General features: G+C 45.7%; 1 protein-coding gene across 2 annotated transcripts; it reads right to left on the bottom strand.

Moving 5' to 3' along the window:
* Nucleotides 1–969: 969 nt before the first annotated feature.
* On the bottom strand, nucleotides 970–40,517 carry Npl (N-acetylneuraminate pyruvate lyase). Of its 2 annotated transcripts, none has more exons than XM_052737204.1 (12): nucleotides 40,361–40,517; nucleotides 36,623–36,697; nucleotides 26,939–27,012; nucleotides 25,897–25,984; nucleotides 20,301–20,358; nucleotides 17,515–17,590; nucleotides 14,356–14,448; nucleotides 11,615–11,763; nucleotides 11,207–11,253; nucleotides 9,143–9,227; nucleotides 5,525–5,564; nucleotides 970–1,746 (listed from the first exon to the last, which is right to left on the bottom strand). In XM_052737204.1, the coding sequence occupies exons 2-12, from the start codon at nucleotides 36,688–36,690 to the stop codon at nucleotides 1,577–1,579; spliced, it is 948 nt and encodes a 315-aa protein (XP_052593164.1). In that variant the 5' UTR covers nucleotides 36,691–36,697; nucleotides 40,361–40,517; the 3' UTR covers nucleotides 970–1,576. The 2 variants fall into 2 exon arrangements, with proteins under 2 accessions (XP_052593164.1, XP_052593163.1); XM_052737203.1 differs by having other exon boundaries at nucleotides 36,623–36,702; nucleotides 40,361–40,515.
* Nucleotides 40,518–71,827: the final 31,310 nt, after the last annotated feature.

Consider the following 71,827-nt stretch of genomic DNA (forward strand, 5'->3'; position numbering starts at 1 on the left):
GGCAGTCAGATGACAAAGGGAGGGGTTGGTTCTCTCCCACTATATGAGTTTTTGGCTTTGAACTTAGTGGCAAGTACGTTTATCTACGAAGTCATTCTATTAGCTTATGTCTGGCTTTTTTTTTAATTAAAAAATGTTCTATATGTATGGATGCTTTGCCTGGATGTATGTCTGTGTATACCACATGTGTGCCTGGTACCTGTGGAGGCCAGAGAGGGCGTCAGATCTTCTGGAACTGGAGTTACCAATAGTTGTGAACATTCAGTCATGTAGGTGCTGTGAATGGAATCGGGGCCCTCTGGAACAGCAAGTGCTCTTAACTACAGAGCCATCTCTCCAGTCCCAGCTTTAAATTAAAAACAAAACAAAACTATTTGATGACTGGGGGAAAAAAGCCAGGCAGTGGTGGTGGCGGCGGAGGCGGCACACACCTTTAAGCCCAGCACTTGGGAGGCAGAGGCAGATGGAGCTCTGAGTTAGAGGCCAGCCTGGTCTACAGAGGGAGTTCCAGGACAGCTAGCCAGGGAAACCCTGTCTCAGGGGGAAAAAAGCATTACAAGGATTGGAGAGATGGTTTAGCAGTTAAGAGTCCTTGCCGTTTTTCCAGAGAACCTGAGTTAGGTTCCTAACACCTATATCAGGTAGCTGACAGCTACATGTTTTTGGGGATCCAGTCTCTTCTTTGGCCCCTGGGGATAGTACATGTTAGAAGGCACTAGATCTCCTGGAACTGGAACTGGAACTGTTACATAGATTATGAAGCTATGTGGGTGCTGGGAATTGAACCTGGGTCCTCTAGAAGAGCAGCCAATGCTCTTAACCACAGAGCAATTTCTCCAGTCCCAGTTAAATTATTTGAATACCCAGTTGTTCTACACGGTGAGACCCTGTCTCAAAAGAAACAAACAAAAATTCAATGAGACAGAATACTCAAATTACAAAACTTTAAAATAAGATTAAGACAATGAGTGCTCTCAAAAGATAGATGAACTTTATTAATCAATCATCAATTACAAAACTTTAAAATAAGACTAAGACAATGAGTGCTCTCAAAAGACAGAAGAAATTTATTAATCATATAATTAATACAGTATTCAATATAATATTAATTATATTAATATAACTAATTAATAATTGTAATTATTATAATTTTCACCTGGTCCAATTTCATCTATATAAACAGAGATTTCCCTATAATCATTTTGTGAAATGAATGACTTAGGGTTTATGATTCATTTATAAAACAGAATTTCTAGGTTCATAATTGATATTTAGGCTGGGCATTGGTGTTGGTGCATGACTTTAATCCCAGCACTCCAGGGGCAGAGATCTCTGAGTTCAAGGTCAGCCTGGTCTACCTACACAGTGAGTTCCAGGACAGCCAGGGCTACAGAGAAATCCTGTCTCGAAAAACAAAGAACAAGACTGATATTTAAATATTTCTTTATTGGTGTGGGATTCCGCTTGTTAAAAGAAAGCTTAGCTCAAAAAGTCCCTGAGAAAAGGATGGTACGATTGAAGATGGGCGAGAGTCTCAGTAGACACACTCCGACTTAACAGGCACTAGCTAAGGCTCCTAAGTTCCCCCCTTTAAACCAGGGAAAGAAAGGAAGTCTAGGCTCTTCAGCTTGGCCTCAGCGTTAGCAGTAAACTCCTGGGTGGCTTTCTGCAGAGGAAGCCGGGGTGGGCCCATTGGAATCCCAGAGACCAGCGTCATGATGGCTTTGGTCTGTGACACTCCAAAACCTAGATGGGAAAAAATAAAGCGTGAAACGTATCTGGCACTGTCCGCTTTCCCGCGAACATCTCCAAAGAGGAGGTTGTATGCCAAAGTAACCACTACAGTAAGACATGGTAAACAGAAAAGAACACCTGTAGTCAGACTGACTGAGCTGGGCATGGCAGCACACACCCGTAATCCCAGCACTAGGGAGGTGGAGGCAGGAGAATCAAGAGTTCAAGGTCCGTCTGGGCTCCATGAGACCCTGTCTTTCACATACAGAGCAGAATGGGAAGGCCTCCTCTCAGGGCTGGCGAGACGGCTCAGCAATTAGGAGTGTTCCCCGTTCTTTCAGAAGACCCCAGCTTGGTTCCCAGCACCAATGTAGGGTGGCTCGGAACCCCCATAACTGCAGCTTTCAGGGATCCGATACCCTCTTCTGGCCTCTGTGGGCACTGCACTCATATGCAAATACCCATACTCATCCCCCTCCCCAAACACACAACTAAAAATGAAATACAATCTTTTTGAAAAAGAAATCATCCTTTTTGGGCCTATGAGATGGCTCAGTTGGCCAAGGCACTTGCAGCCAAACCTGAGAGCCTAAGTTCAAATCCTGGGACTTCTACAAGTTTCCTTCTGACTTCCATACTCACGCTGTGACAGGAGCACACACGTGTACAAATAAATGAATGAGGGCTGGAGAGATGGCTGAGAGGTTAAGAGCACTGGCTGCTTTTCCAGAGGTCCTGAGTTCAATTCCCAGCAACCACATGGTGGCTCACAACCATCTATAATGAGATCTGGTGCCCTCTTCTGGCCTGCAGGCATATATGCAGGCAGAATACTGTATACAAAATAAATAAATAAATCTTAATAAACAAATAAATGACTGAGTGGTAAAATAAATCCCTGTTGCTTGTGTTAATAAATATACAAACTATAAAACAGAAAGAGGCCGGGAGCGGAAATCTATGGCCAAGTATTTGCTTAGTGTATGAGAGTCCTTGGGTTCAAATTCCTGAATTACAGCAAGTAAATAAACAAACTAAATAAAACAATACAAAGAGTCAAAGTTGGAGCCTGCAATATTGGCTCAGCATGTAAAGGCAGATGCTGCCAAGCCACCCGAGTTCACTCCCCAGGACCCACATAGCAAAAGGAGAGGACTGAATCCCTCAAGCTGGCCTCCGGTCTTCACATGTGGGCTATGGTACACCTATAAGTTCACACACACACTCAAAATAAATAAATAAAACGAAAAACAAACAACCCCCAAACAAACACAAAACCCACAGAGTCAAAATCAACCTTACAAGCAAGAAGGAGTCAGGCATGATGGAACAAACACATCGATAATCCCAGCACTTAAGAGGCAGAGTGTGAGGGTCAAGAGTTCAAGGTGGGTGTGCAGGTAAAGAGTTGGCTCAGTGGTTAAGAGCGCTTGTTGCTCTTCTAGAAGACCCGAGTTCAATTTCCAGCACCCACATGGCAGCTCACAACTATCTGTCACTCCAGGGGATCCAATACCAACTTCCAGCCTCCGTGGGTACCAGACACATGTGGTGCACAGACATACATGCAGCAAAACACTCTTACACATAACACTTAAAAGCGGAGACCTGTCAGTCCTAAAAGGGACATCTCCATCATACTCCTCCACTCAGGGCTCAGGGAACTATGGGGCAGAGGCAGAGGGGACGGGCCATGTCAAGGAAGCAGTGTTATCCAGACACAATGGGACTGATGCACATATGACCTTCCGGAGACGGTGGCAGCATGCAGAGACCTGCAGAGCTTCAAGTCAGGTGTGCTGAGAGGGGAAGTGGACATCCACTTGCAAAGAAAAAAACTGGTTCTGTCCACTGGAGTCTCACTGGGTATACAAACTACACTTAAGGGTAGTCACAAGCCCGGCAGGAGACGGCCAACACAAAACAAAGAAAAACGGTCATTTTGTAGAACTTCTTTTTTGTCTTACATTGCTTTGTTTGGGCCTTTTTTGTCTTCTCGGTCTTCTGCTTGTATACTGTGGTTCACAGTGTGGTGTTTTTGTAGGTTTTGTATGTATGTGTGGTCCTTGTGCTCTCTTTGTTTTATTCATTCACTCACTGATTTATTTTCTTGTTTGCTTTTCTCTTTGTCTGAAGGTTGGCTTTCTAAAGAAATAGAAATTGGGTGGAGGTCGTGCATGCTTTAATCCCAGCACTGGGAGGCAGAGACAGGTGGATCTCTGTGAGTTCGAGGCCAGCCTGGGCTACCAAGTGAGTTCCAGGAGAGGCGCAAAGCTACACAGAGAAACCCTGTCTCGAAAAACCAAAAAAAAAAAAAAAAAAAAAAAAAAAAGAATGACCTTGAACTTGGTCCTCCTGCCTCCACTACCCCAGTGCTGGGATTACAGACATGCACTGCCATGCCCCTTTTCCAGTTACTTTTCTATCTTAATGTACTCTAGAAACACATAATTATTATATCGAAATCACAAGCTTTGTGAAAAGTATTGGTTAGGACAAAGGAATAATAACGACAATGAACAGAACCGGTGGCACCTCACTATGACAACGCTCCTAATGTGTGAAAGCAAATGGAAATTCTGTCTTGGAGGGATAGGGCAAGCTAGCGGAAACCGTGGGAATGAGACCAAGCAGACAATAGGTACTTGGGCAGAGGAGAGTGTGGCTACCACAAGGCAGAAAGGCTCTGAAAGGGAGGTGGGAGACCTGCCAAGAACACACTGAGAACTTCTGGACTTGACCCACGGCCAGCTGTCCCAGAGGGCCATCTCGTGCAGGACTGGGATGAATGGCAGCATCTGTCACTGCCTGTGCGCCAAGTTGAGACACTCTGCAGAGGTTCCTCTGCTCAGACTCACCGTGTTTCCCCCTAATTTTTCCTTTGTCATCCAAACCTCCATCCGTTTCAATTTACCTGTGTTAATAAACTCATCTCAAATTTCAAATACTCTTGGGAACTGCCAGTCATTCATAATTTAGTAAGGTGTGTATTTCAGATTGCCTTCCTGCAAGTACTTAGGAGGAAGTCAGCCATAGTTCAGCAGTAGAATTTTAATGAGCAGAGGCAAATAATCGGGGGGGGGGGGGGGGGGGGGGGGGGGCGGGGGGGGAGGAAGTGCTGATGCTATGAGGAGGAAGGGACAGAAAATGGTGAGTGTGCTGGAGAGCAACATGCTGAGGCGGAGGAGAGAGATTCCTGGGAGACTGCCAACGTGGCTTTCACCATGTTGACTGTCAGGCGCCTAACTGAGCACTATAGGTGCGCTGGTTGAATCCTCAGAGGGAGTGATGGAAATCCATCTTTTGCACCTGGTCAGCTTCGGGGACTCCTGGAGTTGGCCCTGTCTAGATGCCTTAAGAGGCATGTATCACAGGTTTTCCACGTTAGAGCCTGTGGCTCCTGGGGCACTGTGTGCCGCTCAGCTCCTTAGAAACCGGGGCACTCAGGCAGTGGAGCATTCAGGCTGCCTGTGTATCTCTGTGTTCTCTAGGAGTCAGTGAAGCATACAGAAGCTTGACAGAACAATCAGTCTCAGACATTAATCTTGTGGACCCTGGATAGCTCCTAAACGACATTGTATCCCAACGACTACAATTGTATTCTTCCTGGCAACCACGGTTATATTCTGTTTCTGATGAGGGTATGCAAGTCTGATTGCTTACAATAAACTTGTCACAGTCTCAGTCTTGCTGTGACCCCTCGGACCCATGCCTGATAGACGACATTCCCTCTGACCCATAATCACCTAACCCTGGCTTGGTAAGCGCAGAGAACAGCAAGGGTACTCACCTAGCTTGATGACATAGTTGATAAATCTCTGGATACAAAACTAGGGTAGAACAAAGAAGTCCGCGGTCAGCATCGCCACATTGTGAAAACCATTTATATAGTTCAGAAGTCAAACGGTGGAAACTCGGCAAAGTCTAGCCACCTTAGTTTTCTACAAGTCCATCAGAACGGAAGAAAGAAGTGAGATCAGCCAAATCTGCTCAGGCTAGGACAGCAGAAAAACCAACTTCCCCAAGCTGTCCTCTGATCTCCACATGTACGTGTGCATATGCATACAAGTAAATACATAAATGTAAAAACCAGAAAACTATTGAGTTTTGTTTACAGTGTGGCTATCCTAACTTCCTACACCTAGCGCTTTACCTTTAAACAATGCCTCTCAGGAACCACCCCATTGTCTCATTTAAATTTCTTTCTTTTTTTTTTTTTTTTTTTTTGGTTTTTCGAGACAGGGTTTCTCTGTGTAGCTTTGCGCCTGTCCTGGAACTCACTTGGTAGCCCAGGCTGGCCTCGAACTCACAGAGATCCGCCTGGCTCTGCCTCCCGAGTGCTGGGATTAAAGGCGTGCGCCACCACCGCCCGGCCTCATTTAAATTTCTTTGCAACCCTTTGAAGATAGTAACTTCAATACACATCAAAATCCCGTCTACAGCTACAGTCTTTACAATACAGTGCAAGCCTCTCTGGAGAAGGTCACACACTTACTCTTAGGCAGATGTACTCTATCCTATTTCTATTAATCTCCATGCTTAAATCTACATTAAATATTTTTCCTAGCAAGGTCTAACACTACTTCACTCATACTGGCTCCTCATGAAATTCTTTTCTGTGGCAAAGTCAAGAATGTCTTTAGGGCTGGGCACGTAGCTTAGTTAGTAGGTACACCATCCCGGCATGCAAGAAGTCCTGGGTTCAACTCAGAGCACTGCATAAGACCAGGTGTGAATCTGGCAGTGGCAGAGTCGGTCTGCAATCTCAGAGGTAGGAGGAGTCATAAGTTCAAGGCCTGCCTGGGTTACATAGCAAGACCCTCAAAAAGTGAAAAATCAAAACAAAAACAAACAAACAAACCAAAAAGCTCCTAAACCCACAAACGGAAAAACCCCTCTAAACTTGCTGTGGCGGCATACGTTCCTGTAATTCTACTTTCTGGATTGCCTTTCCCCAAACTGCACATACTCTGTAGCTATGGAGGCTGGCTCTACTCTTCCTCGACATCTTTCTTTGAAGAGCTAGGCTGTCCTCTGGGTAGCATACACACCCACAGTGGCCAGTATCGCCACCTCGGCATCTTCTTTGTGATCTATCAGGACAGGCTCTTTTCCTACTGAAAGAGTCTTAGCTGGGTGTGGTGATACAAGCATGGGGGTGGGGGATGGGGGCGGGCAACCAGGGAAAGAAAACTGCTTCAGTTCAAGGATAGCCAGGGTTGGGTAGCAAGATCCCAGCTCAAAACAAAACCAGGGCTGGAGAGGTGGCTCATCCGGTAGAGAAAATGGCTGTGCACATCTGACTGTCCAACTTAGATCCTTGGAACCCACACACAAGATGGGGACTGACTCCATAAACCTGTCCTCTAACACGTGTGTACACAGACACACACACAATCCTTAAAGCCAGTGCCTTCCTGTGCATCATCAGTTTGCTGTCCGCCTGGTGGGTGTTCCCCATTCTCAGCACATTTCAGGGTGCACACCCATGACCTCTACTGACTTGGGATTACCCTTCCCCATTTTAGGTTCCTGTTGAGTCCCGCTTGACCTGTTGAATGGTTCTGAAGCGGGGAGTGCGGAATTGGGAAATGGTAGCTATGAAATATAAACTCAGATGAAGAAAAAGACAGAGACACAGGATAGCTTCGGGAGGGCTCTGGGTCAATACCACAGATCCTGAGTTTATTACTCACAGCCTTTATAGACCCCAAAGCAAGGGGGGCTCAAAGATCTCCCCCTTTCAAGGACACCACCAGGGTTCAAGGTACAGAGTACAATCAAGTATAATAAACACCTCCATAGCACTCAAGACATCTTGTGATCATGCCTTGCGGCAAAGTATTCTGTAATTAGGCCTTGAGGTATAAGATACCTGGTAACCACGCCTTTGGCCAAAACATCCTATTATGCAGCCTGGCAGGAGAAAACAAGCTTGGACCCTCTGACCTCCAGGCAAGATGGAAACAAGCCATGAGCTGGGGTTTCTGTGGCTCCCACAGGTTCTCAGCTTCCACCTTCCTCCTATTCTTTGGTGACTCATGTGGGACCTCCTCCAGGGGACCGGTGGGCACATACATCTGTCTTTGCAGCTGTTAGGGCTCTAGCCCTCTCTATGCTAGAAATGAGCTCAAGCTGGACTACAGAGTTTCTGATGGCGACATAAAAGCCAGCACTTGGGGAATGGGTTTTCTAGCCCCCAAAGCGGTGCTTCCCCGGCAGCTACCCGTCCACCCCATGCCCCCCGGCTACTCTCCGGTCTCTCTCTCTCTCTCTCTCATCTCTCCTGCTACGCCATATCTCTTGCTATCTCCACTGTTCTCCTGCTTCCCTAGCCCTGGCCACGTCCAGTCTGCTTTCTTTTCTCCCGGCTCTGGACCCTTGGATATTTTCTCTCTCTTCCCCACAGTAAAAACCTTCCTGATGGAGCCAGCTGTGACGTCATCAGCTTCCTTACTGTTCACAAACATCAACACTGGAGAGGCTCAGGCAGGAGAACTGCCATGAGTTCCTGGCTCACTTGGGCCAGAGTGTGAGACCCTGTCGTCCCCCCCCCCCCCAACAAAACAACAGTAACAAAAATTAAGGATAGATGGGGCTGGAAAGATGGCTCAGCAGTTAAGAGTACTGTCTGCTCTTCCAGAGGATTGGGGTTCAATTCCCAGCACCCACATGGTGGTTCACAACTGTCTGTAACTCCAGTTCCAGGGGATTTGACTTCCCCACACAGACATATATGCAGGCAAAACACCAATGCACATGAAACAAAAATAAATTAATTTAAAAAATTAAGGATGGCATATAGTCAGTTTCTCAGAAATCTATGACTATTATTTTATAACAAAAATACTTTCAAGCCGGGCGGTGGTGGTGGTGTACGCCTTTAATCCTAGCACTCAGGAGGCAGAGCCAGGCAGATCTCTGTGAGTTCGAGGCCAGCCTGGTCTACCGAGCAAGATCCAGGACAGGCACCGAAGCTACACAGAGAAACCCTGTCTCAAAAGACTGGAAAAAGAAAAACAAAAACAAAAAAACCTTTCAAGATAGAATAAAAGTAAGATTCTTTGTAGGAGAAAGGGAGGATTCTGTCCCATATGGGCCTTGTGTCCCTTTAGACATGGGAACAAGAAGATGGGGCAGGTTCCCTTTTTCTTTGGTTTTTCGAGACAGAGTTTCTCTGTGTAACTGCTCTGGTTTTGTAGATCTGGCTGGCCTTGAACTCACAGAGATCCGCCTGCGTTTGCCTCCTAGGCTCCACTGGCAAATTTAAATGAGAGTTAACAGGAGAAAGATAAAGAGGCATCAGGGTGGGTGGCCTTCAAGCCAGCTGAGGAGAGAGAGGGGACAAGGGATTCTTGGAGAGAAAGAGGGTAGCCCAGCGACTTATGCGAGGGGAGAACAGGTTTACCTGGTAATTGAGTGCTGAAGTGAAGTCCTTCTGTTCAAAGGCCTCCAACATCTGGTTTGTCTTTTTCCCCAGGTAGTTATAGGTACTGGCAAGACAATGGAGAATATTCCAAGCTTAATAATTCAGTGGGAAAGATCCACGCCCTTGACCCCTGATGTTTAAAAGGGAAGAGGGGGGCTGCAGACTGGCTCCGTGGTAGAGGCTCATTTGCATATACAGGGGCCTAGGTTCGGTCCCCCCCATGCTCACCTGCCTCACCTGACTCCAATGGATACTATCACACAGCACAACTTTCCTTCTCAAGATTAAAAAATTTGTTTATTATTATTATTATTATTATTATTATTATTTTTTTTTTGTCTTTCGAGACAGGGTTTCTCTGTGTAGCTTTGCACCTTTCCTGGAACTCACTTGGTAGTCCAGGCTGGCCTCGAACTCACAGAGATCCGCCTGGCTCTGCCTCCCGAGTGCTGGGATTAAAGGCGTGCACCACCATCGCCCGGCTGTTTATTATTTTTATGTGTGTTTGCCTCATGACTTTATGTGCACCATGTGTGTGTGTGTGTGTGTATGTGTGTAGGAGCCTGCAGAGGTGAGACATGCAAGAGCAGCCAGTAATTGCTTGTTGTGCTTTTCTTTTTCTTTTTTTTTTTTTTGAGACAGAGTCTTTCTATTAGCTATCATAACCTCAAAATCATGGCTCTCCTCCTACCTCAGTCCATCAAATGCTGGCATTACAAGCATGGATCATCACATATGACTGTTGGGTTGGAACCTCCAGCTCCGCCCCTGCATGATCCGGAAAACCCCATTCCTGTCTCTCTCCCATCCCTGCCTTCTCAGAGAGCCTCTGAACACAAGAAAGGTGCCCAAAAACCCAGTTCCGCATTCTTGGCAGCCAAGGCAGCTCCTCCCCTGAAGTTTCCAGCAGCCCAAGTCCCCGCCTAAAGCGCTCAGCTTTTGACCATACTTGGGCACAAACCCAGCTTGTGGTGGACACATCATCACTCTTCGCCTACAACCTATAAAGTCTCCCTGCTTCCGTTTGTGGGCGCGGCTTCTCGGGCCTGAATCTCTGGGGCTGGAGAACCCACCCAGGAGTTGCTTTGCTCAAATAAACCCGTTGTTATACTTTTTCAATTCAGCTTAATCTGGCTTACTGTGTAGGTGGAGAAACCTACGAGGGGGGGAGGGGTGCAGAAAACCTATTATCAACAGTATTGAAGTGTTTTGCTTTGTCAGTTTTGAGACAGGGTCTGCTGTAGTTCAGACTTGCTCAAAACTTTCTATGTAGCCGAGGATGACCTTGAAATCTTTTTTTTTTTTTTTTTGGTTTTTCGAGACAGGGTTTCTCTGTGTAGCTTTGCTCCTTTCCTGGAACTTGCTTTGGAGACCAGGCTGGCCTCGAACTCACAGAGATCCGCCTGGCTCTGCCTCCCGAGTGCTGGGATTAAAGGCGTGCGCCACCACCGCCCGGCTTTTTTTTTTTTTTTTTTTTTTCAAAGATTTATTTATTATGTGTACAATGTTCTGCCCGCATGTATACCTGCCTGCCAGAAGAGGGCGCTAGATTTCCATTACAGATGGTTGTGAGCCACCATGTGGTTGCTGGGAATTGAATTTAGGACCTTTGGAAGAGCAGACAGTGCTCTTAACCTCTGAGCCATCTCTCCAGCCCGACCTTGAAATCTTAATCCTCCTGCCTCTTCCTCTCAAGTGTTGGAGTATACGTTTGTGTCACTATATCATGCTTCTCCCTTCCAACCCCCCCCCTCCTTCCCTCCCTTCCTATTAAGGACGGAGGATCATTTCACTAGCGTTTGAGAGAAAAACCAGAGTGAGCAGAGGGGGGGAGTGGGATGAAGAGGAGGAGAGAAAGTCGTTCCTTTTCAGTTAGGGACCATCTTTCCATGACTGAGTCAAACAAATCACTCAGTTTCTTTTTCCGTGAATGGGTGTGGAAGTGACGACTACTAGAAAGGATGAATACGCAAGAAGTCTCTCTAGTCCAGCCATGAGTGACTTGCACTTTATAATCACAAGGAAAAGACAAGTCGTGCTTACCTGCCTACTGCTCCAGTTGCTCCCATGATCAGAGCACTCAACAGTTGCTGACGAGAAAGAAAAGAGCTGCTATATCATAAATATAAAATGGATCACTATATCATAAACAAAATGGAGCCAGGCAGCGGTGGTGCACACCTTTAATCCCAGCACTTGGGAGGCAGAGGCAGGAGGATCTCTGTGAGTTCAAGGCCAGTCTGGTCTACAGAGTGAGATCCAGGACAGGCACCAAAACTACATAGAGAAACCCTGTCTTGAAACAAACAAACAAACAAACAAACAAAAACAAACAACAACCCCCCCCCAAAACCCCAAAAACAAAAACAAAAAAACATGAAATGGATCACTATATCATAAACAGCTAAAATGGATCACTGTGAAGCCGGGATATGCCCAGGGGTAACTTACCTCATCTACCCCAAACAGCAAAGCAAACTGTCGCTGGTGATTCTGGTCAACACACTGCCCGAAGTCTAAGAGATCAGTGTCACTGAACTTCAGTCCTTGAAAGGTGGGGATCTTGTCCTGAATCCCTTCCAGCAGCTCCTCTGCACGAACTTCCGAACGACAAACGCTTCGTTAACCCACACAGCAACAGAAATGATCAACTATGGTCTCGAGTTGGCCTTTGGGCACATGACTATCCTCCCATTCCCAGTATTCTGAGGCTGAGGCAAGGTGATTCCGAGGCCTGTCTGAAGTCAGCCTGAGCTACATAGCAGGGGCCTGTCTTTAAAAAGCCAAACACAGGCTGGGTGGGTGTGGTGGTGCACACCCTTAACCCCAGCACTCAGGAGGCAAAAGCAGGCAGTCTCTGTGAGGTTGAGGTTAGCCTGGTCTACATTTCCAGGCCAGCCAGGGGCGGATACATAGTGAGACTGTGTCAAAAAAACAAAACAAAACAGGGAATCAGGGGCAGGTGGATCTCTGAGTTCGAGGCTGGCTTAATATATACAGTGAGTTTCAGGACAGCCAGGGCTACTAAGAGAAAGGGCTATGATCATTTGTAACATAGGTGGTCTCTCTACATAGCTGCTCTACAAGGATGACCTTGAACGTCTGGTCTTCCTGCCTCCACCTTGAAAGTTCTGGGATTATAGGTGTGCACCACCATGCTTTGTCCACGTAGTGTTTTGCCCATTTGAGGTGAGCACTGTACCTTAACTCTCTACCCCTAGCCCATCTTGTGTTCTGAGAAGGTGACCCCTGCCAGGCTTCTGGATGGGGGCTGATTACAGGAGAACCAGCTGGGTGATTAGAGGATTGGGAGAGGAGCTGAAGGTTGAATTGGTCACCAACAGCCAATGACATAATCAGTTATGACTATCCAGGAAAGTCTTTACAAAGCCCCAAAAGAGGATTCAGAGAGTTTCCGGGTTACTGAATACACAGAGGCCACTCTGCACCTAGAGATGACATCATACACACCTTATATGTCTTTTCATCTTTGTAGGAATAGGTTAGAGGATTTCTTTGAGTTCCCTATGAGCTGCCCTAGCACATCATTCAAACTCAAGGAAGGAGTTATGGGGACCCCAATTTGCCACTGGTCAGAGGCGAAGCCCACAAGCTGGCATCTGAGTGTAGACAGTCTCGCGGGCCTGGCCCCCTAACCTCTAGGATCTGCGGCTATCTCCAGGTAGACTGTGTTAAAATGGAAGTGGCACCACTGGATACCACTTCACCTCCAACGGGGAACTGACTGCTGCCAGGGAAAAATCCCTCCACACGTTTCATTTTGGTGACCAGAGGTGAAGTGTTGTATGTGAAGTGATAAGTATGAGAAAGTTCGAAAAACCATTTCTTCCTCAGAATGTATTAGCTTTGGGGAGACCTCAGGAGTAGAGAAGCAGCCTAGCCTAGCATGCTTGAGGACTGATCCCTAGTATCATGCACGCACGCACGCATGCTGAAGCTCAGAAGCAGAACACTTGTCCTTATGTACACAACCCCAGGCTTTACTCTTGGTACAACAAAAGGGAAAAGAAACAGGAAAAGTCAGGGAGGTCAGACGCTCCCTACAGGCGAGGCACTGGGCATACAGCAGTGAGAGGCACACAGTTCCTCTTCAGTGCGGCTCACAATCTCTTATCCTGTAATGGAAGATGGCTTGGGGTGTAGCTCAGCGGTAGACCACTTGCCTAGCATGCCCACGCGGAAGCTCTAGAACCTCAAAAAAACCCTAAAGTTTTGGCTGGGGATATAGTTTAGTGGTAGAATACTTACCCAGTATGAGTGATACCTTGGGCTCAAGCTCCAGTATCACGAAACTAACTGACTAAATGAATATGGAGATACAAAGTGGTTGCTATATATATGTCTAGGATCTCATGCTATAGCCTAGGCTGGACTTTAATTCACTACATAGCCCTGCAGGCTAACTTCAAATTCATGGCAATCTTCCTGCTTTAGCCTGTCAAATTTTCTTTTCTTTTTTTCTTTTTCTTTTCTTTTTTTTTAAAGACAAGGTTTCTCTGCTTGTCTCTACCTCCAGAGGATTAAAGGTGAACGTGTCACCACGGCCCAGCTTGCCTGTCAAATTTTCTTATTCCTTTTCTTTTAAGACAAAGTCTCACATATCCGAGGCTGGCCTTGAACTTATGGTGTAGCAGAGGATAGCCTTGACTTCCTGATCCACCCGCCTCTACCATGAATGACAGGCTTGTGCAGCCACACCCAGTTTTATCCACTCTTCTGGTAAGCATAAGAACCGCCATAGAAAGTGATGTGGATGACTAATGAGGGCTGAGGTCTTAGAATGGTTCCATGGAGCCACGTGAACTGTCTCATGAGTGGCCTGTGTCATTGGGTAGGGTGGGATGAAGTGGAGTTTCTTGATGGAATAAGTAGGATGTGAGAGTTGGAGAAAATGTAAAAGAAAAAAAAAAAGGCAGTCTTTAGGTTTTGGACAAACGGCTCGGTGGAAGAACACGGATGATTCTTCCAGAGGACAGAGGTTTGAGTCCCTGTACTCACACAGCAGCTCACAACCATCTCTAACTCCAGTTCCAGGGGATCTGATGCCCTCTTCTGACGTCCACGGTCACCAGGCCCCCATATACACGGTGCTTGCCAGCAAAACACGCATATACATGCACATAAAATAAATACATATAATTAAACTAAAACAGTTTTAAAGCGATACTTACTCTTCACCCCGGTCAAGGAAGGAATGTGATAGTAATAAAATGGCAAAGCGGGGGCCGCGGCAGCCACCTCCCTCAGGAAACTGATCAGGTCATCTGAAAGAACGGGAGTCACGTGAACAAGAAGAGACCAGTGGCTTCCGCACTAGAAAATGAACCATTCATGAGATGCAGCTGTCTTCTCAGAAGCTGAAAACTCCCGACTGTCCTTCCCATTCTCAACGGTGCGATTACAATGTCACTTCACCAAGGTTCTATTTTTCAAGGTCAAAACAAGGGGCTGGCAAGATGGCCCAGCAGTTACAAACACTGGCTGCTCTTCCAGAGGATCCGATCTGGGTCCTGCACTCACATAGTGACTCACAACCATCTATTACTCCAGTCTCAGAGGATCTGACACTGTCTTCTGGTCTCTAAGGGCAGCAGGCATGCATTAACGTTCACAGACATGCGCGTAGACCACACACACACACACACACACACACACACACACACACACACACACACAGTCTACCTGGGCAACAAAATAAACTCAGGGTCAGCCTGGGTAATTTAGACATTTTCTCAAAAATTTAAAAAAGAGAGGTGTGTATAGCTCAGTTGCAGCATGCAGACCCAGCATACTTGAGGCCCTGGGTTCAATTCCTAGTGCTAAAAAAAAGTGTGTGTGTGGTGGGGATGAGTGGTGGCTCAGTCAGGCAGTGGTGGCGCACACCTTCAATCCCAGCACTCCGAGGCAGAAGCAGGCGGATCTCTGTGAGTTCGAGACCAGCCTGGGCTACAGAGTGAGATCCAGGACAGCCAGGGCTACACAGAGAAACCCTGTCTTGAAAAACCAAAAAGAACAAAAAAAGGGGGTGGCTCACGCCATAAAGCCGGCAGAGTTGGGCACTCTTTCCCTTTTGGGACTGATCTGGACAGAGCAGAAGCAAGCCTTTGCTCTACTAAGGAAGTGGGCTTCCTTTGGTCAACTCAACGGCACTACTGCAGACGACAGAGTTGGCTTACACTGTGGATGAGGCCCATAAGTGGGAGGGACAGTTTTATGTATCATACCTTCTCTGCACACTGTGAAAATATGTGCAGCACTTGGGAAATACTTCAGATAAAATTTGTTATGCATAATTCATCTCTCTGTTCATTTTTTAGAAAAACTGCTTACATAAAAATGCTCAAAATAGCACCAAAAAAAATGTCTATTCTAAATCTCCTAACTATCAGTAAACACTTATGGGTGACATTTCATGACAATTTATGCATTTAGTTATGGCTTTAATCTTCTGCACAGATATCTCCCTTTCTCCTCCCTCAAATCAGGATAGCATATATCCTAAGATGGCCTTAAACTTCCCATGTAGCTGAAGATGGCTTTGAACTTCTGATCTTCCTATCTTTACCGCTTTAGGCCTGGGATTTGAGGCATGCAGTACCAACCTGGGGTCCTAGCGCTCTGTTCATATAGGCAAGTACTCTACAAACCACACTACTTCCCAAATCCCCCTTTACATCACTTTAATTACTAACCAATAGGAGTAACAGGTCACAGTCCTCTACTGGTGGAGACAGGAAGATCAGAAATTCAACATTTCCTGCTATGTAAAGAGTTCAAAGGCCAGGAATGGCAGCTTATGCCTCTAATACCAGCATTCAGGAGGCAGAGGCAGGCGGATCTCTGAGTCTGAGGCTAGCCTGGTCTACACAGTGAGTTCCAGAATAGCCAGGAATATAGAGAGATCCTGTCTCAACCCCCTCCCCCACACAAACAAACAAGACTTCAAGGGAAGGCTGAGCTATTTGAGAGCCTATCTTCTCTCTCTCTCTCTCTCTCTCTCTCTCTCTCTCTCTCTCTCACACACACACACACACACACACACACACACACACACACACACACAACCTCCTTACACTCGGACACAAAGAATTCCTGCAGAGAAAGCATCATAGAAGGAGAAAACAATAGCTTGTTTTGGAAGATAATAGACTTTTCTGTTTTGGTTTTTCAAGACAGGGTTTCTCTGTGTAGACCTGGCTGTCCTGGAACTTACTCTGTAGACCAGGCTGGCAGCGAACCCACAGGGATCCCCCTGCCTCTGCCTCTCAAGTGTTGGAATTAAAGGCACGTGCCACCATGCCTGGCTGACAATGGACATTTCTGTGAAATTCATTTTCATTTCATCGCAATTCATCAATTCTAAATAGGACAGGTAGTTTTCAAAATGACCATTATTTACACTTCTCTGTTGAGAAGAATAGGCTCATGCTTTGCCATATGCCATATGAAACCTCATAATGTGTTTCACCAAGAGTGCACACCTGACCTGAAAGACCCTAGCCCTTCAGGCTTACACCCCCAAGCCTCAGGAAAAGAGAAACTTCAAGCACCAGGAAATGAGAAACTAAAAATCTAGTTCCAAGGGCCACCTGACTCAGCCACTACTCAATCACCCCTGTAACAATGTAACAATGTAAAAAGATTTCTGTTAAGAGATGTGCTCAACTGTGACTGGGATAGTTGCAGGTGTTCCAGGAAGGACCACCGTGACCTGTGTGTAAGCTCCACTCCCGCCCTGATACCCCCCTTGAGGTTTCAGGAAGAATGTGCATGCGGACGTGACTGTACCCACTCTGTGATCACCCTGTGATCAGGCCATGAAATTGTATGGGAATTGTAATCTTGTGGGTTTTTCCTTTAAAAGCCCTTATGGGGCTGCAGTAAGATGCGGCTCTTGCTCTTGCGAGCAGAGTTCGCCCTTCTGTACAGAAGCCAATAAAATCCTCGTGTTGTTGCATCAACTGGACTGGAGTCTGGGTTCTTGGAGCGCCCACTTGAGACCCTAAACTTTGGGGTCCAACAAATCCAAACAAAGGTACCTACCAACTGGGGCTCAGTAGATGATGGCAAAACATTTCAAGGGCTTTAATATAGTCCTTGCTATGGACCTCGGGGGAGGTCAACCAATTCCCAGCTGGAGAACAGAAAGATTGGCCAATTTAATTAAAACAGTAGTTCTCCCCCTTCCTCACGCTGCGACCCTTTCATGCAATGTCATGCCTCTAGTCTGTAGGACTTTGCCTTTCTGAATTAAATGTAATTTTTTTTTTTTTAATGAAAGCAAGAGGCGGACGGGGCAAAGCGCTGTGCGTTCAGACCAACTTCCTTACCTTTGTTCTGTGACTTGAAAAAGAAGGGTGCCATGACAGCGATGCCATCAGCTCCAATGTCTGCTGCATGTCGGGCCTGTCCAAGAAGACAAGACCGTAATGGAGTAAGTGATCATCGTCACCTATACTGACCCACAGACTCCAGAGTTCAGCAACAACCTCTTCAAACCTGTCAACCAATTCCCAGCTAGAGAACAGAAAGATTAGCCAATTTAATTAAAACAGTGGTTCTCCACCTTCGTAACGCTGCGACCCATTCATGTAGTTCTTCATGCTGTGGTGACCCCCCAACCATAACATTATTTCGTTGCTACTTCATAATTATAATTTTGCTACTGTTATGAATTATAATGCAAATATGTGTTTCCTGATGGTCTTTGGCAACCCCAAGGAGTTGAGACCCATGGGTTGAGAACTGAATTAAAACGTCATTGCCAAGAATGTCCCAGGTTGCAGAGCAGAGACACCTGGTTCAGGTAAGCTGAGGTATTAATTTCATGTTTGTACAGCAAGTACCTCTAGTCACTGGGTCATCTCACTGGCTCCTCTTGATTTATTCTCACTGATTTTCTTTTAAAAGATTTTTATTTATGTGTGTTTATGTGTGTACACAGGCATCCGCAGAGACCAGAAGAGGGGGTCAGATCCCCCAGAGTTGGGATTACAGGCAGTGGTAAGCCTCCATGTGGGTGCTGGGAATCAAACTTGGGTTCTCTGGAAGAGCAGGCAGTGCTCATAACCTCTGAGTCATCTTTCTGGTCAACCCGGATATACGGTGCTTGTTTTTGTTTTTTTGAGATAGGGTCTCATTATGTAGCCTTGGCTGGCCTGGAGCTCAGATGTAGACCAGGCTTGAACTCATAGAGATCCACATTCCTCAGCCTCTCCAGGGCTGGGATTAAAGGCATGTGCCACATCTGGCTCCCTCCACATTTAGGCTCCCTTATGTTAATCTTGAACTAAAGAGCTCCCTGCTTCCACCTTCTGAAAAACAGGGATTACAGGTCTGTGCCACCATGCCTGGCTACTTGTTTGGGTTTCTGTCAGTATACACACATATGACAAAAATCTTACCGCCCACCAAAACCACTTTGCTAAGACATGAGCAGTTCATTTGCAACTGTTAACAGAGAACCCTGCATGTATAATTTCTTTTCCACTGTTCTGCCTACTCAATGATATTATCTTTCCCATGGGATGGTATAATCGTCATATTTTAAGTTGATATTACAGATTGGGAATGCAGTTGAGAAAGGTTAAGAAGAAAAAGACTATACATATCACAAAAGATACACAGTACTATGCTTTGACAACTTCTTGAATTCCCCCAGGGAAACAATAAAAGTCTATTTCTTCTCCTTGGGCATTCATAACACTTTTAAAATATTTCATTTATTTTATGAATATAGGTGTTTGGTCTACATGCATGTCTGTGTACCACATGTGTGCCTGGTATTGTATATTTTATCTCACTGTGTAATCCTGGCTGGCCTGGAATTTACAGAGATCCACCTGTCTCTGCCCCTCAAGTGCTGGGATTAAAGGCATAAACTACCTCGCTAGCTTTTACCTTTATTATTTTTTAGAAGTCTCTCACTGAACCCAAAGCTCATCCATTGGGCTGGGCTGGCTGACGATTGAGCTTCAGAGATCTGCCTGTCTCCCGCCTGGCCTAAGGCTAGGGTTATAGGCACTGTAGCCACGCCCATCTTTTTATGTGGTTTCTGAGGGTCTAAATCCAGGTTCTCATGCTTGCTGAACACACACTTTACCAGCTGAGCGTCTCCCTGGCCCTTCTCTTTAGTTATCCAAGAATATTTAACTGCAATTGCACGAGTATATAGTATTCACTCACATTAAATCCAAATACTAGGAAAAACACACAAGTTTTATGAAGAACGGGGCCAGATGAAGACTCTGTAATCTCAGAGTTAGAGTATCCGGGGAACACAGTTACTGTGCAGGTGTAAGGGGGCTGGGCCTTCTGATAAACCATTTAAAGCTTCGTTGCACTTTGGTTTCTTAGTTAATTCACTCAGGCCTCAGAGCCACCACCATCTACTTTTGCTTTGTTTTCTCTTGTATGGCTCAGGCTGGCTTCTACCTCCCAATTCCCCTGCCTCAGTCTCTGGAGAGCTAAGATTACGGGTATGTGCCACAATGCCTGGCTCCGGTCTGGCTTTTGCTCAAATCCAGCCTAATCACTAGCCTGGAGCAGCTTGGATCCTATGGCCCTAAAGACTGTATCCAGTATTTACAGTTCTGCAGAACAGGGATCTGATGCTTCTGGCTTATAGCTTTGTTGTTTGTGTTTTTGAAAGGGTCTCTCTGTGTATCCCGGCTGTCCTGGAACTTGATCTGTAGACCAGGTTGGCCTTGAACTCACAGAGATCCACCTGCCTTTGCCTCCTGAGTGCTAGGATTAAAGGTATACACTGCCATCACTGGCTACAGCTTTGGTTTTGAACCTCTGAAGAACGCCATTTTCCAGAGCAGCCCCATTTCCTATTCCCTTTTTGTCCAGCAGAGGGCCTTGCCTCTCATTTCCCAGAGAAGACTGATGTTGGCTCAAGCGCTGCAGACTTAGCCGCATTTATAGCCATTTATGGCTCTCTTGGAGGAAGTTCCCTGGTCTCCAGTCTTCCAGTTATCTTTTTGAGCTACTGCCTGTCATGGCCCCATGCCTGCTTCAGTGGTCCCACACTTGATCTCTTCCAGCCAAATACAGGCTTGGCTTTAATTCTAGCGTAAACACGGAGGTCCCTCCAGCGGTCTCACATACATACCAGTTCTCGGGACTCCTTCAAACTTAGTGCTCCCACGTGAATCACCACCTGGTCCAACCTGCAAGAGAGATGCAGTGTGAACCACCTGGGGTTTAGAAGAACACAGAAGGGCTGCACCATCCTGTTTGTGCTGGCTCAATAGCCTCGAGACTAATACAACAGCTGAATCAATTCTACCACTATTCTTGGGACCCACATCATGAAACAAGAGAACCCATTCCCCAAAGTTGTCCTTTGACCTCCATGCCATGGCACAGGAGTTTATGTGCGTGTGTGAGTGTGTGTGTGTGTGTGTGTGTGTGTGTGTGTGTGCATATATATGACACACACACAGTGTAATGAAAAAAATCAAAACAAACAAACAAAAAAACTAAACAACTAAAACTCCAAACCCCAGTACTAGGCAAGAATGAATGAAAACAAGGCCTAGTACACAGATTCCCTAATCCCTGATACTTGGTAAAGCTGAGGCAGAAGGTCCTCAAATTCAAGGCCAACTTGGGGAATTTACTTGTCTTCAAAACATAACAAAACTAAAAATACATTATATAACACTCTGAAAGAATTTTAAAAAATATTATTTAGGGGCTGGAGAGATGGCTCAGTGGTTAAGGGCACTGGCTGTTCTTCGAAAGGTCCTAAGTTCAATTCCCAGCAACCACATGGTGGCTCACAACCATCCATAATGGGATCTGGTGCCCTCTTCTGTCATGCAGGCATATATATGCAGGCAGAACACTGTATACATAATAAATAAATATTTAAAAAAATACTATTTGAAAAACTAAAAAGTAGGCAAGAATGAATAAAAATAGTCCCTAGTGGGACAAGGCCTATAATCAATCCTAGCTATTGGGAAAGCTTACACAGGAGGATCACAAGTTCAAGTACACCTTGGGAATTTATGGAGACCCTGTCTCAAAGTGAAAAACACAAAAGGGCTAGAGATAGTTGAGATACGGCTCAGTGGCAGGGCGCTAGCCTGGCGTGCAGGAAGCAGTTCTGGATTCGATCCCTGGCACCGCAACTTTAAAAAGTGCATGAAGACATTTCTCTGTTCGCAGTTGGCAAGTAAACTGGCCCCTATTCCAAGTTCTTTGAGCGCCGGAGCGACGGCTCAGCATTTAAAGGCACTGGGTGCTCTTTCAGAGGATCCAGGTTTGATTCGCAGCACACACACAGTGGCTCACAGCCATCCAATAATCCTGTGTGTGTATGGGGGTAAGGTGTTGAACTCCAGTTGTTAGGCTTGTGTGCAAGTGCCTTTACCTGCTGAGCTAGTTCCTTTAGCCCTTATCTACCTACCTACCTACCTACCTACCTACCTACCTACCTATCTACCTTATCTATCTATCTTATCTATCTATCTATCTATCTATCTATCTATCTATCTATCTATGGGATAGATTATCTCTATTATGTAGCTCTGGAACTCATTATATAGACCAGGCTGATCTCAAACTCACAGAGATCTATCTACCTCTGCCTCCCGAGAGCTAGGATTAAAGGGATGTACCACCACACCCAGCCTTCCTAAATTATTTTAAATTGCCCCTTTCCCCCAATTTATAAAATCTCATTTGCTACTGGTATTGACCACTTTATCAGAAGCACCGGGAAAATTACAAGTGTTCTATATACAGGCCACACATGTTCTGTATAAAAGCAATACACTCAAGCGCAGGTCGAAAGGAAATTTTTGTAAAAGACCACAGCAAGGCAGTTCTATCAGGATCCAAATTTACATAGGTTTTCTTCAGAACATCTGGAGATAGAACTCTTCTACTCAAGAGCTTCTTCATATCAAGTGAAAGACAGAAGGCAGAAATGCGGGTTCAAAGGTTGTATCAGGTCACCAGGTCCCGACTGGCAGGCAGACAAGGCAGCTTGTGCTCAGTCTCCAGGACATGCAAGATTCTGAAACATTCGGCGGGAGAGATGACTCAGTGGTTATGAGCATTGGCTGTTCTTCCAGAGGACTCGGGTTCAATTCCCAGTGCCCACATGATGGCTCATTAACTGTCTCTAACTCTAGTTCTGAGAGTCTGACACCCTTTTCTGGCCTCTGTGGGCATCAGGCATGCATGTGGTACACAAACACACGCACAAGTAAAACACTCATATACATAAGGTAATAAATAAATAAAAACATACTGAAAATTAAGAGCATAATAACTTCTCCCATTCAAGGTTATAATTATAGGTTTTAGAGTTTCCACCCACAATAAACTGTGAGGGGAGAAGGGTAAGTGTATGCGAACTTATATTACAGATAAGAAACTGAGGCTTAGGTTTAAGCCTGGGGGCTGAAGAGATGACATAGCAGTTAATAGTCTTTCCTGCTCCTTCAGACGACCCAAGTTGAGTGGATCATAACACCAGCTGTAACACCAGCTCTAGGGGATCTTCTGGTCTCCATGGAAACCTGTATTCATGGAGTCACACACACACACACACACACACACACACACACACACACACACACAAATAAATCTAAAAAAAAACTTTAATAAAAAGTATGTGTGTATGTGTGTGTGTGTGTGTGTGTGTGTGTGTGTGTGTGTGTGTGTGTGTGTGTATGTGTGTGTGTTGGCTCAAGGCTGCAATTTCAGCACCCAGGAGGCTGAGCCAAAGCCACCTGGGGTGCATAGTGAGACTTTGTCTGAAAATAAAAAAATGGGGAGTGGACACTGGAGAAAAGGATAACAGAAAACCGGGTTTATGCTCATGCTTTAAATCCTGGCACTTGGGAGGTGGAGGCAAGAGGATCAGGAGGAGTTCAAGGTCAGCATCAGCTACTGAGTGAGGACAGCCTGAATTGCATGAGATCTTGTCTCAAATAAACAGAGGGAAATTGTTTTAACTGAAAAGAAGTAAAAAAAAAAAGTTTGATTCCCAGGAATCGAAACCATGCGTAACTTCAGTTCCAAGTGATCCAGTGCCCTCTGACCTTTGTGGGCACCAATCACACATGCAGTCCACATACATACATACATGTAGGTCAAACACTCATCAGATAAAATGAATCTATAATAAAAACATTTTTTCATTTTGGAAATAATAAAAATATTATTTCCAAATATTTTAGGGGGAGAAGAAAGGTGAACGGCAGAGGAAAATAATCTTCTGTGGGAAGAGGGAAGGCCGACCTCAACTTCCCAAAGCTGAGACAGCAGGGAGGGACTTCCTCTCCCCCATCAAACAAAGGGAACCTCAGCGTCCTCTCACAGACACCCCCCTCCCCATGAAAGAGAAACCTCTCTTAAAGACAGTACAGTTATAATCCTGCAGCGGCTAGAAACAATGTTGAAGTAAAGGTCAGAAGAGCATCAGAACTGAGGGAGGAACCTCTTTGACGTCAGTTAGAATGGCTTCATCTTAAGACTGAGCATTCCTTAGAAATCAAGCATGGTGGCCCACTTCTAATCTCAGCACTTGGGGAGGCAGAGGCAGGGGGCGGGCCTCTGTGAGTTCAAGGCCAGCCTGGTTTACAAAGTGAATTCCAGGACAGTCAGGGCTATGTAGAGAGAGACCCTGTCTCAAAGAGCCAACATAAAATAGTAGAACACTCCAGTCTCGTGGTGTACTGCGTACCCGCCATCCCAGCATTTGGGAAGTGGAGACGGGAGGATCGGAAGTTTAAGGCCATCTTTGATTTCATAATGAGCTGTGCCAGGCCAGTCAGAGTGACCAAAGACTGTTCCCTGGGGAAAAGAGAGCGAGACTGGAGAGATGACTCATGGGTAAGGGTGCTTGCTGACAAGTCTAAGGATCAGAGTTCTAGCCCCAGGACACCCACATAGTGGAAGGAGAAAACTGATTCCCCCATGTTGCCTTCTGACCTTCACATGTAGCCCACACACTCACATAACACACATACAATGATAATTATTAAAATAAAGGAACTGGGCAGGTGATTCACCCTGCTCCAATTAAAAAATAAATAAACAGCCGGGCGGTGGTGGCGCACGCCTTTAATCCCAGCACTCGGGAGGCAGAGCCAGACGGATCTCTGTGAGTTCGAGGCCAGCCTGGGCTACCAAGTGAGTTCCAGGAAAAGGCGCAAAGCTACACAGAGAAACCCTGTCTCGAAAAACCAAAAATAAATAAATAAATAAATAAATAAATAAATAAATAAATAAACAAACCACCCAAAATAGACAAATAAGTAAAAATAAACAAAAATAGTAATTAAAAGAAGTCCACCCAATAAATCATTCCGGTAAGATGTGCTATCATTCTGACACAGGATAAAGATGGCTTCCTGTGTAGACAACATCTTCCTGCTCTCCATTCCACTTGGCTATATGGAAGAGGGTGCTTGTTCAGCTGTTTTTACTAACTCCAATATTTTTCCTCCATCTAAACACTACTGGCCACTCCTTTGTCTCAGTTTATACTTAATCAGAAGTGGGGAGTATTGGGTTTCACAACCTGACCCCCCCATTGGCTGGGAAGCAGACTGAGAGCAAAGACTTTGCTCCCGGTCCCTAGTGTGAAGCAGCAGGTGTGCTGGCCAGTTTTATGTCAACGTGACACAAGGTAGGGTCACCTGGGAAGACGGAATCTTAATGAGAAAATCCCTCCACAGACTGTCCTATAGGCAAGTCTCTGTGGGATTTTCTTGACTAATGATCGATGTGGGAAGGCTTAAACAGATGGTGCATAAGAAAGCAAACTGAGCAAGTCAGGAGGAGGAAGTCAGGAAGCAGCACCCCTCCATGGTCTCTGCATCAGCTCCTCCCTCCGGGATCCTGCTCTGTTTGAGTAACTACCCTGACTTCCCTCAGTGAGGGACTATGATGTGGAAGTGTAAGTCAAATAAACCTTTGCCCTCCAAGCTGCTTATGGTCATGGGGTTTCATCATAGCAATGGAAACCCTAACTATGACAGAGGGATGATACACTGTGGGGTCGGTCCACAGAGGTTCCCTAATATGGCCTTACTTAAGGTCAGAAAGTCTGAGCTTACTTTATCCAGCAGGGCTGCATATTAGGATGATTTGGCCAAAGGTGTGGTTACCAGGTGTTTTGAAGGGTCTACACTTGGTTGTACGTTGTGCTTTGATCTTGGAAGAGGGGGGTCTTTTGCCTTTCCCCTTGCTGATATATAAAAGGCCCATTATGAATAAAGACAGGGCAGCTAGGTATTGACCCAGGTGGCTCCCCGGAAGCTATCCTGTGTCTCTGTCTTTCTCTCCATCTAGGCCTATCTTTCTATCTAATACTTCCTCATTCCTCACTCCTCCCCACAAGAACCCTTTGACAGGTCAGAGCAGGCCTCTGACAATACACACAATAGCAGGCCACCTTCTTCTCTCCCTCTTTCAGTCCAAGGACAGGAACTCCTGAGAAGATTAGCCTTCCGGGTAGATGAGAGACAGTTTCTGAAAGGGAGCAGGCGTGCTCTGTGGTCTGGCTGCCCTTCCACAGAGAAGGGAGGGCAGCCCCTTGCCAAGTGTGGGAGGCTCAGAGCCCCTGGTCTTCCCCCGCAGCTGCCTGGGAGATGTCAGGGCTGGGACAGTGGGAGGAGCCTTGCTCAATATAGCTCTTGCATGGATTATGGATTGGATTTTATCCTCGCACAGTTACTCACTTGTTCCTCCCTTGTTTCATCCATTCCTCTGCCACCTGGCGACGCTCAGAGACACTCAGGGACAGGCCTTCTCCCGTGGTGCCATTCACTGTTCCAAACAAAGAGGTCAGTCAGTGGGACCAGCCAGTGCCTTTTCTTCCTCCAACCCTAAGTCTGGAGGTGTGAGGTCTGGAACCTCTGCTTGAGAGGAAAAGGCACAATGATTGAATAGAGGATGGTGCCTAGAGCGGGGAGTGCCACTTGTCCATTTTTACTTCAGACTTTGTCTTTTTTTTTGTTAAGATTTATTTATTATGTATACAGTGTTCTGCCTGCATGTGTGCCTGAAGGCCAGAAGAGGGCACCAGATCTCATTATAGATGGCCGTGAGCCACCATGTGGTTGCTGGGAATTGAACTCAGGACCTCTGGAAGAGCAGCCAATGAGTGCTCTTAACCTCAGAGCCATCTCTCCAACCCCTTGGGCTTTTTTTTTCTACCTTTGTCTTGTCAAAAATAGTGGGGAGGTCAATTATGACTTGTGCTGATGTGGGTGCTGGGAATCAAACCCAGGTCCTTTGCAAGAAAAGCAAGAGTCTTAACCACTGAACCACCTTTCCAGTCCTTTAGACAGGGTTTCTCTGTGTAGTCCTGGCTGTCCTGGAACTTGCTTTGTAGACCAGGCTGGCCCTGAACTCATAGATCCATGCCTCTATCTCCCCAAGTGCTGGGGCTAAAGGTGTGCTGGGCTAAAATGTTACTTAAGCAGGCTTTGCTGTTATTCTACTGCCTTTTGGTTTCATGACCTCGAGTCTCTAAGCCACAGAGTTTTGTCTCTAAGTGGCGATAAAAACAATGTATTTGTTGGCACACTGCCAAATGAGATGTTCTCAAGGAATCTGTAGACCTAATACTAGTGAGTCTATACACTTAGAACATTTAGTTATCCCAGCAGGCTCCACCACGATCTCTGACACATGCCCTGTGACCTCCTGGTCAGGTGAGGTCTACGACTAGCTAAGGCCTGATCTAGACACATACAGAGAGATCTCAAGGTGACTTACCAAAAATGTTCTTCACTCCCTGTTCCTTCACCAGATAATCCACATACTGACCAATTACAGAAAAGTTGATTTCTCTAAAAGACAGGGAGAAAAAGTAAGAATGCACATTTAGTCTTTCCTAGGTGATTATTCAGCCAATTGGCAGCTCATGAACTGCTCATATTAATCATTATTAAAAATCTACTCTGGGGTTGGGTACATAGCGCAGGGGATAGGTAGCTTGCCTAGTATGTGGTAGTGATGCAGGATGTGTATGTGTAAATGTGTGTGTGAGACAGAACATGTGTGTAGAGGTCAGAGGACAACTTTTGGGGAGTCCGTTTTCTCTGTCCATCATGTGGGTCCCAGGGATTGAACCAAATCATCAGGTTTGGGGATGTGTCGAGCACCTTTACCCACTGAACCATCTCACCAGCCCAGGACCCTTTCCTTTATTTTCAGGAGGAACCTTCTGGTGCAAGCCAAGCATCCCCAGAGGCATTTCTGTCACTTTACTCCTTTCCTAAGTGCTCCATGACTTTGAGCTGCACATGCCTCCAAATGTTTCTACCATCTTTTCCTTTAAAATTATGACCTCGGACTAGAGAGCCGGTTCCGTGGGGAACAACACTGTTGCCTTTGCAGAAGACCAAGGTTTGGTTCCAGCACCCACATGGTGGCTCACAGCCCTCTGAAACTCTAGTTCCAGAGGGTCTGATACCCCCCTCCTCAGGGAACAGCCATGCACGTGATGCACATACATACATACATACATACTACATACACACAGGCAAAACATCCATACATATAAACTAGAAATAAACAAATCTTTTCTTTTTAAAAAGTAGGACCTTTAACTGAGAATGCACAGGAGTGACCTCTTAACTTGACATGCCTAGGACTGAATCTGTCTAGACTCCCTAAATCAAATCCCCATGCTTCCTTTGTTGGGGAGATCTCTGTTTCAGAAAAAACGCCCGTATTCTTTGTCTCTACTCTTTCATGTCTTAGTTGAGTTCTCTCAATAAGATGTGAATCCACTATGTCCAGCTGGGCAGTCTCATGTAGCTCAGGCTGGCCTCTCCCTATGTAGCTGCAGCTGGCCTTGAACTCCTGACATTCTTGTCTCAGCTTCTAAACTGCTGACATTGTAGGCATGGTCTCAACAACTGGGTGGGAATCTGTACTTTAACAAACTCCCCATGTGATCTGCCTGTACTTTTCAGTCTGAAGCAAAATGACCTTGTTAAGATCTGATGCTTAAGGTGATAAGGTGTTTCCCCTTAAAAATCATATTAATTTAAAAATTGATAAGTAGGCTCAAAAACTGCACTAAATGGCCTACAACTATGAAAAATTAAGGTGGCGCTGGGTGACGGCGGTGGACGCCTTTAATCCCAGCACTCGGGAGGCAGAGGCAGGCAGACCTCTGAGTTTCAGGCCAGCCTGGTCTACAGAGTGAGTTCCAGGACAGCTAGAGCTACACAGAGAGACATTGTCTCAAAAAAAAAAAAAAAAAAAAAAAAGAAAAGAAAAAGGAAAATCAAGGTGGGGAGGATGGATGAGGGAGAGTGTGGCGAGTCTGGGTTTACTGTTGCAGAACCATGGACACATTGCCCAGAACACAGAGAACTAGCTGGCTGTCATTTAGGCTTTTGTAAAGTAGGACTGGAGCCTCCTAATTGGGATCTAGCCTTATTACCATTCTTTTCATCTTTACTTAGTCTATTCCTTAAACAACAATGAAAAAAAAAATCTGATGCATCGAGATAACAGACATCAAAGGCTATTTCAGCCAAGGGCACAGAAGCAAAGAGAGAAAAGAAGAATTCAGCCGATTTTGAGATGAAAGGAAAAGATATTAAAAGCAAAGACAGTAGACACAGTAGCTGCCCACAAGGTGAGGGAAGACACAGCTTGGCCAGCCGTCGGTCATTGAGAAGGGGTGCTGAGCCATCTCTCCAGCCCTTAGGGGAGTTTTAAGGCCATGAGAGGAAGGCTCTTTCTACTGTGGCTGGGGCCCAGCATAACTCTGCCCACTCTCTGCCCCTCAAAAGACCACAAAGACGTGTTGATGTGGGTGGGCACCTACGTCAACTCTGCCTTCAGGCCTGGGATATTTTGTAACTTCACTATCACATTAGGAGGTTGTGTACATAATTAACTAAAACCTGAAAGCTATGACTAAGTTAAGAATTAAGGGCATGGGGGTTCAGACGGGCGAAGGATAAATCCCAAGAGGAGGCTGGGAAGAAGTCATGAGGCAGGACTTGGAGGGATGATGGGGGTGGGTGGTGGCGTGGGGGTGGGGTGGGGAGTGTAAAGCCCTGCCTCCTCAGTTCCTCCCACGCTTCACGGAGCTGCCATCTGTCTAGTTCTGTCTGGTTCTGTCTGGGCACGCACCTCTTTCTAGGGAGCTGGCAGTACCCTCAGGCAGATGTAGGAAGGTGAAACTCAAGCTTCTTCTCCTCCTCAGAGAACTTCATGTGTTTTGTTTGTTTTATTTTGTTTTGCCTCAGTGGAAAGGGGTTCCACCTACGCTCTCCCCTTCCCTGCCACATTCCTTCAGGCTGCACTGGCTAATAATTCTTCTCAGGCTCACGGGAGATGCATTATCTGTCTTTTTAAGAGATGCCTTTAGGAATGGCACCAATGCTAGAATTTCTAGGGCAGTAGAAGAATCATCTAGAAAAGGTTCTCAGCCTGTGCCCCTTTGGAACTACAGCCCAGGCTGAAAAGGGGCTACCCTTAGAACAACTTCTGTCTGATTTTCATTTTGTTAAAATTTCTTTCACATAGGAAAAGACTTTTGGGCTGGGGACTTTGGTGACATATTTACCATGCAAGCATAGGGACCTGAGTCTGATGTACAGAACTAATGTAAAAATATACCAAAAAACATCCACTGGGAGGCAGCAGGTCCCTGGAGCTCACTGGCCAGCCAGACTAGCCCTACTTGGGGACTTCTGAGCCACTATAAGGTGAATGGCATGTGAGGAACAATATTTTGAGGGTTGTTTTCTGCCTTCTACATGCACACACACGATCATAAACCCCAACAATTGACTGAAAGGTCAGATATCTAACAAGGCTTTTCTTTTTTTCTTTTTTCTTTTCTTTCTTTCTTTTTTTTTTTTTTTTAAGAGATGGGGTCTGACTATGTAGCTCTGACTATCCTAGACAGGGTCTCTCTCTATAGCTCTGGCTCTCCTGGAACTCACTGTGTAGACTCTTCTAGTGTGCTGAGATTAAAGGTGTAGGGCACCACACTTGGCTAAGGCTAATTTCTCAAACAGGAAGACCAGTGCCTGCACTCTTTTATTTATTTTTTTAATTACATTTTTTAAAGATTGATCGATTGATTAGTTGATTTATTATACATACAGTCTACATGCCAGAAGAAGGGCACCAGATCTCATTACAGATGGCTGTAAGCCACCATGTGGGTCCTGGGAATTGAACTTAGGACCTCTGGAAGAACAGCCAGTGCTCTCAACCTCTGAGCCATCTCTCCAGCCCCCCCCCCAGCATCCGCACTCTTAAAGGTTCCATGTCCTACCAGCTACCTCAGGCTTTCAGATCCCTGCCTGACACTTGCTATCGGTGGTTAAGTTTGCAGCTCTTGACCAAGACACTCAGCAGTTCACTCACAAATGGACCCAGGGCCTGTACGGTGGCTCAGCAGGAAAAGGCATTACCACAGTGAATGGCATTTGACAGAGAAAATACAACTTTTTTTTCTTGACATTTTTCCTCCCTCCATCTATTCTGTTCTCTTGTCTCTCTCTCTCTCTCTCTCTCTCTCTCTCTCTCTCTCTCTCTCTCTCTCTCTCTCTCTCTCTCTCCCTCTCTCTGGTTTACTGTGTTGCTCAGGTTGAAATGATCTTCTTGTCTGAGTCTCCTGAGGCACTGGGACTATAGGTACGTGTTACTGTATCCAGATAAAAAAAAGACTTCTTAAAATTTCTCCAGCCATGAAATAGGGCTGCAGGTCCCTGGTGCAGTTGTCAAGCTGAAATTGGACTGTCTAGATCAAATGCCCGTCAAGGTGACTGGCAGGCAGTGTTTATTCCACCAGACACCAACCTCCTTTCTCCCTCTGACTGCCACATTAGTCACCCCTGTGGCACAGTCCCTGATAAAATGACAAGTCAACTCTGTCGGATGCTGAAGGCAGAAAGGTAAATAAGACACATGTTTGGTCCTTGTTTGTGGCCCACCCTCAGTAAAAACAGCTCAAAGCCTGCTGGAAGATACAGGCATTAGCAAACACGTTATCATGGGCTGGCAAGATAGTTCAGTGGGGAAAGGCACTTGAAGCCAGCCTGACAGGCTGAGTTCAATCCCTGGGATCCACACGGCGAGCTGTCTTCTTCTGACCTTCACGTGTGTGCTGTGGCATGTGCGCCCCCACACAGATATAACACACATAAAAAGTTATGATAACAGACAGCATAAACCAGATACATTTGATGCAATGTAAAAAGGTATACACAGGTGCCATGGGGGTCACACACGAGGGAGCTTCTAGTTTTTTTTTTTTTAAGAAGAAATGGGGAAGAATTGCCAAAGGATGGGTTGGGGCTTGGGAAATGAGACCCATTTATGATGCTTAGCACACTGAGAGCTTTGAACTAAATCAAGAGTTAAAAAACCCTCAGAACCCGGGACTTTCTGACCTGCTGTTGCTCCTCCTGGGTGCAGGGTGGAACACTCTTTGAAGTTCTCTTACTGGACATCCTTCCAGAGGGACAACTGCTGTCCTATGTCCTCTGGAAACCTCACCTAGAGGTAACCACCTGTGGTGACTGGGAATGTCACCACAGCAAGACAGTCTTTCTAGAGAACCATTTACAAACTACTGTTTACTCCGGGCTCACTCATTCTCCTCTAAAAGCGCCCGCAGCCCTCTGTCCCCCACTCGCTAAAGAGGGTACTTAAACCTAAACCAGGCTGTCTCTAAGTGTTGTTTTGTATGGTTGCCGTTCCCAGGCCTGGCAAATGAGTGCTGGACGCTCTTCACGCATCCATGGTCAGAGTGTTTCAGCAGATGGGAAGATGAACTCTTCTGGGGAGGGGAGGAGGAGGAGAAGAAAGTCCCTTCACTCCTGCAAATGTTCTGATGGGTAAGTAGAAGTGTTAAAGGAGAAGGTGAGAGTAGGGGAAACAGAATGAGGCAAGGTGGAGCCTGGAAAGAAAGGATGTGATGTTGTTTGGGGAACCAAATGGAAGTGCCAGAAAGAAAAGGTAGATTGTGCAAGACTTCCTACACTGTCTCTAGGAGTTTCGCTTTCACCTTCAGGCTAGTTCATCTCAGGCTTTCCTGGACCACTGTTCGGAGGCAGGTTCTGACTCGTAGTATGTGGTAGGGCCTGAGGCCTGCTTCCCTATCCAGTTCCCATGAGGTCCTGGATAACTGGTCTAAGGACCACACAGCGAGAAGCAAGGCTTTGGGAGAGGAGAGTCAACAGACTCCAGTAAAGGAGAATGATCTGCCAGATTGACTTACGAGGATGCTCACTAGGCTGCGGGGTGGAGATAGACTGGTGTGGCAGGTACTTTAAAACGTCTCACTCCATTGTGGAACTCACCAAGTTGCTAATGGCGTGAGAGCAGAGGGCTGAAGACACTCAGGCACCACAGAGATGGGATGGCTGAAGTCTTCCTTTGCAGGATATGAAGGCGCTTGTTTTTACCTTTTGTGTGTGTCCTTGTGCTTGGGTATGTTCAAGTGTGTAAGAGTGCATGCAGTGCAGGTCCGAAGACAACCTCAGCTACAGTTCTTACTTTGTACCTTGGCTGAGACAGGGTCTTTTGTTTGCTGCTGGGTAATCCAGGCTGGCTAGCCCCAGAATGTCCCAGGATTCCTCTGGCTCTATCTGCTGCTCGGGGATTACAGACAAGTGCTATCCTGTCTGTTTGTTATGTGGGTCCTGGGGATTTAAGATCTTTACCCACTGGGCCATTTTGCTGGCCCAAGGATAGGTTTTTTTTTTTTTTTTTGGTTTTTTGAGACAGAGTTTCTCTGTGTAGCTTTGTGCCTCTCCTGGAACTCACATGGTAGCCCAGGCTGGCCTCAAACTCACAGAGATCCGCCTGGCTCTGCCTCCCGAGTGCTGGGATTAAAGGCGTGTGCCACCACCACCCGGCTTTTTTTTTTTAAGATTTATTTTTCATCTTAGGTGTGTGACTGTTTTACTTGCATGTATGTTTGTGGACTGTGTGTGCATGTATGTTTGTGGACTGTGTGTGCATGTATGTTTGTGGACTGTGTGTGCACCTGAGGAGACCAGAAGAGAGCACCGGATCCCCTGGAACTGGAGTTAGGAATTAACGACGGTTGGAAGTCACCATGTAGAACTGGGCTGCAAGTGCCCTTGACCACTGACCGAACCGCCTCTCCAGTCTCTATAAGACGATTGTGATGGAGCAAGGGATGAGAGAAAAGAGAGTTAATATAGCTCAGGCTGGCCCTGCACTCATCAGTTAAGGGTGGCCTTCCAGGGATTTTCTTGCCTCTCCCTCCCAAGTGGTGGACTTGCAGGTGTGCACTTTCAGAGGCCTGTTCCTTATCTCTAACGCTCTGGGTTTGTGCTCCCAGATAACAGCAGAACAAGGAAAACCACACAGCTGCTCTCAGTGGGTCCCAGAGGAAAAGTAAGGGTGTTTGGCCAAAGCCACTTCAGAGGCTCACCCAGCAAGGACAGGATGGAATGTGCTGAGCTGGGTGACAGCCAGGATTGCACTCTGGAGCCGGAAGTAAATTCAGCCTGCTCATGTAGTCACATGTCTCTTGCTTATCTACCCAACCAGCAGCTGAAACTGAGAAACAGCTGACTTCAGTCTTTTCCAGAAGTTGTGGAAAAGGAGAAGTAGCAGGGGGAAAAAAAAAAAAAAGACTATTAGCCAACAGAGTGATCTAAATAATACGTCAGCAACTTAACTTCCAGGAAGGATGGGAGTTTTGTTTTTTTGTTTTTTCGAGACAGGGTTTCTCTGTGTAGCTTTGCGCCTTTCCTGGAACTCACTTGGTAGCCCAGGCTGGCCTCGAACTCACAGAGCTCCGCCTGGCTCTGCCTCCCGAGTGCTGGGATTAAAGGCGTGCGCCACCACCGCCCGGCGGGAGTTTTTTTTATACCGTCTTGGGCTCCAAATATCTAAGGGAGCTGTGATGTGGCCACCTAGGAACGAGGATTCGAAGTTCTAAAAAGGTTTACAAATTCAGAAATAAAACTCCCCCCCCAAAAGGCCTTTTGAGAAGGAGTACTAGTTGGCTCATCTTCCTCTTAACCTTGTCTCTCTCGCCACAGTAACGACTCAAACCTGGTGCCCTGAGTGCGTGACCAAGCGCTGCTGCAAGGACTTTAGTGATCACCATTCTGCACTGTAGGTGTGGGGTATTTTTTTATCTTACAGGAGGAAGTAGCTTAGAGGTGCCAGAATTCACCTCTGATGGGTCAGCACCCCTCAGCAGGCGGAAGTGCCCGCTCCCCTTGTGTCACGTGTCCAGGGAGGAGCACGCAACGTCGTGAATGGTGCACGGCCACTATCTGATCAGGCAGGCAAAGCGGCTGCCCCAGCCTCCCTCTGGAAGTCAAGGCACCTGCCCCAGAAACTGTTGAGAAAACTGAACGATCATCAATCGGTCCCTCTGCTGTCTTCCCTCCCTCCTCTGCCCCCGCCTCCTAACGTTGAATCAGCTTCTAAATGAGACCAGAACGATGCCCGAGGAGTCCACCTTGCTGATGCCGGCCCCTTTTCCGGTGGCATAGGGTCCTTCCAAATCATCGGTCCTAGATGTATGGCAACCTGACACAAGCTAGAGTCATTTGGGAAGGACTTAAAATGAATAAATAAAAAGTCTCCATAGTGGTGGCGCACGCCTTTAATCCCAGCACTCGGGAGGCAGAGCCAGGCGGATCTCTGTGAGTTCGAGGCCAGCCTGGGCTACCAAGTGAGTTCCAGGAAAGGCGCAAAGCTGCACAGAGAAACCCTGTCTCGAAAAAAACCAAAAAAAAAAAGGTCTCCATAAGATTGCCTAGAACATAGCTGGGTCTTTAATCCCAGCACTTGAGAGGCAGACTAGAGGCTAGCCTGGTCTACATAGTGAGTTCCAGGACAGTTATGGCTATGTTGAAAGACCCTGTCTTAAAAACAAACAAACAAACAAACAAAAAACAGCTGGGCGGTGGTGGTGCACACCTTTGATCCCAGCACTTGGGAGGCAGAGGCAGGTGGATCTCTATAAGTTCAAGGTTAGCCTGGTCTACAGAGCAAGTTCCAGGACAGTGGAGGTTACCCAGGGAAGCCCTGTCTTGAAAAACCAACAAAATAAAACAACCAAACAAAAAAAAATCAAAAACAAAAACCAAACAAAACCCCAAAGATTTGCCTATAGGCAAGTCTGTAGAGCAGTTTCATAACTGCTGATAGCTGTGGGGAGGACCAGCTCATTGTGGGTGGTGCCATCCCTGGGCTGGTGGTCCTGGGGTGCTATAAGAAAGTAGGCTGAGCAGGCCAGGGGGAATTCAGTCAGTAAACAGTACCCCCACCATGGCCTCTGCATCAGCTCCTGCCCTGTTTGAGTTCCTGCCTTGACTGCCTTTGATGATGAACTGTGATATATAGTGTAAAAAAATAAACTCCTCTTCAACTTACTTTTGGTCATGGTTTTATCACAGCAATATCCTAACTAAGATAATGTCTATGAACATGCTTTGTTTTCTTTGTGTAGTGTGTGTGTGTGTGTGTGTGTGTGTGTGTGTGTGTGTGTGTTGATGGATGTGTATAATGTGGTGTGGATGTGTTTATGAGTATACATGTATATGGGTACATGTTTACATGTGCAGACAAATATATGGAGGCTGGAAACTGACTCCATGTGTCTTCCTCAATTGCTCTCCACCTTATTATTGTTATTTTTGAGGCACTATCTGAACCAGACCTGAAGCTCAGTGATTCAGAGAGTCTGGCTTGTCAGCAAGCCCCAGAGATCCTCCTGTCTCTGCCTCTGCAACACTGGGACATGGGCCTGACATTTACACAGATGGTGGTGATCTGCGCCCAGGTCCTCACGTTGGTACAGCAAGCACTTTTCCAGCTCAGCCACCTTTTCAGCACCCTCTCCCCACTTTCTTGGGATGAGTTTCAAGGGGTCAGACCCAAGTACAGACTCCACAGCGAGCCACACTGCAGACGTCCAAAGTGACAGAATCCCTAGAGGGATGAGGACAGTAGTCACCCCAAGATAGGATTCTCCTCTAGTTCCAAGGGCCCTGTCTGGGCTAAAGGCACTGGGAAAATTCCCTTCTCACTCTTTTTTTTTTTTAAATGTTCTATTTTCTTTCGTTTTAATTTTTATTTTATGTGCATTGGTGTTTTGCCTGATGTATGTCTGTGACAGTGTCAGTTCCCTGGAGCTGGAGTTACAGACAGCTATGAGCTGCCATGTGGGTGCTGGGAATTGAATTTGGGTCCTCTGGAAGAGCAGCCAGTGCTCTTAACCACTGAGCCATCTCTCCAGCCCTCTCTCTCCTTTTCCACCACCATGATGGCTGGCCCTTTCTGACTTAGGAAGTCAAGGCACACTGCAGAAGCTACCGCTTGGTAAGACCACCCCAGAGGTGCAGTGACTCCTGGAGCTTCTGACCTTTCCAGTGAATGGGAACGGGTCCCTCTCTGCTCCCCCACCCCCATGATAGTTACCCATTCTCAGTCATCGGAGTGATGGTGGCAGCAACGAGACCCCGGAGTTTCTTCTTAGGGATGGCCATCGAGCTGCTGGACTGGAAAATATACAGCGTCACTACTCTCTTTCTTCAAGGAATGTCAATTAATGACCAAACTCCCAGGCCAAAGTTCAATCCCAGGTTAGTGTGGTAAAATCCACTTACAACCTAGAAACACCCAGAGCAAGCCGAAGAATGTAAAAACTCGGAGCTGAATTGCGTTGGTGGGGAGACTTTAAGACAGAAGGGGTAGACCTGGGGAAACGCTATCTGGAAGGCCTTCCATTTTAGCTACTTAGAGAGCTGGGGGAGCCCCAGACCTCAAGAGTAGGAGTGAAAACCAGCAGGACCAGAGCTGCACCTTCACTCAGGGGCCTCAGACACATGAGGAACTGCTATTACTTAAACTGAATACAGTCAGAAGAAGCAGGCATTCTCTTCTCCATCTCTTTTTTTTTTTTTTTTTTTTTTTGGTTTTTCGAGACAGGGTTTCTCTGTGTAGCTTTGCGCCTTTCCTGGAACTCACTCTGTAGCCCAGGCTGGCCTCGAACTCGCAGAGATCCACCTGGCTCTGCCTCCCGAGTGCTGGGACTAAAGGCGGGCGCCACCACCGCCCGGCTCTTCTCCATCTCTTAAGCTGGGATCCCATCCAAACCCGGCACTTAAGGTTTCAATGAATCATACTAATTATCATCCAACTAACCTATGTGTCCTCTGATATCCTAAATTTATTGATTTTGCAGCTTCTCTAGGCTTTTTTGGTCTCTTTTTAACATATGTTGGTTGTGCACGTGTCTAGGTGTATGAACCCGCACACACCACAGCTCAGGCGCAGAGGCCAGAGGACAACTTGTGAGAATTAGTTCTTTCCTTTCACCACGCGGACCCCGAGAATTGAACTCTGGTTGTCAGGCTTGGCAGCAAGCTGCTGAACCTTTGCTTTTTTCTGAGGCAGGGTCTTTGTAAGCCATGCCAGCCTCCAATTCCCCATGTAGCCGAGGGTGATCCTGAACTCCTGCTCTTCCCGTCTCTCGGGGATTACAGGTATGCATCACCATACCCAATCCCTTCTTGTAAACTGTCCATTACAGGCATATGCCATCACACTTATTTTGGGGCGGGGGTTCAGGATGGAACCCAGGTTTTTGTGCATGGTAGACACTTAACCAGTTAGGCTACACCCCAGCCAACACCTGGTCTTCAATTCACGTATGAGGACTATGTGGGAGACTGAATGGGGTATTCAGATGGCACCTGATGGTGATTCCCTGACTGGCACTCACTGTTGGCACGGGCGACCTCATTTCATTCATTCATCTGGAACTGATGGACCTTTCCATCAGGCAGAGTGCACCAGCCCATACTAATGCAGACCCAGCCGAGGAAATGAGCAGCCTGGGGAAGAGCCAGGATTCAGCAGGCAAATCACAATGCCTGCTGCGGACCTCCACCCAGCACTCCTAGGATAATGATCTGAACTCAAGACACCCAGAGTGAACCAGCCATGCTAAGATGGCTTTCCCTACAAGAGAGAAGACAGACGGTAGCTCTGGGGTCAGACTCCACGGACCTGCGTCTCGCCTCTCCTATTTCTCTCTCTGTGCTTCTTTACCCGGCTGCAATGGGGGTAATAGTAACCATATTTCACAGGGTAAAATAAATGAATCGACACAGCATGCTCGATGTGCCAGGCACACAGTCACAGAAGCACAGGCTCAGTGGTCTCCGTGAAGTCCCGTCTAGTGGGAAGTCACCTGTGCCGGTGCCTCCTCCCAACACCTCCTCCCAACACTCAGCACTGAGTCATTAAACTCCGCTCTCTTCTTACCTGGGACTTCCTGCCCTTCTTATGACTTACCCGGGCTGCCTTTTATCTGCATCAGTGGTCATCGACCCAGGTCCAAGAGGACCTTCGAGGCACAAGACCGTTACAAAGGAAGCCGAGTGCTGGAGGAGCCAGTCACCATTAAGCATCCTAGATCAAAAGGTCTGCTCGGGCTACACAGACGTTCATGTTCTTGTGCTTCAGGCTGCACTTATTTCACGTGTAATAACAACATTCTGTAAGTTCTGACTGGCACTCTTATGTGTCTGAGAGCTATTAAATTAATAACCACTTGGATGCAGTTTGAGTAGTTAAAAATTAGGACCTGTGGGAGAAGAGAAGGAGGGCTGGGAATCACTGTGGAACCCCCAGAACACCCACATTTCTGATCTTGTCTCTGTCCTATTCAGAAGATGGCAACTTCTTGGAAGGTTTGTGTGCCAGCCCTAACGCTCGAACCCATTCCTGGGGCTGCCGCCTGCCTTTCCCCATGGCTTGTCTTTGTTTCACAGGATCTGTCTCTCACTCCAATCCCTTCCGCGTGGCTCCCTTTTCAAACTCACTTTAGGAGTCAAGGAATTGCTGTGTATCTAAGGACCCGCACCTGGGAGGTGGAGACAGGCGGGTCAGGAGTTCAAACCCATCTGTGGCTCCACAGTGAATGGAAACCAGCCTGTGTTATGAAAGACCCAATTTCAAGGACATAAAATCAAAACAAAAATCAGAGGATTCAGCCGGGAATCACACTTTTGGTCCCAACAGTTGGGAGGGCTATATAATTTAGAAGCCTTGTGTTTAAAAAAAAAAAAAAAAAAAAAAAAAAAAAAAAAGATTCCTTGATCCTCCAAACTGAAAATTATTTAACCAGAATTTCCTCTGAAGAGCTGTTTTTCATTAAAAACCTCACAGAAGCCGGGCATGGTGGTGCATGTCTTTAGTCCTAGCACTCAGGAGGCAGAGGCAGGTGGATCTCCGTGAGTTCGAGGCCAGCCTGGTCTACATAGAAAGTTTTAGGACAACCAGGGCTACATAGAGCCATCCTGTCTCAAGTGCCCACCCCCCCCCCAAAAAAAAACCCTCCAAGAAAACAAAAGCAAGCTTTAACAGCGAATAATCAATATTTTTAAAATACAAATTTTAAAATCAACTTGGAAGTGTTATGCTTTGAAATCCTTTATAGTTTGAATTAAGAGCAAATGATCACAACAGTCTCACACCCGTGACTTCAAGTGACTTTGGAATGTTCTTGTTGAAACGCTGCGGAGGGAATAGTACCCTGGAAACCTCACACCTGCATCCACACATAAGAACAACAGGGCACAGAAGCCAAAGTTCTGTGTGTGTGGTGTCTCCCCCTCCCCCTCCCCTCTCCTGCCCGCCCCTGGGACAGGGTCTCTCTGTGTACCCCTAGCAGTCCTGGAACTCGCTCTGTAGACCAGGCTGTCCTCGAACTCACAGACATCTGCCTGCCTCTGCCTCTCGAGTGCTGGAATTAAAGGCGTGCACCACCACTGCCTGGCGCCAAAGTTCTTTTTAAAGCCTCAAAGTTTAAGAAGGGATCGGGAGAATTTGGTGTAGCTCTGAACAAGGAGAATGACTTGAGAAAGACTTGGCAAACCAGAAATTCGGATATGGAGAAACACAAAACAAGAAGCCAAAAAAAAAAAAAAAAAAAAAAAAAAAAAAAAAAAAGCAATCTCTCCTAAAATAAGTGATAGGTGTATTAGAGTCAATGGCTAAATTCCCCTCTGTTGAAAGGCTAAATGACCGATTCAGACAAGGGTTCCTGGAAACCGGGCTTCTCTGGTCTGCAAAGAACCCCAGAGTGTCACTGGAAACAGGCGATAGGGGTCACCCTCACAGTCCCCGAGCTCCCCCCGTCCTACGTACCTGCCTTTGCTCTGCTCACCGGGTCGCTCCTGTGCGCTGGGGACTCAGTCTCTACTGAGCCGCGCCGCCGCGCTTTTATTTCAGGGGCTGCGGGACCACGTGCGGCCGCGAGGGGAACCTGGGGGTTGTAGTTTCACATCGGGGCCCCGCAGACGCGGTTCCACCGCTTGAATTCCGAGACTGGGTGTGGCCTGAGCCTGCGCCGCCCGGGAAGGCGAGGGCTGCTGCACCTCGTGAGCACCCACCCCACTACTCTTAGACTTCTTCCTGTCCAGGACCTGCAAGAAAGGGCATTGGTGGCACTGCATGTGAGATTGGAGACCTTGAGTCACAAGCACGAGAAGCATGGTGGCGGCTCAGCGGGCACTTGGCTCTCTCCAGGCTGATGTTGCTGCCTGGACCCTGCACTCTCATAAAAAAAAAAAAAAAAAAAAAAAAAAAGAGAAATGAGAGGATTGTAAGAGTGGGTTATTATAAACCAGGCCGTGGTGGCGCATGCCTTTAATCCCAGCACTCGGGATTAAAAGAGCGAGTTCTAGGACAGCCAGGACTACATACAGAGAAACCCTGTCTCAAAAACAAAACAAAACAAAACAAAACAAAAGAGTGGATTATAGGCCGTCGGTGGTTGTGCACGATTTTACCCCAACACTGGGAGAGGCAGGCAGATCGCTGAGTTCCAGGCCAAAGTGGCCTGGTCTACAAGTTCCAGGACAGCCAGGACTATATAGACAGGGCAACCAGTCCTCTGGTTGTAAACCCTGTCTTGACAAAAACAAGCACAAAACAAAACAGAAAAGAATTAGGGGCTAGAGTGAAGAATTATGGCTCAGGGATTAAAAGGGCTTACTGCTCTTGGAGAAGGCCAGGGTTCGATCCCTGGCAGGCACACCCAGTTTCAATCCCTAGCATCCATATGGTGTCTTACACTGATTGTTAACTTCAGTTCCAGGGGATCCAATGCCTCCTGCATACATTCAGACACAAACATTGAGAGAGAGAGAGAGAGAGAGAGAGAGAGAGAGAGAGAGAGAGAGAGAGCGAGAGAGCGAGAGAGCGCTAAACACAGACAGGAGCCTTTCTGCCCTGTTCTGGAGAACAATTGAAAGACTTTTGAAAGGGAAACAAGCATTTTTAATCAAAACACCTCTACATTTCTACTTTGGGGATCATCAAGTCTTTTTTAGAGTTTCCTGAATCCCAATTTGGTCTCGAGCTCTGTCTAGTGAATTTTAAACTCCCCATTCCCCTGCCTCCACCTATCTAATACTGGGATTCCAGGTATGTGCCGCTTTGGCTGGGATCACATCCAGGGCCTCATGCATGCTAGAGCATGTACACCGACTGATGGAGCTACATTTCCCCATCCATGCCTGGCTCTTCAAATCTTTGTAATTAATACCAGGCTCTTCGCTCAGAAATTAAGAGCACAGCTGTATACAAGTCCACAGCTCTCTTGGTGATATGAATCAATCTCAACTTTCCATGTAAGGCCGTGGCTGATACTTATTATTTTATTTAGGGAAAATATGTTTTCCAAACATCCTTCTCGTTTGCAAAGTGCTTTTGACTCCATTGTAGTTCCCTGCAGATGTGCATGTGTGCGTGCGTGCGTGCGTTTGTGTGTGGGGCTCCAGAGATTATAACCAATCATCAAGCACTCTGTCAAGCGCTTTCTTTGCCTGCACCATTCCGGCTATTTAACATTTAATTTGTAAAACAAACCCATGTGGTGTGGACTTAAAAAGAAAACCTTTAAAAAATGATTTATTTATTTTATTTGTAGGAGTGTTTTGTCTGCATGTATATGTATGTGCATCACCCATGTGCCTGGTACCCAAGGAAGTCAGAAGAGGGTGCCAGATGCTCTGGAACTGGAGTTACAGACCATAGTTAGCTACCAGGGGAGTGTTGGGGCTTGAACCCAGGTCCTCAGATACAGCAACCAGTCCTCCTAACCTCTGAGCCATTTCTCCAGGCCCTGTGCATACCTATTTTTTTTTTTTGAGACAGTATCTCATAATATATCTCTGGCTGGGATTAAAGGTGTGTGATAAAAACATCCGGTTCTGTGTGTACTTTACAAATAATTTATATACTCTTGACGAAGAATCTTCCCATTTTATGGTTCAGAAGCTGAGGCTGAAAGAGCTTAAGGAAGGTCAGATGTTACAGAAAATGTTGAGTAGTTGAGTTGTAATTTAATTTCATTGGTCTGGAAGTTTGTCTCTCCCACTGAAGACTGAGTGTCAAACCCAAGGCCTTTGTCTTAGTTAGGATTTGTACTGCTGTGACGAAACACCAGGACCATAAGCAAATTGGGGAGGAAAGGGTTTATTTGTCTTATATTTCCACATCACTGTTCATCATTGAAGGAAATCAGGACAGGAACTCAAACAGGCCAGGAACCTGGAGGCTGGAGCTGATGCAGAGGCCATGGAGGGGTGCTGCTTACTTTCTTGCTCCTTATGGCTTGCTCAGCCTGCTTTCTTATAGAACCCAGGACCACCAGCCCAGGGATGGAATCCCCCACAATGGGTCGAGTCCTCCCCCATCAATCACTAATTAGGAAAATGCCCTACAGCCAGATCTTATGAAAGCATTTCTTCAATTAAGGCTCCTTCCTTTCAGGTAACTCTAGTTTGTGTGTTAAGTCGACACAAGACGAGTCAGCACAGCCTTGCACATTGAGAGGGTTTTTTGTTTTTTTGTACAGGATCTCATGGTGTAGCTCTGTCTAGCCTGGGACTTGCTCTGTAGACCATGGTTGAACTCATAGAGCTCCACTGCCTCTGTCCTCTGAGTGCTGGGATGAAGGGTGTGAGCCACCACAACTGCCTGTTTGGTTTTTTGAAAGGGTCACACATATATCCTGGGTTGGCCTCTGTCACAGGCATACGTGTGACACAATGACCAGTTTGAAGTGGTTCTGGGGGTGGAACTCAGGGTTTCGTACGTGCCAGGCAAGCACTCTACAAGATGGCTCAGTGACAAAGGCACTCGCCTTATTTAAGCCTGACAGTTTGAGTTCAGTCCCCAGGACCCACATGGTGGAAGAAGAAAATTGATTCTCACAATTTGTTCTTTGGCTTCCACATGCCCACAGTGACATATGTGATACACACACACACACACACACACACACATACACACTCCAAATGCTACTGAGGATGTGTTAAGAGAAGGATGATCCTGGTGCAGCCATTGTGGAAATCAGTATGGAAGTTCCTCAGTAAACTAAATATAGAATACCAGACAGGTGTGGTGCTGCATGCCTGTAATCCCAGCACTTGGGAGGTAGAGGTAGGAGGATGAGTTTGAGGTCAGCCTACGTTACATATGACCTCGTTGCGCTCCCCCTGAAAAGCAAACGAACAAATAAAACCTACCATGTGATCCAATTGTACCAGTCCTGGGACTGCACCACAGGGACACAGGCATATCCATGTTTACTGCTCAGCTCCTCTCCGTAGCCAAGCTATGGACAAGGCTCTGATGTCAGCAGGTGCACGGGTAAAGAAAACTCGATGCCTTTATCCAGCCATAAAGAAGAATGAAGTTGTGGCACGTATGGGAAAATGGGTCGAACTGGAGAGCATCCCGTTAAAAGAAATAAACCAGGTTCACAAAGACACATTTCCTTTAATTTACAGAATCACATATATACATATATATGTGTTCTAGTATGTACATATATGTATATGACATGGAGGCAGAAGGGGGCTATAGTGGGAAAAGAAGAGCTTCAGAGGGAGTGGAGGGGAAGGGAACAAGAGAAAGCAAGGACAAAGAAAAACATCTCTCACATGAGGAATCTAGATTTTTTTTTTTGAATCTACATTTAATAATATAAAAGGAGAGAAAAGGGACCAGTAGGGTTGGGGGTTATGGTGTTATGTGTGTGGAAATATCAGCAAAGTACAATGATATATATGCATGAGAATGTATATGTGTGCATATATAATATAATTACCTTATACCCCATAAGAGGGATAATGCTCTTCCCAGAAGCCAAATGTAAAGCCCAGTGCCAGGGGCAGGACACCTCTTGAGTTGTTGGTTGGGGTGTGTACATGCTGGGTGAGCACTCACCAACAAATCACTCGGCCGGTAGAGCTCTATGCCCAATAGTATTTCCAAGAGTTGTCCATATTGTATGCCATACTTCATTCTTTTTTTGTGGTTGGTTAATATTCTACCATATGGATACACCATATGGTGTCTCTCCATTTGTTAGTCCACGGATTTAGGTTGTTTCTATTTTGGTTACTATGGCTGTTGTGGCTGTTGATTTTAAGCCTCCTAGAATTTTGTGGACAACATGTAAAGTTCTGGAGATACTTCTCAGATCATCACGCTGAGCCATCTCACTGACCTTGTGGTTTGTTTTTGAGATAGTGTCTTGTTGTACAGCCCTGGCTAGCCATCAACTTATAGGTAATTTTCCTTAATTTTCTGTCTTAACTTTCTTTTTTGAGACAGAGTTTCTCTGTGTAGCCTTGGCTGTCCTAGAACTCACTCTGTAGCCCGGGCTGGCCTCAAACTCACAGAGATCCACCTGCTTCTGCCTCCCAAGTGCATGCATGGATCAAAGGCGTGCGCCACCACTGCCCGGCTTAATTATTTTTAAATATGTCCATTTAATCTCTTATGTGATTGAGTGTTCTGCTTGTATGTATGTATGGGCACCAGGTGTGTGCTTGGTTATGGCGGAGATCAGAGGACAGCATCAGAGCTCTTGGAACTGGAGCGACCAATGATTGTGGACCATCACACTCAGGTCTTCTATAAGAGTAGCAAGTGCTCCTAGGGGGTGAGCCATCTCTCCAAATGCCTTGCTTCTGACTCCTGAATGCCATTGTAGCTTTATTCAGTAGATTAGCTTACAGAATGCTGGCCTCTCTTTAGTTCCCCAGGGACCCCAAATTCTTGCCACGGTTGGGGGTTTCCATGCACCCAGGATGCTTTCCATCCCACTGACTACTTCTGGTCCTGATGCAAGAGGGCTCTTGTTCCACGTCGGGCGCTGCCTCCCTCCCCTAACAGCCAGCACCTTCTCTTCTGAGCACACCTCAGTGTGTTTGCTCTTTTCTGTTCGTTGGGACACTTGAGTCCCTACCCTCCATACATGGTTGAATTGGTATGGATGGGTATGGAAAGCAGACTAGATGTGGCTAACGGACCATGTGGCAGTCTGTGTTCCCAGAACAGCTGGCATCTTGGTGGGAGAAGGATGACTCCCTGTAAGGTGTTAACAGAACAAAAGGGTGGCTAAGTGGGAAAGCTAACAGCTTCTGAGGACTCTGAGGACTGTCACACCCAGAGCAAAAAGGAGAGTCCCTATCAGGGATTAGATCTGGAGAACATTGCCTCACTGCTGTGCCTGTGGCTTCTGATTCATTCACAACACCTTTTGGCATATGTGACAACTGGTCACACACATTGCTTTGTGATAATCTAGTAGCAGGGAAAACCTTTGAAAATGCAGGCCTGATTTGAAGATCAGCATGGGAAACTATCAACATACCACTGGTTGTTAGCAGAAGAGAAAGTTAATATTAATTTTGATTAGCAGGGTTTCTTTGATAATATTCAAGTAAATACAGAGACAAAAGTTTCTTTTGAAGAATGCTCAGTTTGTGCTAGCTATTGTGTGCATGAACTGCTGGGAAACACACGGTGAGTTACAGTCTATTTGCAGCAGCTTCTAAAAGCATCCTAGGCACTGGGTATTACCAACACTGTATTACAGAAACCTACCACTAGATGGCAATCTACCAGCAGAAATTGTTTGTTCTTTTACAGACTGCAAGTTTCTTGGAACTTTAGTAACCAATGAAAATATTAGGACTGGAGAGATGGCTTAGGGGTTAAAAGCACTGCTGCTCTTCCAGAAGGACCCAGGTTCAATCCCCAGCACCCCCATGGCAGCTTACAAATCTGTCCGCTGCAGGCACGAGGCATGCACCTGGTGCACAGGCATACAAGCAGGCAAAATACCCATAGGAATAAAATAACATAAAACATTTCCCCCCAAGCGCTGGTTCTCTGGGATTTGAGCATGAAGATGAGACCGATAATTCTGATGAGAATACAAGGGCTGAGGATATAGCTTAGTGGTAAAAGGACATCCCAGTGTGCGCAAAGCCGTGGCTGGGACCTCCAGGACAGCCCAAATAAAAATGCAACAGATGGAAGTTGTGCCTGATGTGGTGACGAAAACCCACAACCCCAGTGCTTGTGAGATATAAGCCAGAGGAGCAGGAGTTCAAGGACATCAAAGTCCAGGTAAGCCTGGACTGTATGAGATCCTGTCTCAAAACAAAACACTTCAAACAGCATCCCCAGTAGTTCTGAGGCAGGAGATAATTGATGATCATGTTTTATGGGCTAGGAAGACTTCAAGGGTGAAGAAGCCTGCCACTGAAACTGATGACCCGAGTCCAATCCCCAGGACCCAAGGGGTGGAAGGAAGGAACCAACATCTCCCAAGCTGTCCTCTAACCTCCAAGTTCCATGGCGTGCACACACGCACATGCTTACACACACACACAGACACACACACACACACACACACACACACACACACACACACACGCATACACGCTTGTAGTAAAAAGCTTGTTTTAATTTGTGTTTTCTTTTATGAGGTAGGGCACTGTGCATCAGAGGTCATGAATCTGAAAGAGTAAGGAGGGGTACATGGGAGGGCTTGGAGAGAGGAAAGGAAGCAGGAAATGAACAACGAGAGATGCTATCCTTCATCATTTGCAGTAAAAGAAAAGACAGTTAGGAGAAAAACATTTTAGCTTTTCTTCAAGGAATTTCATTTTATATGCCTCTGACAAAAGAAAGACTTTCCTGAGAATTGTATGAAGCGGGTGAAATTTGAAGTATAATTCGCTCCTTCTGCCTGGCCCTTGTTACCAGCCGAGTGCTAACTTTGCAGGATCGGAGAGTGCAGGCCTCCCCTAGGCCTTCAGGGAATGGAGTTGATCCTGCTTCCGACCTTCTTCCCTATTCTTCAGCTACTGTCAGCCTGCAGCCAGTGGGCACACTCAGATCCCAGCTCTCAGAACCGTTGGCACTGCCTCCTGTGGCCAGGTCCATCTGGGCCTGTGGCAAGCTCCCAGAATATTCCAGAGTCTTCCTCCTTACCCCTGTGTTCCATTTCTCAGGTTAGACATCTTGCTATAGACTGAATTGTGCTTCCTCTGAAAGAAAAGCCTAATTCAATATTTGATGTGTTTAAAGGTAGACCAGGAAGGCAGGGAAAAGCCAAACACAGAGCAGTATTTATTTAGTCTTCTGGTCTGTGCTGAAGGGAAAATGCCAGGTGCCGGGATACAACTACATATGCATTGATATGTCTAGGAGGGCAAGAGTAATGTTTGAAACACTCCACATTAGCACATAACTGGATGCCGATCTGAAAGCTGGGATTTTCTGGAGGTCCTTGATACTTCTGCTTTGACCCTTTAATGGTGGTGGAGGTTCTGGGGCTGCATTCCAGGGCTTGAAACAGTTGTGGGAAGTATCAAGCTGTGTTAATCCCCTGTGGGCACCTGGGGGGGGGGGGGGATCGGGTTTTTAACAATGTTTCTCTGGGAAAGGGGCCAGAGGCAGAATGTATGCTTTTGCTTGTTTGATTGTTTTTTGTTTGTTTGAGACAGAGTTTTTCTTTGTAGCCTTGGCTGTCCTGGAACTTGCTTTATAGGCTAGGCTGGTCTCAAACTCACAGAGATCCACCTACCTCTGCCTCCCAAATATTGGGATTAAAGGCACAGGCTTACTACACTCAGCAGAATGTATATTTTAATGCTGTTTGAAATGTTTCTTGTGTATGTAGGCAGAATTTTATTTCATTCGGCTTAGGGGATATCTTTTTTTTTTTTTTTGCCAGAATTTAGTTCTGGTCTTTCTGTCTGCTTACCTGACGTTGGTCTAGTCAGCCTGTCTCCAGCCTCCACCTGGCACTTGAGCGCCTGTATTTCTTCAGGGATGGAAAGGCCTACCTGAACACTCTCTCCTCACTCAGTGCCCACAATTGTCTCTTTCCCTTGTTTATCTTGGGCTTCCCATTTTTTCACTACCTGACTTCACTTTCATTATGACCAGGGAAGAAGGCGCCACTTTGCCTGAGCTCCTGACCAGAACCTGAGTGTTCTGTGCATGGAACTTGTGTCATTGGTTTTCTCTGTGCAGCCTGGGTGGGACCCACGTGGCTCACGCTGTGTTAGCTGTGCCTGGACCTGCCTAGGGCAGAACTTGGCTCTCTTGCAGCTCTTCCCGTTGGTTTATGTGTTAGGATCCTGCCCTCACTCTTGCACATGCGCAGCTCGAGGGTCTTGTGTCTTCCATCATCGGGGACGCTGGCGACTACATACGCGTGGCGCATGGCGTGGTCACAAAATCTGCACCTTAAAAAGCTGGACGCAGGGGATGGGGATTTAGCTCAGTGGTAGAGAGAGCGCTTGCCTAGCAAGTGCAAGGCCCTGGGTTTGGTCCTCAGCTCCAGAGCGGGGAGAGGGGGGGGAAGCTGGACGCAGACCCCACCCTCTCTCTGTGTTCCCTGCTCTGCTCCCTCCCCGACCACCATCTTTCTCTCTCTCCAGGCCCTCCCCCCACACTTTCCCTCCAAATAAAGCTCTAAAAACCAACACTGGGTTCTGTCATGACCGTGACTTTTCCACGTGGTAACCAGTGCCGCAAACAGCGCTGTTTATCATCCTTTCATTATGGCTGTACATCTAAAGCAGTCTGCTGTTCTTTTCCAGTTCTTCAACTCTGGGCTTTTGGGTGATGTCCCCTCCCACTGGGGGGCAGTGACTCATTTCAGCCACTCTCAGCCCAGGTGTCTTTCTGTGCTCTTAGAGCCGTTTGGCTCACCTCCTCTAAACCTGGGGAGAGAGGTGTAACATGAATTGCTAAACGGTCTTATTAATTAAAAAAAAAATCCCAGAACCAGATAGTGGGGTGAAAGCTGAAAGATCAGAGAAACAGAACAAGCCAGCCACATTCTTACCTCTACGAAATCCTTAGCCTCAAGAGAGAGACTTCCTGTTATTCATGCCTTATATACCTTTCTGGGCCCTGCCATCTTAATTCCTTCCTAGTGCTGAGATTAAAGGCATGTGTGCTTCCCAAATACTTGGTAGCAATGGCATGAGATCTCAAGTGCTGGGATTAAAGGTGTGTGCCTCCACACCTGGTTCTGTTTCCAGTGTGGGCTTGAACTCACAGAGATAGGAATAAGGGTGTGTGCCATCACTGTCTGGCCTCTGTGTCTAATCTAGTGGCTGGCTCTGTCCTCTGATCCCCAGGTAAGTTTTATTGGGGTGCACAATATATCACCACAGAGAGGTGCCCTGTCAAATGCGTTCCACCATTTTCCACGTGCATTTCAAAGCAGCTAATGCATGTTCATCGTCACTCCTCTGCAGGCTACCTGCTGGGTCCAGGCATAAGTCGACAGAGCTAGGGTGGGAAACCAAGGCTGGAGACAAACATCTCCTCACCAAGGATGCTCCTTCTCTTCACCCGAGACCACCATAAAATAACTTCTAAGCAATCCCTTTCTCTTTGGGTCAAAGTGCACCTACAGCCAGGTCATCCCTTCCCTTAGATCTTATTCAACAGAGTGGACTTGGAAGGCACAGACAGCTCAAATAGGAACTTGAATTCTATTCATAATGATCTCCTGTGTGGGAACTGTCTATCGGCAGGTCTGCTTCTATTAGCTTGAACCTTCCTGGAATATGAGCTTCCGGCTACGTAGTGTTTATTTTTCTATCTGCAGCATGCAATACCCTGTCTGTGACATGGCTGGCCTACATACCACTTCTGAAAGAACAAACAAACCCCGCCAGCTGGCGTAGATAGCCAAGGCAACAGGTAGCTTCGTGAAAGGGAAACTCCACAGCAGAGCAACGGAAAGTGTTCTTAAGCAGGTCCTCTGTCTCACCAAAGAGCCTAAGAGGTCAGCTTAGACCCTTGGGGATGGGAAAGCCCCTCCATGAAAGCCTTTCCTGGACAGGCTTCATTCTCCAGTCCTGAAAGAGTCACATGTTGCACCATTGTCCTACTTGGTGGGTTTTATTGTGCACCGACCAGTTGAAAAAACAACAAAACAAGAACAAAAACATGAAAGGATGTGGTGTGGCAAAACATATTGATCGGAAAGGGGAAAGCAGGTGGCACTCGGGGACAGAACCTTTTTTGCATCATCCCAAGTCAAAGAAACATGGTAAATGGTAAAGGGTCAATTCACCTAAGTGGTTATAGCAGAGGTGAGAGTCAGGCTATGGCAGGGATTTGTGAGTTGTGGAGGTGGGGTGTTCCCTGTCCTGTTACTTTAGAAGAAACTCTGATGTCATGTGGCAGACCATTAAATAGAAGCAACCTCAGCGGGGAAGAGAAATGAATTGCATAACTCTGTCTGACTTTCTTTTCTACCCTTAATGAGGGACGCACTTGTGAATCACAGCCAAGGCAGACACTGTTCAAGGGGTGTGAGAGGCAAACAGAAGCATTAATTATACTTATTATGTTTATAATAAGGCTTCGTATTTACTTCAAGGCATTACTGTAGCAGAAATTGAGAAAAGTAGGAATACTCCAGCAGGCTACAGACACGCTGCAACATCACACGTAATCACAGACACAGGAATCATTTCAGGATGAGCAGTCAGTGTCCCTTCAGAGGGACAAGAGGAAGATTCAACAGCCAGCTAAAGACCACACAATGGATTTGAAGTCTCTCTAATTCCCAAGAACAATCTCTTTTCCTGTTCATGGCGGTACCTCCCCATCTGGAGAATGTTATCCTGGAGAATCGTTGGATGGAACATATGTGTTGTCATACGTTTTGGTGTTCCTGTTCTGTATACATAGAAAAACAGAGACTAAATGACTAGTAAGCCTCAGGGCAGATGGGACAGAAGGGCCAGGCTGGGGTGACAATGGTGCCCCCCTTGTTACCTAATGTCTCATTTGTTTTCTGAGTTTAGAGAACTCAGCCTGTTTAAAGTCAGCCAGAAGGTCAATCAACCAACCTTCCAACCTCCTCATCTCCCACCAACCAGGACGTGTTGGGGGTCTGTTTGCTTGTGTTTGGCACAGCAGCTGTGCTGTGGGGAAGGGCAAAGCAGGGCCGGATGCGGACCCTGCCTGCCACCCTGTGCTTGTAATCCAGGCAGAGAGCTAGGACAAAAATACATGACACAGTTACAGAATCTGACAGAATGTAATAAAAGTGCTAAATTGTGTGGTACAGACAATTAGAGAACAAGACAGTATATAATAAAGTGCTAATTGTGTGGTACAGACAATAAGTATAATAGGAGTTCAGGGAAGGGATGGGTGAGTGTGGGCTGCAGTCTTCAGGGAAGGCTTCTCATCATGTCAGTGCTGCCGTGTTTACCCGGGGCATGATGGGAAATGGAATATGAAATAGAAGATGGATTAAGTTCAGGAGAATGATGCTGTGCTGGCATAGCTCTTCTCAAGAGAGGGCAGAAAGACAGTCTTTTGAGACTTGGCATTCTCTAGGAAAAGAAAATCAAATATAGAGAAAGCTTATTTCTGTACTGGTTCTATATTAGTTATGCTACAGAAAAATTTCCACAGAAATTTTATCTTATTATTTTTGGCATATATGTGTATATGTGTGTATATATATGTATATATGTGTGTGTACATATACGTGCAAGAATGTGGAGGTGAGAGGTCAAAGCTGGATGTTTTCCTCTATTGTTTTCCACCTTCTCTTTATTTGTTCTTTTATTATTTTTGTGTTTAGGAGTGTTTTGCCTGCCTGTATGTCTGTGCACCACGTGGATGCCTGGTGTCCAGGGAGGCCAGAAGAGGATGTCAGAGCTCCTGGAACTGGAGTTAGAGATGGCTGGAGCTTCCATGTGAGTTTTGGGAATTGAACCTGGGTCCTCTGGAAGAGCAGCCAGTGCTCTTAACTGCTGAGTCAATTCTCCAGCTCCCCTGTCTTAGTTTTTGAGGCAGCGTCTTGCTGATTCAGCTATGTGGGCTGACCAGCAAGCCCAAAGGGTCCTCTTGTCATTGCCTTGATAGTGCTGGGGTTGCAAGCATGACAGCCACATGTTTGGCTTTTTTTTTTTTTTTTTTTTTTTTTTGCGGCTGCTAGGAATCCAAATTCAGGTCCTCATGGTTGAGTGGCAAGCTCTTTACTGACGGAGCCATCTCCCCAGTCCCCCAAAAATATTTAATTTAATTTATTTATTAAAATCCTTTAACCACTGACTCATCTCTTCAGTCCCCCATTCTAATTTTTAAATGTTTATTTTTTTAAATATGCAGACTAGGTTAGCCTTAAATTCACAGAGATTTCCCTGCCTCTGCCTCCAAGTGCTAGGATTAAAGGTGTGCATCACCAGGCCAGATTTCAAATCATATTTGAAACTGAATAATGTCATGAATGTGCCAAAAAGTATCCTTGTTTAAAGTAGCCATGTTGCAAGCTTTTAATAAAATAAAAACTGCTTTTGCACCAATTTTTTTTTTGTTTTGTTTTTTCAAGACAGGGTTTTTCTGTAGTTTTGGTGCCTGTCCTGGATCTTGTTCTGTAGACCAGGTTGGCCTCGAACTCACAGAGATCCGCCTGGCTCTGCCTCCCGAGTGCTGGGATTAAAGGCGTGTGCCACCACCTCCTGGCACACCAATGTTGTTTACTAATTTATCATCATACATGATACTTCAAGGCAAATAGTAAGTATGTTCTTTTTATTCCTTGAAGCAGGTTTTGGGTAGGTACTTTCATATGGAACTGGTGGCATCAATAGACCTTCTGTTCAGGAACATAGACCTCAAATCATGACAAGGTACACAACCTTCAGCTTACCAGTTTTTACTTCAGGGAATTTGTCCGGAGGATGTAATAATTAACTTTCCTGTGATGATAATTATCATGGTTAATAGAAAGTGGAGACAATAGAAATGTCCCCAAATAAAGGACTCTTGAAATAAACTGACCCGTATTTATAGCGTACATTGTATAATCACTAAAATGCTACTAATAAATAATGGGGTCTGGGATGTGTTCAGTTGACAGAGTGTTTGTCTAGACACAAGGGGCCCTGGGTTTGATCCCCAGCGGTACATATAACCTGGTGTGAGGGCCCATGCCTGGAATATCAACTCTGGGGAGGTGGAGGCAGAAGAATCTAAGTTCAGGGTTGTCCCCAGGCTACCTAGGGAGTAAGAATTAATGAGGTAGACAAATGCTTACCATATATATAAAGAAGTGAAGATGATTTCAAAATCTTGTAAAACATGATTCCATTTTTGCTAATAACATAGTTCATGGGCAGCAGCATATCTAAATGGTAAGGTTATATCTGATTTCTGTGTCTTTGTGAAATTTCCAAGTGTTTCCCAAGACTCGTGGTTACCTTTGTTTGTTTGTTTTATTTTCTTCTGCTTTTTTTTTTTTTTTTGAGACAAGGTTTCTTTATGTAGCTCTGACTGTCCTGGACTCACTCTGTAGACCAGGCTGGCCTTGAACTCACAGAAATCCACCTGCCTCTGCCTCCTGAGTGCTAGGATTAAAGACATACGCCACCAGCACCATGGCTGTTGTTTGTTTTTCCGTCTTATTTTTTGTGTGTGGGTGCTTTGTCGGTATGTATGTCTGTGTACCATACGCATGCAGGGCCCACAGAGGCCAGAAGAGGGCATCAGATTCTGTGAGACAGGAGTTACAGATGGTTGTGGGCCGCCATGTGGTTGGTTGCTGGGAATCAAACCGGTGTCCTCCGGAAGAGCAGCCAGTGCTCTTAATCACTGAGCCATCTCTCTAGTACCTCATGGTTTGCTTTGTATTAGAATATACCCCCAAATCCTTCGTGTCTCTAATTTATTTATTTTTGCTTTTCAAAATTGGGGTGGTCTCAGTTTGCCTTGCCATTCAGTGAGTGGTGTTAGTGTGGGGTGTTCTGGAAGGAGGGTTTCAGACTGAAGAGCTGGGTGGGTGAGAGCCAAAGACCTCATGGGTCCAATAAATTCTGAACCCAAGGCCGTCATGAGAGGCACCATTTCCTTCTCCTTTGAATTATAAATTTTTCCTGTTAGTGGAAGCCTTGCCTTCTTTCCTTGAGTTCACATCCTTGTTGGAGCGGTTTGGGAGAAAAGCATCCTCTAAGGCTTGGACAATGTGATGTTTTAGCAGCAGGGTGTGCCAGAGGGGGTGGGAAGGCCCCAGGATAGATCAGTTTTTAAGACTTCTAGAATACTTTAAAAAAAAAAAATGAGATGTACCGAAACAAAGTCTCAAAGATTGTGATGTCTTTTTAATGTTTATCTTGGACAAATTGTTACCCTTAATTTAGAGACTATACAACCAGAAAAGAACTCTTCGTAAGGCGAGGGATATGGCACAGTTGGTGAAATGCTTTCCTTGCTCTTGTGAGGACCTGAGGTCAGTCCCCAGAATCCACAAAACCCGGGAGCAACCCAGGTTGTCCTCTGGCCTTCCAATGCACACCCCCTAAGTCTCTTTATTAAGTGCTCTGCTATGAATATACCATCAAGTCTCTCTCTCCTCCACGGCCCCTGACTTATACAGGAATGATAACGATATCTAATCACAAATAATAAAAAATAAAAAGAAAGAAACTCTTCCTTGTGACATCCCGTCAAAGGCTTGAGTCTCAGATGGGGATCACCCCCACCTAGGCCCAGTTAGGCTCTGCCTAGAGTTCTGAGGAGGATGGGATTATTGGGATAGGGGTGAGGGGTGCGGGTCAGAAAACATGTGTAGAGGGCTTTGGAATTTTGGGCCCAGGGGATTTTCCATGTCTAAAATGAGAACAAAGCCGTCTTCTTTTCCAGGAACTTTATATAGTGCTGTCCTGAAAGGGGCCTTTCTCTGGACCATTGCAACAGTAAACCACGTTACTTTCTCATCCTGTGACTGGGCGTCTTCCATTTCCTAGATTTTGACTAATACAGTGTCTTAAAATGCACACGTTTCAACCCCTTCTAGTTGATACCTTTCTATTTCAGCCTTCCCATCTCACTTTTCGTTTTTACACTGGCTCAGTGAAAACACAACGCAGCACGTCCGAAGGCTTGTGTTCTGAGAACCCAGAGGTGATCGGCCAGACCTCACTCTAGTCAGCACGGGGGCATAGCTTATCTCTTCAAAATTAAGAGAAAAAAGTCTAGACAAGGTTTCTTGTAGCCCAGGCTGGCCTTGACCTCGCCATATTGCTGAGGATGACAATGACCTTCTGATCATGCTGTCTCCCAAGTGCTGGAATTGCAAGCATGTACTACCACGCCCAGATTTATCAGTGCCGGGGATTGAACCCAGGGCTTCCTTTTCTGCATGCTGGGCTGAAAGGACCAGGCAGACGTCATAACAAGTTGCTCAGTCTTCTCTCAGAGATCAGGCCTCAATTTCAGTTTCCTGAGACTTGAGCAAGCAGTTTCTGGGAGGGCCATGAACAAAAGACATAGTCCTTGCAGTAGCTCCCTTTCTGCGTGTACTCTGACTGTTCAAGGCTCAGCCAGTTGTTTACTGTCTGGGACCCCTCACCAACTTAGAGCTACGTGCATGAGTCAAGGACAAAGCCTGGGCCACTGAGCAGGCCCCACAGTCAGTATGTGCTGGGCCAGCCAGCCTCCATGGCAGCTCAAGGACAGAGCCTGGGACTTGTCCAGGCCTGCCCCAAAACGGATAACTGTAACTCCCAACTAACCCTAGCCAATTAAAAGTTACTAACATGATTGCCACTCGAATAAACCAATCCTGAGTCTGTTCCTATGTCGTCTGAAGACCCCAAGCCTCCCTTGCTTTTAAAAACTCTGCCCCATTGCTGCTCGGGGTCTCTCCTGCTCTGCTGCTGTGTCAGAGGGATGGACACAGTTAACTCGAAATAAAAGACTCTTTGCTTTTGCATCGGATTTGGTCTCTTGGTGGTCTTTGGGAGATTCTGGGTACAACCGGGCAAGCAGTCTCCCAACTGAGCTACTATCTCTAGCCCTTGCTTCCTTTATTTAAACTTTGAAAATTATTTTATTTAATTATTATTATGTGTATGGTGTATATGGTGTGTGTGTTTGTGTGTGTGTGTGTGTAGGTATGAGAGAGAGAGAGAGAGAGAGAGAGAGAGAGAGAGAGAGAGAGAGAGAGAGGTATAGATCAGAAGACTACTTCAGGAATGAGTTCTCTTCTTTCACCATAAGTTCTGAGGATGGAACTTGGGTCATCAGCAAGAGCTTTCACCTCCTGAGTCATTTTGCCTATAATAAGATTATAAGAAAATCCCTATAGAAAAATCCTTTTGGGGGTTGGAGTTGTAATTCAGTGGTAGAGCGATTGCCCAGCACATGTGGTAGGTCACTACTACCATGGAAAACGTCCTTTGCTGAGATGGGCAGCATGGGTGCTCACAAGGACATCCTGGACATTCCTCTGTCTTCTGACTAATCTTTGAGGAATAACCCCTCTGCACTCCAGCATTTTTACTGAGTGACATAATACATTGCTCAGCTGGAGAACGAAGGGCTTATATAACATGATTAAGAACTTCTGAGAACATGGCAGACTAGCTCACATGAGAAGTCTTTTACTATGACCACCCTGAGGAGCTTGACAAAATGTGGCAGCAATTTAAAGTGTTCATACAGAACCGCTGTAGACAAAAGCAAGGAAAGCATTTTCCTGGAGGTAGGCAGGAAACTCCGAGGTGTGTCAAGGCTGCTGCTTCGGGGTGTGTTGATAAGTCCTTGGATCTAGAGGCAGGAGGTCACATAGGGACAGGACAGTTAGCCTCAGGCTGATGGTAGTCAAGGTACCGCAACTTAGCAACAAAAAAAAAAAAAAACACAGTTGTGGTTTGAACGTGAACCGTTCCACTTACTCACACGTATGTGGTCTCCAGTTGGTGATGCTGCTCTGGAAGGTTGTGGAACCTTCAGGAGATAAAGCATCCCTGGAGGAAATGGGTCACCGAAAGACTGGCCCTGAGGCTTTATAGCCTAGCTCCTCTTCCTGTCCACTCTCTGCTTTTGGAGTCTGATGTAATGTGACTAGTGGCTTCCTGCTCTCTGCACCATGTTTCTCCAGTTGTTTCTGTGTTTCCCACCATGACGGACGGATTCCTGAGCCGGAAGCCAGAATAAACCTCTCGTCAGGCATCTGATCACAGCATTGACATAAGTAATTAATACATCAGTTAAATCTGAATTTCAGATCAACAGCATAACACTTTTCGGTGTAAATGAATGTTGTGCCATTTATTTGAAATTTAAATTTAATTAAGTATCTTTTTTTTTTTCTTTCAAGACAGGTTTCTCTGTGTATCCCTGGTTGTCCCTAACTCACTCTGTAGACCAGGCTGTTCTCAAACTCAGAGATCCACCTGTCTCTGCCTCCCGAGTGCTGAGATTAAAGATGTGCGCCACCACTGCCCGACAGGTATCCTATTTTTTCTTTTCTTTCTTTCTTTTTCTTTTTTATTTTATTTATTTATTCTTTTAAGACAGGCTCTCACTATTTATTGTCGGCTGGCTATATAGACTGTGCTGGACTGGCTGGAACTCACAAAAATCCGCTTGTCTCTGTTCCCTGAGTGCTGGAATTAAAGGCATGGACCACCACAGCCTGGTGATATATATTATGAGTCTCATGCTTTGGAACTCACTATGGAGAGTAGTCTGACCTCAAGTTTATACAGATCTTTGTGTCTCTGCCTCCTGAGTCTCCTGAGTGCCAGGATCAAAGGCATACAGCACCACACTGGGCTTTGTCCTGTGTTTTGTCTGGTCACTAACTGGAGCCCGGTAGGCATGCCTCAGCTGCGAAGAAGGGACCAGGGAATAGACTGACAATTCTGGAAAAGCACCAAGAAGCATAGCCTGTTCTGGGGTTGTGGGTTGGGATATGTAAGTGTCCCCTAGGCTTTACCAAGAGTAAGTGTGGTAGATGTGGAAGTATATATAAGTACCTGGGAGATACAAAGTCTCCATCAGAGACATTATTATAAAAACAGGTCCTGGGGCTGGAGAAATGGCTTAGTGGGTAAGAGCACTTGCTGCTCTTCTAAAGGACCAGAGTTTGTTTCCCAGCACCCACATTGGGTGGCCCACACCACCTGTAACTCCAGCTCCAGGAGATCTGAAACCCTCTCTGGCTTCTTAAGGCACCCTTACACATGTGGCATTCACACACACACACACACACACACACACACACACACACACACACACTTACACATGGCAGGGCATGGTGACACACACCTTTAATCCTGGCACTTGGGAGGTAGAAGTAGAAGGGGCTCTGTGAGTTTGAGGCTAATATACATAGTGAGCTCCAGGACACCCAGGTCTACATTGGGAGACAATTGTCTCAAACAACAAAAACAAAAAGCATATGCAGCTGGGCAGTGGTGGCGCATGCCTTTAATCCCAGCACTCGGAGGCAGAGGCAGGCAGATCTCTGTGAGTTTGAGGCCAGCCTGGTCTACAGAATGAGTTCCAGGACAGCCAGAGCTACACAGAGAAACCTTGTCTCAAAAAACCAAACAACAACAAGAAACCAAAAACCATATGCATATAAATATAAATCAATAATAATAATAATAATAATGATAATAATAATAATAAATATTGATAAAAATAGCCAAGCAACCAAGTTCAAAGGCTGGGCATGGTGATGCATGCCTGTAATCCCAGCATTTGGGAGGCAGAGGCATCTACATAGTAAATTCCAGGCCAGAAAAATACTCATCAGACCCAAGACCTTTGACCTTTGAATCAGAAGCAAAGAAACTTCTATACTGGCACACTTCTACAGCTTAAGCACACCGTTATCTACGGGGAGAACTGGCTCTGCTAAAGACAACTCTCTTTTTTTTCTTTGCTTTTCAAGACAGGTTTTCTCTGTGTAACAGTTCTGGCTGTCCTGGAACTCACTTTGTAGACCAGGCTGGCCTCGAACTCATAGAGATCTGCCTGCCTCTGCCTCCCAAGCGCTGGGATTAAGGGCATGTGCCACAACACAGGATCTAGTCCTATATAATTTTAAAAATACCATTCACACTAACTTTTATTATTATAATTTGCAACTATGATAGAAAACTATAAGTACATCAAATCAACCCTATACAAAGTTGAGTGAAGCTATGAGAATTCGACGCTAACCTTTATTAGTATATTTCAATTGTATGAAGTAGTGGGTTTTATGGTGACTTTTTCATATATATAATATTCTATGATTATGATTCACCCCTCTATTACCTACCTCTCTGTCTCTTCCCTCCCTCCCTTCATTTATCTCTCTTTCACTCCCTCTTCACCCCACTCTTCTTCTCCTTTTTTTTTTCTGGTTTGAGAAAATGTCTTACTACATTGCCCAGGCTGGCCTCAAATTTGTGGCTATCTTCTTGCCTCTGCTTCTGAAGTGCTGAGGTTACAGCTGTGTCACCAAACCCATTTTTCTATATTATTTTTCAGTTAATATAGAAATTAATGAGATTCATTTTGACTTTTAAATAACTGTATTATTATTATTAGTAGTGTGTGTGTGTGCGTGTGTGTGTGTAGGCCAGTGGACCGCTTTCAGGAGTGGGTTCTCCCCATATCTCATGGGTTCCCAGGGTAGAGTTCAGAGCTCAGGCTGCCAGGCTTCCACAGCCAATGCTTTCACCACATAAGCTATCTGGTCAACCTTCATTAGAACATTTTGCGTGTTTATTGTTGTATTTCCCTCATACTTACCCACCATTACCCTTCTTGTCCCTCCTCCTCATCCCTTGCTTTCCCCTCCTCTGTGGCAAATAGTCCTCCTGCTGCTCTCATATCACACGTACAGACTCTGAATATGAGGGGAAAATGTGCTTTTTAGTCCTTCCCCAATACTATTTTCTTATATTCCCACGATTCCCCTTTCCTAACCTCCTTTCCCCCATCTCCAGGGCCCTTTCTTCTTCCCTGTTAGTCTTCTTCTACGCACATATCTCACCCCAAACTTTTGGAAACAAATTTTAATTAATTAGGTAATTAGAGACAAATTCTTATATATCCCAGGCTGGTCTTGAACTCTCTATGTAGCAAGTGAGGATGGTCTGGAAGTTCTGGTCTTTCTGCTTCTACGTTCTGAGTACTGGGACTACAGGTGTGCAACCTCATGGTCTGTTTACACGGTGCTGAGGACCAAAACCAGGCTTCGTGCATGCTAGGCAAGTGCTCCACCACCAACTGGACTACATCTCCAGCACTAGGAAATTAACTTCATTTAAAACATTTTTTTTGTTTGTTTTTTCGAGACAGGGTTTCTCTGTGTAGCTTTGGAGCCTGTCCTGGAACTCACTCTGTAGCCCAGGCTGGCCTCGAACTCACAGAGATCCACCTGCCTCTGCTTCCCAAGTGCTGGGATTAAAGGTGTGTGCCACCACAACACAGCAAAGTAGAACAGAAAGTTGGGAAGGGTGGCTGGAGAGATGGCTCAGCGGTTAAGAGCACTAGCTGCTCTTGAAGAGGACCTGAGATTCCCAGTGTCTATTCCAGTCTGCTCACAACCACTTGTAGCTCCAGCTCCAAAGGATCTCTTGTGGCATCCACACTCATGTGCACATAACTTACACATAGCCACATACATACAGTTAAAAATAAATCTTAAAAAGAAATGTATGGGACACAATAAATGATGATGCTCTTTCTTTGTATAATATTCTGGAACCTAAATATGCTTAAAATGTCTCAAAAATATATAAAGCAAAATGTGATGGTACTATGAGGATAAAAGGGATCATGGGAGGCACATCAAATTATAAATCAGAAAATTCAGGTTATGGTTTCTGTTTTGACACTTTGTCACATAGACCTTATGATTAGACTATATACTTCCAGAATTTATTCTAATTTAAAAACAAAAAGCTCAAGCTCAATCCCAACTCATTGCTTTAGTGGTTTATGATATACTCTTTGCAGCCTAAAATGTAAGCTTTGGATTATGAGAGTTCAAGTTCAAATCTGTGCTCTGTGATTGGCTACCTTTGTGATCTTGAGCAAATTAACCTCTCAAAACATCAGCCTCTACATCTGCAAAATAGAAAATACATTTATAATAGTCAGGGTTTTGGACAAAGCAACAAAAGCCAATTTGTAAATAAGTAGAAAGGCTGTTTTAAAAAAAAATATTGGGTGGATCAGAGAATTGTTGAGTAGGCTGGAAATTTAGCCTGAGGGTAAATCTGGAGGAGAAAAGACCCCAAACCAAACCAAGCTATAGATCTAATGGAAGACTTTTGCTGCCCTAACTTGCAACTTCTAAGTCAGAAGTACACTATTGTAATCCCTGACCAACACTCCCATGCAAAGCCAGACACTTCTGCCTCTTCTTCATCAGCAAAGATGGAAAGTCTGTGCAGAGTCTTTTTTTTTTCTCAGTTAGAATCTTATAATATACAGACATCCTTAACTGGTAGCAACTAATTCATGTGTCCAAATGCTAGCTGCAAGAGAGCCCAGAAATTAGCATTCTGACTCTTAGCTTAGTGATAACTGATAATTTAGAAATTTATCCAAATATAAGAGAGGAGAGCCCAAAGATGATAGACTGCCATGAAAAGGGATAAACACCTACAATGATAACAAAAAGAATGGCAACAACATCTACAATTCAGAATTCAAGTCTTCCTATTTGTGGAATCCACCATCTTGTAAGTCTTGCTAGACAGGGGATCTTTATGCCACAGAAGTTTAAAAAAAAAAAAGACTAGATACAGATTCAGTTAAAAATCTTCCCAGCCAGCATATGGATGTGAGATGTAAGGCTACACAATAGATGTTCATGTCCTGAGGCTCATAGATCTCTGGATGATGTAAGCAAACAGGCAGTTTGACAGTCATTTTAGGAATATTGATGTGTATAATGGTCAGTGTCCAAGGTCCAATTGCACTAATGACGATGGTACCTGGAGTCCAGCATCTCTTGTTAGCTTAATGAACATCATTTTCCTTGCTTAAAATGGGTGCTCTTTATCTTCCAAGGATGTGTGTGTGTGTGTGTGTGTGTGTGTGTGTGTATTAAATGAGAATAGCACACAAAAATGGCTTCTGGGAAACACCCAGCACTTTGCACACACAATTCATTACTCTCTTCTCCTAGAACAAGTACCAGCCTTGGGAATATTGCATAATGTTGGAAGTTCCAGAAGAAAAGGAACAATCCACTTCAACTATAAGAGAACAAATACAACGTGGAAGAGATGCATCCATCTGGCCACCCTGTAGTGAAAGGTTATAAATGCAACCTTGCATTTGTTCACTGGGGTAAAGGACAGCCAACAACACATTTTTATTCTGTCCATATCACCTGTTTGGACAAGTTGATTGCTCTGCTATTATTATGCTTAGTGCACAATTGAGATGCTTGAATTTCAGCTGTAATAAAACTTTTGAATATATTCATTTGAGGATCCAGATAAGGCTGAGTCAAAATTCTTTGGCATATTACAGTTTCTCTCAGTTTAAAAAAAAAAGCTCAAGACATTTCACTGCCAGATCTGTATGTGGCAGGAATGTGCAGCTGATGCACCAGAGCCTTGGGTTTTATTTTTTATTTTTTCTTTATCCTCATGTTCTCCCATTCCTGAACTGTTTCCTATGTAGTATTTATGTGTGGCTGCTGCTTCCTTTTAGTAGCATTAGAGTGGAGTGTGGTGGTGGGAGGGATCCTCAGACCTTTAGGGCTTGGGTCATCAGTGTGCTGGTAAACCACGATGGGAGAGGAAATGAGATATTTTGATTGAGAGCATTTGACAATTAGTATGGTGTTGAGACTGCGACCATGGTCAGTTTTGAGTCACCAAATGGGGTCGTTGAGCTTGGAGTGGGGAAGAGACATGTCCAGTTAACCCACTGTGGGTTCCAGCATTGCATTGCCTGTGGTGGATATACCATTTGCATCTTTTTGTGGAATGCATTTTTATTAGCATATGTTAATTTTGCACGATAATGGCTGGGATGATTACTCCATGTCAGGGACTGTCCTATTCTACGTAGTCTCCATATGTCAACCCATTTAATTTTCCCAAGACCCTGTAACATTGATAGAACTGCCCCCAGTATAGGCACCCACGTCATGGAGCACTTAAACAACATGGGCAGCGTCACTCAGCCTGGGAAAAAGCTGGGATTCTGTCCTAACCACTAACCTCTGCACTTTGCAACTCTGACCTGCAGAGATTATGTGAGGGTGGATGGGGGTGGTGGCTATGGGGGTCTTCCAGGCTGAAGCAACAAGGAAGGCAAAGGCCCAAAGACGTGAGAAAACATGTGCTTGTGATTTCCTGGTTTGATCTTCAGAAGGAACACAACACAGGGCATTGATCATATAAGCATGTTTCCCCTCCCGTCACAGTTATTTATTTTTTTTCCCAAGAGAATATTTAGGAAGTGATGAATCAGCTCAAATTCTTATAAGTGTAGTGTTTCCAAATGGCCACTGTCCAACCAGTCTTCCTGCTCAATTGTTGGCTGAGGGCTGGCTACTTTAAAGACATCCCCAGAAGAAAGGCTGCAGATCCTCTGATTAATCGGAATTCATGGAATTCATTTCACTGAATGCTGTCTGAGGCCAAAGTTCTAAGATAGATTTCAAAGGAAAGGAGCATTTTCGGAAGACAGTTATTTGGCATAACCACACCGGGAGTTCCCGATCATGGTTCAAGTTCTTGCCATTGTCTGTTATCTGCTGGTCACCCACTGGGATCCTGTTTATGACCACATGATGTTTCTCTTCCTGACTACTGCCTTAGGGTATATGACAAGCATGAAAATGTGTGCAAAAAAAAAAAAAAAAATGCAGTAGCAAAACCAAACTATGGCAGAATTCAGCCCAGAATAGCACCAAAATGGAAGATCATGTAGTCATCTACATTTCTTGCATACTTTTCTGTGCTTGCGGAACCAGAGGGCTATTCATTCACTCATCCGCATTTTCCAAGGGCCCGCTATAATAAAGGTGGTAACATCATTCACATTTAATAAAGAGCTTACTGTACGGCAGGCACTGTGCTAAGCATCCATGAATAGTCACAGATGAAAAGTCACAGTTGAATAGTCACAGTCCTTACCATGACCCTATGATATATGAATGACAGAGTCCCCAGGTGAGAAAACAGACCAGCGAGGAAACCTGCCCAGAGAGCCTGAGTTCCCTCCTGGGCAGTCTTCATTTAAGATCTGTGTGCCAGCTGAGTGTCCAGTCACCTTCTGTATGAAGGAGGCATAGGTAGGGTGCCAGGAGCAAACCGCAGTGGCGTCAGCATGAAGCACGCATAGAGCACCATCCCTCAGCCTTGCGCTACTGAAGCCTATGGCAGGTGTAATGCTTACCGAGAGGTTCCCCCTGGGACCACACCAGCCATACCGTCACCTGCCCCCTTTCACTTGCACACTGCCCCAGGAAGTATACTAGAACGCACACGGGTCATGTTGCTAGAGAAATGACTTTGAATCAGTACTGACTTATGGATGGCTTAATACTTTGCACAGTTTGAACACAAAGGTGACTAAGAAATATATTTTTGTTTCTATCCATCAACTTAATTTTGGTTCTGGATACCCGGATGTTAGGGCTGGCAGGAAACTGAGCCCCAATTTTCTAAATGCACCACTAACTTGGGCCAAGATTGGAGTCTTTCACACAGAGGCCAATGTGTCATTCTGGGCAGTGAATTAGTCCAACTCCCCTGGTTGTATTTTGCCCCAGGGTCTCTTTGGCTCTTGGAGGCCAGGGCTAGAATCTAGCTTTCCCAGGTGGTGCGAGGCCTTCTCTTTCACGGCATTATATGCCTGTCCTTTTCCCTAGCTAGGCCCTTCTGTTCCCCGACAGAACCCTCCTCATTTTCCCCTTCTCTGAGACACACTCTTCTCTCATCAAAACCTATTCTCTTCAGTGGGTTTTGCTTTGAGGGAAAAGAGCCACAAAGAAAAGTATTTTTCTGTCTTCTTCTGCAAACCTCTTACAAATCGAGAAGGTGAGAGTCTGAATTAGGGGATAAGGGCGGTAACCACTGTAGTAACTGGTCACTAAAGCAGTGTCCCTGAAAACATGTTCTTCATCTCTCTTTCCTCCCACTCTCTGTCCCCACATCCTTCCCCACTCCCTCCTGGCTTTTTTTTTAAATCATTACTCTTTGGGGGCCCACCATTCAGCTCCCAAATAATCACAGAGAGACTTATTCTTTCTCATGAATTCCTGACCTTATCTTGGCTTATTTCTAGCCAGCTTTTCTTAACTCAGATTATCCCCTCTACCTTTTGCCTCCGGGCTTTTGCCTTTCTCTATTTCTGTATATCTTTCCTCTCCTTCTTATTCTGACTGTGTGGCTGTGTGGCTGTGTGGCTAAGTGGCTAGCCCCTGGCATCCTCATCTCCTCCTTTTCTCGCTCCTCCCTCTTCTCTTTTTCTCCTTCTATTTATTCTCTCTGCCTGCCAGCCCCGCCTATCTCTCTCCTGCCTAGCTATTGGCCATTCTGCTCTTTATTAAAGCAATAAGGTGTTTTAGACAGGTACAGTAACACAGCTTCACAGAATTAAACAAATGCAGCATTAAAGAATGCAGCACATCTTTGCATCATTAAACAAATGTTCCATGGCCTAAACAAATGTAACACATCTTCAACCAATGTTCCACAACATCCTCCCTTTTTTCCTGCTCCCTCTTCTCATTCTCCTTTTTGTTCTCTTCCTTCTAAAAAATACAAGTACCCTGTTTTTAAGTATGAAAGATGATATTGAGGGCCAGCAAGCTAGTTTGTGGGTAAAGGTGTTTGCCACCGGATCATGTAAGCCTGATAATCTGAGTTCAATGTCTGGCATCCACATATAGGTGGAAGGAGAAAACTCTGTCTCAAGGGAATAAAATACAGAGATGGAGGAAGATACTGACATCCTCCCCTAGCCTCACACCATACACACACACACACACACACACACACACACACACACACACACACACACGCACACACGCACACACGCACACGCACACGCACACACACATACCCAATTATAAAACAAACATACCTTGTACACACATACACATATGTGTGCACACACAAGAAAGTTGGTTTGGGGGCTGGAGAGATGGCTCAACTGTTAAGAATACTTGCTCTTAAGCCGGGCGGTGGTGGCGCACGCCTTTAATCCCAGCACTCGGGAGGCAGAGCCAGGCAGATCTCTGTGAGTTCGAGGCCAGCCTGGTCTACGGCGCGAGATCCAGGAAAGGCGCAAAGCTACACAGAGAAACCCTGTCTCGAAAAAAAAAAACCAAAAAAAAAAAAAGAATACTTGCTCTTGCAGAGAACCTGGGTTAGATTCCCAGCACCCACATGAAGGCTCACATGCATCGGAACCTCCAGTTCTAGATGATCTAACATACTCTTCTGCCTTCTGAGGGCACTGTACATATGGGGTGCACAGACATGCATGCAGAGAAAACATCTACATATAAAATAAAATAAATACAAATTTTTAATATAAGGAGAAAGTTTGATGCCAGGTGTAGTAGCACAGGTCTTTAATCCCAGCACTCGGGAGGCAGAGGCAGGCAAATCTCTGTGAGTTCCAGGCCAGCCTGGCCTAAAGAGCTAGTTCCAGGACAGCCAGGGCTGTTGCATAGAGAAACTCTGCCTCAAAAAACCAAACCAAACAAAAAAAGAATGAATAAATCTAGAAGTGTAATACTCAGCTCTTTATTAAAAGCTGTCCTTTCCAGAACACTCAATTTTAGGCTGCTGCTCTATCTAGCCAGAGGCACCTTTTCTCATCTCCCTTCTTTTGGCTTACATACAACAACTGGCCCAGCTCCGCAGGCCTAAGATAGAAGGAACCTTCATCCTTGAAACACTGGTGGAAGGTAAGATGTCCATGGACCAGGAGCATCCACTTCATGTTACTGCTTGAGCAAGAAGTAAACTCATATATTTCAGCTCTTATACACGTTTGAGGCTCTTTGTCTCTACTATGGAGTTTACAGGAAGCATGCTTAACATTTTTCTGTTGGCTGACTGTGTGTGTAAACTAGTTAAAGGCCATTGGTCTAAGCACTTAATAAAGAATGAAATAGTCAGGGTGGCTTCGTCTTATCAGGCCCAGGGGATAGTGGCTCACCATAGCCAAGCAAGTCCCTCATGTAATTACAAGTTGTAGTCACCATGGGACACATTTTAAGTTGGCAGTCTTGTATTCTTGCAGAAATGAAAATAGTAAAAATTTGAGGAAGTATCACAAATTTAGATCACCATTAATTATGGAAAAAAAAAACAACTAGCCTTACTGGTAATCTAAGGGGCATTTCCAAAAGCATGGAGATGGTGAATACTATCGGAAAACACGAATGCAATGCAGCAAGATGGAACATTCATTTGGCTCTCAATTTGCTTGTATTTGCAATGACTTTCACATTCTCAGAGTTAAGCTGAAATGATCCTCTTTCAAGGTCCATGGAATTTTTAGGATTCAAGTGTCTTTGAGATACCTTTCTTTGCCAATGAAATGAGAGTTCGCTACATCCCCCCTTCTTTCCTCCCTAGGTTTACGTGAGACTCAGAAAGCCTCCCTTTGAGCCCTTGACTTTGAGAAGGTATAGCATGCAGCATCAAAGCAGTATTATTGAAAGTGGAGATGAGTAGATTATGGTTCAAGTCAACTTACAGTTGTATTGGCAGGGGTTGCCACGCCAGTTGTTACAAACGCAACAAGATGATGGGTGATAATGATAATTCCTGTCGTTTTCTAGAATCCACCAGCAGAAAGGAAAAATTAGAGGAGGCCATGACTCTCAGGACTTCCAGATTTCTCTTTGCAAACGCCAGTATTAGGGTTTCGAGTGTCAGTTCTCAATGAGTCACTGTGTACTTATGGCGTTCTGAGAAAGGTATCAGAGCTCCACACCGACATGGGGAGCAGCTAAGGTACTTGGACATAAAGGTGAGGTTAGGTGTTAAGATCACAGGCTCTGAAGATTCATTTGTCATCTTCAGTAAGAGAATCAGCCAGCACTGTGGAGGGAAAGTCCATTAATAAAAAGGAAACAGAATTCTGTGGCCTTCACTTTCTGTGGAGGAATGAACGGTTACAGAAGAAGGAAGTCCTGCTTGGGCTCAAGAGTGGGGTGCTGGGGTTTGGATGTCGTGGAACTGTGTTCACCTGGAGCTGGAGTTACTGATGGCTGCTAGCTTTCCCATATGGGTGCTGGGAATTGAACTTGGGTCCTTTTCAAGGGCAAGGTGCTCTCTTAACCACTGAGGCATCCTTCCAGTCCTTAAACAACTTTCTAAGCAATGATTTTCCTTGTGTCTTAGGAAAGCATTGTCTAATTTTTCCATGTTTTCCAGATATGGAGAGCAGGTAGCATGGTCTGGTGCTCAGATAAACACTCACACAACCAAATACCATAATTGGGATACTCATGCACCTCCACCATGAGCACTGAGCTGACTAAGTGCGTCAGCCTGGCTGTATCACATAGTCCTGAGCCCTGGGTGATACCCCAGTACAGCCTACAGTCTGTATAGGTGCCTAACACTGACTAAACTCCACCAGTAATTACTCAAATTATAGTTCCACAGCTTCCTCTCAGGACAGACGATGTGGGTGGGGCCTCAGGGGCAGCTGCTCAGGAAGGCCAGAAGATGACCTTGAACCTACATCTTAGGTGGGAGGCTCATTTCCTTCTCACCCCTTCCTGTTCCTTTCTCCCAGCAAGCAGCTACCAGGGAAAAGGCTGGAGCCTGCTGCTTTATTTTTCACTCAAGAGATTGATTAATGAGCGCTGCTGGGTTTAATCAATGGCTGTCTACTTCAGCATAGAAAACACTATTTTAGGGAGTGGAAAAAAATATTGGCAATCATTCACCTTGTGGAGCTGTGTTATTTTACCAGTGGTTAAAAGGACTTGCTTCTGCATTAAGGAGGCAGGTGGTAGGAGCTCCGTGCTTCCACAGAGTGTTTGGGAGCTACAAGGCAGTGCTGATTCCGTGTGAGCCTTGTCCCTAACACCCAGGAAACGATGGTGATAAGAAGCCTGCTGTGAAATTGAGCAAAATCCTGTGGATGGTGAAGGGACAGATGTTAACTCTCCGCTGTCAGTACTTCCTTTCTCCTTTCATCTTTTGGGGAGGGGGCCTGCTTGTCTACGAGACTTTGGATCGGAGGCTCTACTTTCTTGCTTGTTCTGACTTCCCATCCATCAGTATAGAGCCCGGAGAATGAACATGAACTCTTTCATTTTGTCAGATGAATTCCCCTCTCTGGGAAAACAGAATGCATTGAAAGTGCAGAGAAGTTAATTTCAGTTCCCTGAGAGGACGCTGTGGAATGATAATTTGAGTACTCACTGGTGGAGTTTGCTCATTGTTAGGCACCCATACAAATAGACTGTGCAGGAGCATCACCCAGGCTTCAGGACTATGTCATACAACCAGGCAGGTCATTCGAGACGCACTGAGTCAGCTCAGTGCTCATGGAAGACGTGCATGAGTATCCCAGTCATGGTATTTGGTTGTGTGAGAGTTCATATGAGCTCTAGACCATGCTACTTGCTCTCCATATCTGAAAAACATGGAAAAATCAGGCGGTGTTTTCTTCCTTCCTTCCTTCCTTCCTTCTTTCCTTCCTTCTTTCCTTCCTTCTTTCCTTCCTTCCTTCCTTCCTTCCTTCCTTCCTTCCTTCCTTCCTTCCTTCCTTCCTTTCTTTCTACTTTCTTTCTTTCTTTCTCTTCCTCTTGGTTTTTCAAGATAAGGCTTTTCTGTGTAACACCTCTGGCTGTCCTAGAACTCACAGAGCTCCACCTGCCTCTGCCTCCTGAGTGCCAGGATTAAAGGCATGTGCCACCACCATCTGGCGACGATGTTTTCTAAAACACAAAGAAAATTGTTGCTTAGGAAGTGGTTCAAGGGCTAGGTGGATGCTTTAGTGATTAAGAGAGCACCCTGCTCTTGCAAAGGACCCAAGTTCAGTTTCCAGCACCCAGGTGGGAATGCTAACAACTACCAACAACTCCAGCTCCAAGTGATCTGATGCCTTCTTCTGGCCCTTGTGGTAAACATCCACACAGACACACACACACACACACAGATACACACACACACACACACAGACACACACACACACACACACAGACACACACACACACACACACATAAAAAGAAAAAAATACACATATTTTTAAATTCTTTTTAAAGAAAGTTGTTTGAAGGGTTATGAAGGGTAGAGTCTAGGCCAGAGCACTTCGGAAGAGACCCATAAGCAAATGACAACCATGTCCCTGTGAAGAAGGGCAGCAGACAAAGGCTTCTCCTGGCATATCCCTCCATGATACGGTGGCATGGCTGTGATGTAGGGAGCAGAAAAGCAGGATTAGGAAGCTGGTCTCACCCAGTTGTCTGGACAGTGGGTCATGAAGTCTGCCCACCTGCATTGCCCCTACACCTCTCCACACTGACAAAAGCCACTGGATATTGACAACACTGGTATCTTCCTTGCCTGCATCCTGTAGCAAAGACAGCAGTAAGGCAGCTCCTGTCCCATTGCCACTGTCCCGATCGCCTGTGGGCGCACTGGATGGTCAGCGCCTGGGTTGCACCCTGTCCCCTAATTGCGGTCTGGCAATGTTTGCTATTTCCAGGTCCTGAGATATTAGAAATATGTGAGAGGGAATGCTGAGGCACAGTCAATCAAATCCTGCTGCTGCCTGCCTAGGTCTCATCAAACTGACTGTAATTTAGCTCCTATATTCAGCACAATCAAGTTACTGACGGAGGGGGGATGTGTGTGTGTGTGTGTGTGTGTGTGTGTGTGTGTGTGTGTGTGTGAGAGAGAGAGAGAGAGAGAGAGAGAGAGAGAGAGAGAGAGAGAGACTTAAACATAGGGGTATGTCTGTTGAGTTTTCCCCTCATGGAGCCTGGCATCAGGTCTTGGGTGAGTGTGAGGTGATGTGGACGTGATGGCTCCCTGGTTGATCTCGGTCCCTGAGATGAAAACTAGGGGCCTGCCTCCCTTGGTCTGTGTGCAGTGAGTAAAATGAGTAAAGAGCCACACTCTTGTCACTGTCTGGCCCCCAACATAAAGTCACACCCCTTCATGTTTACAAGATGACATGGTAAACAAATACATTCTAGGAGGATAATTCAGATGAAGACTGTTTATGAATTTTGGTTCTCCTGTCTGAAATTCTCGACTCTTCTCTATCCTCCTATAAGATCTAGCTTCATAGTAACACATGAAGAACCACTGAAAATCAAATCAAATGAGCAATAGAGTGAAAGACTATTGTAAACTGTGAAGTGCTACATAATCTCAGGACACACACACACATACACACACACACACACACACACACAGTCAGTCAGTCCCTGATTCTTGGCATTCTATATCCTTAGATTCAAGTACCTCTGATAGAAAGCATTAAAAAGAATTATGTCT

Source organism: Peromyscus californicus, unplaced genomic scaffold (assembly GCF_007827085.1).
Source record: "Peromyscus californicus insignis strain IS unplaced genomic scaffold, ASM782708v3 Scaffold_14__1_contigs__length_90479793_seg_2, whole genome shotgun sequence".
Taxonomy (NCBI): domain Eukaryota; kingdom Metazoa; phylum Chordata; class Mammalia; order Rodentia; family Cricetidae; genus Peromyscus; species Peromyscus californicus.

What these genes read in the sequence shown, in the direction of transcription:
- Npl (XM_052737204.1), bottom strand. Translation starts at nt 36,690, where the DNA reads ATGGCCATCCCTAAGAAGAAACTCCGGGGTCTCGTTGCTGCCACCATC. An exon ending in ATGAAACAAGGGAGGAACAA is followed by an intron (nt 20,359 to 25,896) that starts GTGAGTAACTGT and finishes TCTCTCTTGCAG; the next exon opens with GTTGGACCAGGTGGTGATTC. An exon ending in GCAACTGGAGCAGTAGGCAG is followed by an intron (nt 9,228 to 11,206) that starts GTAAGCACGACT and finishes TTGTCTTGCCAG; the next exon opens with TACCTATAACTACCTGGGGA.